Source organism: Trichomycterus rosablanca, chromosome 6 (genome assembly GCF_030014385.1).
Source record: "Trichomycterus rosablanca isolate fTriRos1 chromosome 6, fTriRos1.hap1, whole genome shotgun sequence".
NCBI classification, from domain to species: domain Eukaryota; kingdom Metazoa; phylum Chordata; class Actinopteri; order Siluriformes; family Trichomycteridae; genus Trichomycterus; species Trichomycterus rosablanca.
In genome coordinates, this window is record NC_085993.1 from 5,875,054 (window position 1) to 5,947,142 (window position 72,089).

General features: G+C 42.9%; 1 protein-coding gene across 1 annotated transcript; it reads left to right on the top strand.

The window, feature by feature from the left end:
* Positions 1–1,646: 1,646 nt before the first annotated feature.
* On the top strand, positions 1,647–41,600 carry znf644b (zinc finger protein 644b). The gene is made up of 7 exons (XM_062997318.1): positions 1,647–1,703; positions 11,498–11,544; positions 25,252–27,840; positions 29,726–30,274; positions 36,409–36,534; positions 37,306–37,411; positions 38,763–41,600. Exons 3-7 carry the CDS (start codon positions 25,266–25,268, stop codon positions 38,941–38,943), a joined length of 3,537 nt encoding a protein of 1,178 aa, XP_062853388.1. The 5' UTR covers positions 1,647–1,703; positions 11,498–11,544; positions 25,252–25,265; the 3' UTR covers positions 38,944–41,600.
* Positions 41,601–72,089: the final 30,489 nt, after the last annotated feature.

Sequence of the window (72,089 nt, forward strand, 5' to 3'; positions counted from 1 at the left end):
TAATTTGCAAAATGAGTTACAGCTTTAGTGGATTGAATTTATTTTGCATGATGAGCTACAGCTTTGGTAAAATGACAGATTTACTCAGATAGCAATTGCATTTATATCTTCATACATCTTTACAGGAAAAAAAAACAACTCTAGTAAGCAATATCTCAACTTTAGATACTTTTAAAACGATCAATACTTAAAGATAAATGAGCGAGTTGTACAATATTAAGATATTTGTTAAGAGAAGCACAAACAAGAGCAATCATAGTACTATGTGTCATAGTACTATGTATTTTTTACTAAGCACTTAAGCTGATTTGTACTTACTTACTAACACACTTTTCCATTAAAAAAAACAAAAAACAAAAAAACACTTTGGTTCTAACAGGTTGTAGCAGATTTGTGTTCTTGGATTGTGTCTACCTAAACTAGAGTAATGAAATGTTTACTATGGAAGCACTACTGTAAGTCGCTCTGTATAAGAACGTCTGCCAAATGTCGAAAATGTAAAATGAAATGTAAAATGTGTCCCAATACTTTTATAGTGTACATTCCCATTTTAATTTCTGTTTTTAACATTAGTAGGAATGGTCAGACTACAATTAAAAGGCTAAGATGATAAAAAAGTTACTTCTTGAAGGTAAAGGCGGTACCAGGTGTAATTTGCAAAATGAGTTACAGCTTTAGTGGATTGAATTTATTTTGCATGATGAGCTACAGCTTTGGTAAAATGACAGATTTACTCAGATAGCAATTGCATTTATATCTTCATACATCTTTACAGGAACAAAAAAAAAAACAACTCTAGCAAGCAATACCTCAACTTTGGATACTTTTAAAACAGTCAATACTTAAAGATAATTGAGTGAGTTGTACAATATTAAGATATTTGTTAAAAGAAGCACAAACAAGAGCAATCATAGTACTACGTGTCCCAATACTTTTATAGTGTACATTCCCATTTTAATTTATGTTTTTAACATTAGTAGGAATGGTCAGACTATAATTAAAAGGCTAAGATGATAAAAAAAGGTAAACGACTTCTTGAAGGTAAAGGCGGTACCAGGTGTAATTTGCAAAATGAGTTACAGCTTTAGTGGATTGAACTTATTTTGTATGATGAGCTCCAGCTTTGGTAAAATGACAGATTTACTCAGATAGCAATTGCATTTATATCTATAAACAACTCTAGTAAGCAATACCTCAACTTTAGATTCTTTAAAAACAGTCAATACTTAAAGATAAATGAGTGAGTTGTATAATATTAAGATATTTATTAAGAGAAGTTGTATTTTAGACAGTAGTTCTCTGTGTTTACATAATTACAATCAGTCCTGACAGAACCAAGTTGGCTCAAGAATGTATTAGCCGTTTTTTTGGAATAACACACTTTTACAGAAAGGGTTACGCGTACAAGTAAACGCCAGTTTTGACGAATTAAGGTGTTCCACAGACACAACCCATATCATAAATAAATATTAACAACATTATTAATATTGTTTTATGGTTTTTAGGTGATTAAATTGTTTTATTAGGGTAAAAACGGGCGCCTGGGCTTATCCGGAACCCCCTGCTGTAGTTAGTGGTTTAACCTGCGGAATTTTAAAGGCAACATGGCGACAGGCTGATGATGGATGTTGGGGGAATATCCAGCGCTTAATCGAGTGTCATGGCGAATGTGTTGGTGTTTATAAATGTCCGGCGTCAGAAAGGTAGGAATAATACTCGGTTATAAACCTGCAGTAGTAATAGTTCGGTATTTAGACGGGTTAAGGGCGGTCGGCGCGGTGTGTCCTTTGCTGCTGGAGTCCTTGGAGTGAAAGACACTGTAGAAAAGCTGAAAATGCTAAAGTCAGTGTGTGCAGATTCATAACATACACAGTGCATATTAGTCTTATAATGGCAGTTCTGTATTGCAGAGAACACAAACAACGTAACGCATAAAAGCCCTTAAAAGAGCGAGTAAACCTAATCAACTTTTTATAATGCAGTGCAATATACAGACTAGTGACATATGATCGGAAACCGAGCTGTAAAGTTAAGAACCGATCACCCAGGAGGCCAGAACATGTGATTTATCTCATTCTCATTCTCACCAAAGCAGTAAAGCTTCACCTCTCACTACCTAATTCTACTTAGTACTGCAAATAAGTTATAAATAATCTGTAAAGCAAACATAAATCCGATTTTCTCAACAGTGTGATCCAAACAAGTGGATAATCAGACAAAAGAAAGCAGCTCCTGAAGAACAAGCCTGGCTTGTTTTCAGGCCTCCAACTGGTCACATTGTGGACATTTTTACTCCATTAAGGCTTTTCACTTCACCACGATCTTACTTCATACTGCTTTCACATTTAAACATGGCGGAGTCCCTCGTCAAATGGCAAGCATCTTATTAACACATGGTTGCAGAGGTAAAACACAAACCAGTGCAGTTGTTCATCTGGTAACCATTAGAACCTGAATCCACCTTCTTTCCTATGTGAATAAGGACAGTACCATAATGGTAGAACCACACCTATCAGGTAGCCTAATATTCAGAGATATTGATCAAGTACTGATTTGTGCATTTAGACAGGTGCATCTATGCATGCACCATTAAACCAATGTTTACATACCTCAATAAATACTAATTTTTGTATGCTATGCATACACCATAAGTGTTTACATGTATATAGTACCATAATGTACATTTTTATTCTTATTGCTTGTTTTTATACTGTAAGTGAATGTTGTATGTATACAAGAAGTTGTTGTTGTCTGATGTGAGTTGCTGTAACAAAGAAATTTACTGCAAAGGATCAATAAAGTATCTATCTATCTATCTATCTATCTATCTATCTATCTATCTATCTATCTAATCTAATCTAATCTAATCTAATCTAATCTAATCTAATCTAAATTAAACAGTGTAATGTAATGAAAGTGGCAGTAAGGTAGACCAGTAACCTGAACATTAACAACGTAAACTTTGTAGATTTTAAGTCAAGTCAGTAGCAAGCAGTTCATTCCAAGTACTAATGAAACTGGCTAATCAGAACAAATAAAGGTACTGCATCTTTATTCGCTGTGTTAAAGCATTTTGATTGCACAATCAAAATGCTTTCCATAGCATAAGGGCTACTGGGCCCCCAGTGTAGGAATACAGCCGTGCTGACAATGTATATCAGCCAATATAAGGTGTTTACTGAATACTTCTGCTGTTTCATTTTTACCGCTGCATTGCTTGACATTTTAGAAACCACTTTTTGTTCTTCCAGGAATTGCTGCAGCTTTGAGTCGACCTGACTAGAACGTGCTAAAGATTTTTTTAATGAACATAAGAACTTATTCAGTAAAAACAACAGTTGGGTTGCCTTTCTTAGGTGTTTTAGATTTTAAGTGAGCCAAAAGCTAAAAATGGCTTGAAACATCACATAATGTTTTAGTTTTAGTCTTTTAGTGCTTATAGATGGGCGGCACAGTGTGTAAAACTGTCGCCTCACAGCAAGAAGGTCCAGGATTCGATCCCCAGATGGGCGGTCTGGGCCCTTTCTGTGTGGAGTTTGCATGTTCTCCCATGTGACTGCGTGGGTTTGAGCTCCTGTTACTTTACACAGTCCAAAGACATGCAAGTGAGGTGAATTGGAAATACAGAATTCTAACCCTAATAATAAATAGTGCTTTTAGATAACACAGGGCTCATATTAAAATTCATTGTAATGTTGTCGCTGCACAGTTGTGTTTGCTGGGGACTCCCTTTGCTTTCAGTACAGCAATCATTGTGGCCTGGTAACCACAACGTTTTGGGAATCTTACTTTGGGATTTTGGTCCATGTGGCCATGATTGCGTCATGTAATTGCTCCCATTTTACCTCATTCCAAAGGTGGACTATTGAATTGAGATTTGGTGGCACTGATCGGGCGGCACGGTGGCTCAGTGGGTAGCGCCGTCGCCTTATAGCAAGAAGGACCTGGATTCGATCCCCAGGTGGAGCGGTCTGGGTCCTTTCTGTGTGGAGTTTGCATGTTCTCCCCGTGTCTGCGTGGGTTTCCTCTGAGAGCTCCAGTTTCCTTCCACAGTCCAAAGATGTGAAAGTGAGGTGAATTGGAGATACAAAATTGTCCATGACTGTAACCAAAGTGTGTAAAACATGAAGTTAAAGCTAATCCTAATAATAAATAGTGTTTTTAGATAACACAGGGCTCATATTAAAATTAAATCAAATGTAATGTTGTCACAGTATACTTGTGACCTGGTAACCACAAAGTTTTGAAAATCTTTATTTGGGATTTTGGTCCATGTTGCCATGATTGCGTCATGTAATTGCTCCCATTTTACCTCATTCCAAAGGTGGACTATTGGAATGAGATTTGGTGACTGGGTGGCCTGTCACAGTACACTGATCTCATATGACCTGTGCTTTGTGACAAGGTTCTTATTATGTTAAAAGTAACTATTTTAAGGAAAGTGATAGTAAAAGGATAGTAAAACGAGGCTTGATTTGATTTAAACAGTTTTTATGTATGGTGCAGCACTGATCTGTCTGTAGACTGCAGTGTGAACTGAATGTATTACTCTGAGTACATTCTGTACAATGTATAATGCACACCAGAAGTTTGTCAGACATCCTATTTTAAAACCACGGGCATTAATGTAGAGTTCCGAAAGCATTGTACAGCACTTGCTCCTCTGGGAAGGCTATTCACAAGAATTTGGATTTGTGGAAATATGTGCCCACTTGGACAAAAGAGCATTTTTAAGGTCAGAGAAATGCTAGATGAGATGGCCTGTCTCACACATGGATGGCATTTCAGCTTATTTCAAATATGTTTAATGGCAGACCACTGGAGTGTATTCACACCCAACACGTCAAGCCATGTCTTTGTGGAACTATGGATTAAGAGAGGTCCATAGACATGCTGGAACAGGAAAGGGCTCAGTAGTTATGAGTAATGTCCACATATGGTTGGCCAATGAGTTTTTGGATTTATTACATTGTCTGAGCTGATTTTAAAGTTATGCTTGAGTGTAGGTGTGTGCTTCTTTGTTATCTTTTTGCCATAGTGGTTAGCAAACTGTAAAATTAGTGACGTGGCCTAGTAGAAGAAATGAGTTTGACACCCTTGCTCTATGGACTTTAGTGCAAGAAAATCCCAGGAGCTCAGCAGTTCTGACATGCCCAAACCAGCCTGTCTGGCACCAACAACCATGCCACGGTCAAAGTCACTCAGATCTCATTTTTCACAATTCTGATCTTTGATGTGAACATTAACTGAGGCTCTCGATCCATGTCTGGGACATTTGATTCAGTGCACCGCTGCCACAATCCTGGCTGATTAAATACTTGTGTGCATTAGTGGCAACCGTCTAAACCGGTAAGGAAAAGCTACTTGACTTCTTATAATGCAGCACAATGTTCAGATTAGTGCTAAATTAATGGAAAGCCAACACAAAGTGGAGCTCCTGTGACTGAGAAGAACAGATCATACGATATGCATAATCTTTATACTCTGTAAAGCAGTGGTCCCCAACCACCGGGCCGCGCGCCGGTACCGGTCTGTGGGTCATTTATTACCGGGCCGCACAGAAAGAATAAATATTTAGAGATCGCTACATCAGCAATGAAAACACTACTTTTGTACAGGTGTTGTTGTCCCCAATCACCACTAGTTGGGAGCAGCGTCTTGTTGCAGTGAAAAAAGCGAATTCGTGAGTACTTTATTCTATTTTAAATCCTCCCGTCCCCGCCGGCCCGTGAAATAATACCTTACATGAAACCGGTCCGTGGTGCAAAAAAGGTTGGGTGTACACCACTGGTGTAAAGTACTTAGTCTCCTCTTATGCATTGTGGATGAGTGCGTTGTCAACCTGGTAGAGACCAACAGGTTTTAATCATGTTGATCAGGTGATTGACACAATATCTCTGCTAAAAACACATCGGGGCGGCTCGGTGGCTCGATGTGTAGCACTGTCGGCTCACAGCAAGAAGGTCCTGGGTTTGATCCCCTGTTGGGGCGGTCCGGGTCCATTCAGTGTGGAGTTTGTATGTTCTCCCCGTGTCTGTGTGGGTTTCCTCCGGGAGCTCCGGTTTCCTTCCATAGTCCAAAGATGTGCAAGTGAGGTAACTTGGAGACACTAAATTGTCCCTGACTGTGTTTGATATAACCTTGTGAACTGATGAATCTTGTGTAATGAGTAACTACCGTTCCTGTCATGAATGTAACCAAAGTGTAAAACATGACGTTAAAATCCTAATAAAATGAACAAACAAACGCATCGACTCAGACTTTTTCCAGTGGGATTATTCCCAAATTTGTAAAGAGTAGGGGTGAAAAGTTTGCCAAATTTGTTACTTTTACAGTCGACCACCATTAGTCAACGCTTAAGCAACAAGTATTAGCATCCCATTTAGAATATGAAAAACACTTTTATATGAAGATTTTAAGCCCTGTTGGTTAAACAGTGTAATGTAGTGAAAGTGGCAGAAAGGTAGAACAGTAATGTAAACATTAACAACGTAAACGTAAAGTCATTAGGGTAGCACTGTTATCTCACAGCATGAAGGTCCTGGGTCCTTTCTGTGTGGGGTTTGCATGTTCTCCCCATGTCTGTGTGAGTTTCCTCCGGGCAACGAATAAAAATGCAGTCGCTGTATTAAAGCTTTTCCTGGCAACATTACTGTGGTTATTATAAGATGCTAATCAGAGTTGCTACATTTATACTGGATTGTTTGTTTATTAGGATTTCAAGGTCATGTTTTACACTTTGGTTACATTCATGACATGAACGATAGTTACTCATTACACAAGATTCATCAGTTCACACAAGGTTATATCGAACACAGTCTTGGACAATTTAGTGTCTCCAGTTAGCCTCACTTGCACGTCTTTGGACTGAGGGAGGAAACCGGAGCACCTAGAGTAAACCCACGCAGACACGGAGAACACATTTATACTGGAACATGATGCAAAATCTCCACATCATACCACACAGTTCCACTCTGTACACACAGAACAGCTTCCTCCTTCACCAGCTGTGGTTTTAATGTTTAATATGTTTGGTAGTTTTGTGCCTGATTAAAATCATAAAGCTTTTAAGTTTTCCTGCTTTAGTTAGATCTATAGTACGCTTGACGACTGTACCGAGAAGTGGACCATGCATGCTAAGGCTGGGTCAATTTCATGCTAAGGCTGGGTCAGTTAGGAAGAGAGTTTAGTAGTTTCTCCCTCACTTGATAAGCAGGTGGACTGGTAACAATGGGGGTATCATGATTGTTTTCAAAGACTAAACCTTTGGTGGATCTTGCTTTAATATCCAAAGATGGGTTGTGGTTCTACATGGGGCGGTCCGGGTCCATTCTGTGTGGAGTTTGCATGTTCTCCCCGTGTCGGTGTGAGTTTCCCCTGGGAGATCCGGTTTCCTCTCACTGTCCAAAGACGTGCAAGTGAGGTAACTTGGAGACACTAAATTGTCCATGACTGTGTTTGATATAATCTTGTGAACTGATGAATCTTGTGTATTATACAACAGTTAGTTCCGACCTTACAATCTGATTGGTTGAGAAGCGTTCTAACCGTGCTGATATTGGTGATAACAGCACGGCCTTTTCACACCACAACTGTATTACTCCGCTGACGCGTTGCCATTAACGACAAGCTTCATGCACACAAACACGCACGCAGGCAACAGGCTTTTTTCCCCGGTCGTGTTTTAAATCAGGTATCTGATATACAATCTAGCGCACTGTGTAGGGAACATAAATCAATTGTCTAATTCACTATCTAGTGCACTATGTAGGGAACATATATCCGTGATCTGATACACAATCTAGTGCACTATGTAGGGAACATAATGTGTTTGTAACGCGAACAGTTAGCTTAATAGCCCAGTTAACAGCTCCTAGAAGTTCTGTTATCACCCATATCCTTTGGCGTGTGCGAGAGGTTTTTTATTTCTTTTTTTCCCTTCGGAAGTTCTTGCTTTCTTCTTCTTACCTCCCTGAAATGAGTTTTTGCAACTTGGGATGTCTGCTTTGTAGTGTTAAACTTTATATTCGTTGTGGAACTACTTTTTGGCGGAAGGTATTGTCAATATTAAAGCATATTTATTATGAAATTCAGGGCTTCTTTGATAAATTTTCTTTATTTATTTTGTAAAAACTGTTGTATAAAAGAAATAGAACACTTGAGGTCGTGTGTTATCGCGAATAACATCACGGCTGTGATTCGGTCGCAGGCACGAGCTGAAGGTGAGTGCCGTAGATCATCACAGCCGTGATGTTATTCGTGATAACCCACTCCCTCTCGTGTTCTATTGCTTAAATGAGTAACTACCGTTCCTGTCATGAATGTAACCAAAGTGTAAAACGACGTTAAAATCCTAATAAACAAACAAACACAATTATAAAGCATTTAAGTTTTCTTGCTTTAGTTAGATCTATAGTACGCTTCACGACTGTACTGAGTAGACCATGCATGCTGAGGATGGCTCAATTTGTTTAGTAGTTTCTCCCTCACTTATAAGCAGGTGGACTGGTAACAGTAAGGGTATCGAGATTGGTTATTAAAGCAAGATCCACCAAAGGCTTAATCTTTGAAAGCAAAGATGTGTTGTGGTTCTACACCTTGTGCCAAACTTTGTGAAGTCACTTCGAAATTATTTGCATTCTTGCATTGAGAAAAATTTTTTTTGGTCTTACACCATCTACCACTCATCATACTGTGAAAAGATTCAGACAAGCTGGACGAATCTCAGTCTGTTTGGACAAATCTGGTCATCTGGACCCTGTTGATAAGCTTGGTCACACTGTGCCATCAGTCAGTCAATGTCTCCAGCGTGGTGAGTCACATGACATCAGTCGTTGGGTCAGTGCCCCGAACCTGGGCCCATCCACCATACTTCCTGTGCCTCAGTATGCAGTCACATGATCACAAAACCGCTCTTGCGCTGCTGTGCTAGCATTTCCTGTGGTATGAGGCGGTGCTGTTAGCGAGGCTGTTGCTCTACTTTAAGCGTCGTGCCCCGCAGTTCAACTGAACTGAACTTTGACCCAGTTTGTCGCCATTTAAGCTTTTAAGTTTTTTTGTATGACATAGACAGAAGTAAAGCTGAAATCTAGCATGGCATTGTGGGAAAAATCCAGCATGGAGATTAGTGAGGTGTGAAACGATGTGACCGGGATTGCAATTTAGATAGCAAATTTTCTCATACTGGAATTGCTTGTCGCGGCTTCGTAGCTCTTTATTTATTCATTTATTGTCTGTTTTACTGCGGCTTTATCCTGGTCAGGGTCGCAGTGGGTCTGATTCATTGGACGAAAGGCAGGAAACACCCCGGACTGGTTGCGAGTACACTACAAGACGAACACACAGTCCAGTTGTTAGTATCTCTAACTTCTTCAGACTTATGGGAGGAAACCGGAGCACCAGGAGGAAACCCACACGGACACAGGGAGAACATGTAAACTCCACACGAAGGATTTTTTATTGGCATTAACTACATTGGTAGTTTAGTGGTCAGGGTTGCTGTGGGTCCAGAATCGTGCAGTTTCATGAACTGACATGAACACACCCTAGACAGGGTGTCGATACATCTCGGTGCTTTAACAAACCACCCTCTGATGTAGCCAATCGTGTTTGTTTAGGTGCCCAGCTGGCAGATAGCACCACTGAGATTCAAATTCAGATCTTGGTGAGGGTGGGCAGTACAGTGGCTCAGTGGGAAGCACTGTTGCCTCGTATGCAAACTCCAAACAGAAAGGACCCTGGCTGGGAATTCAACCCTGGCCCTTAGTGCTGTCGCCTCACAGCAAGATCAACTGTATCAAGTGGGTAGCACTGTCGTCTTGCAGCAAGAAGGTCCTGGGTTTGATCCCCATCCTCCTTTCTGTGTGGAGTTTGCACGTTCTCCCCGTGTCGGTGTGGGTTTCCTCCGGTTTCATGAGGCAACTTTTTTTGTTGTAATGGTTTTTATTTTTTCACGTCTCTAAATGATTATGTTGCTAGGCAGATGTAGGCAGTTGTAGCCTAGTGGTTAAGGTACTAAACTAGTAATCGAAAGGTTGCTGGTTCAAGCCCCACCACTGCCAGGTTGCCACTGTTGGACCCTTGAGCAAGACCCTTAACCTTTAATTGCTTAGACAATATATGTACACAGATTAGCCATAACATTAAACCATAACATGTCCATTTTATCAGCTCCACTTACCATATAGAAGCACTTTGTAGTTCTACAATTACTGACTGTAGTCCATCTGTTTCTCTACATAATTTTTTAGCCAGTATCACCCTGTTCTTCAGGTCAGGACCCCCACAGGACCACTACAGAGCAGGTATTATTTAGGTGGTGGATGATTCTCAGCACTGCAGTGACACTGACATGGTGGTGGTGTGTTAGTGTGTGTTGTGCTGGTATGAGTGGATCAGACACAGCAGCTCTCACTGTCCACTCTATTAGACACTCCTACCTAGTTGGTCCATCTTGTAGATGTAAAGTCAGAGACGATCGCTCATCTATTGCTGCTGTTTGAGTTGGTCATCTTCTAGACCTTCATCAGTGGAGCCAGGACGCTGCCCACAGGGCGCTGTTGGCTGGATATTTTTGCTTGGTGGACTATTCTCAGTCCAGCAGTGACAGTGAGGTGTTTAAAACCTCCACTCATACCAGCACAACACACACTAACACACACTAACACACCACCACCATGTCAGTGTCACTGCAGTGCTGAGTGATCCACCACCCAAATAATACCTGCTCTGTAGTGGTCCTGGGAGAGTCCTGACCATTGAATAACAGCATGAAAGGGGGCTAATGAAGTATGTAGAGAAACAGATGGTAAGTGGAGCTGATAAAATGGACAGTGAGTGTAGAAACAAGGAGGTGGTCATAATGTTATGCCTAATTGGTTTATACTGTCCCTGTAAGTCGCTCTGGATAAAAGCGTCTACTAATTGCTGAAAATGTAACTGCTACAAAGGGATTCTGTACAAACTAAAATATTGAACTTTTGTGGACTGTTTTCAAGCTCGCCAGTCATTGGTTAAAAGCCGTTTTGCCTCGTATTATGTGGAAAACGTGATCGCTGCAGTAAGAGAACGTGTTGATGTGTCAGAGATCAACTTTTTATGGCTCCAGGTAACTAAAATAAAGTTTTCCGGTACTTTTGATCTGATTTTTTTTTTAAGCGCTGATGTAATTTACTTGCCTCAGAGCAGCTTCTGTTCCTGCAGCAACTCTTAGCACAAGCATCACGGTGTGAGGTATTTTCATGATGCAACAACCTGACGCCATTTCTGTTTAGATGTTTGAGGGCAGGTCTGGGCTGGTCTGGAGCGCAGTTGCTGCAAACACAAATCCCTTTGCACCCACCTGCCCACGTTCTACACATCCTTCACGTTTTAACAGGAGTCTGAAACTGAATGTGATGGATTTTGTTCGTGAAATGTTTGTTTTTTTTATCTTTTCAGCATGTGTCTTAGGAATCGTAGTTAATCTTTTCTTTTTTTTTTTTTTTTTTTTCTCTAGGCTGGCAGTCGCACATCTGGATGGTACCAGTTTCTTGAAAAATATTGGTAAGACTTGCATTACCAACCCAGTCAGAACAAAATAATATTTACCATAAATACACCGATCAGCCATGCATTAAAACCACCTCCTTGTTTCTACACTCACTGTCCATTTTATCAGCTCCACTTACCATATAGAAGCACTTTGTAGTTCTACAATTACTGACTGTAGTCCATCTGTTTCTCTGCATGCTTTGTTAGCCCCCTTTCATGCTGTTCTTCAATGGTCAGGACCACTACAGAGCAGGTATTATTTAGGTGGTGGATCATTCTCAGCACTGCAGTGACACTGACATGGTGGGGGTGTGTTAGTGTGTGTTGTGCTGGTATGAGTGGATCAGACACAGCAGCGCTGATGGAGTTTTTAAACACCTCACTGTCACTGCTGGACTGAGAATAGTCCACCAACCAAAAATATCCAGCCAACAGCGCCCCGTGGGCAGCGTCCTTTGACCACTGATGAAGGTCTAGAAGATGAGCAACTCAAACAGCAGCAATAGATGAGAGATCGTCTCTGACTTTACATCTACAAGGTGGACCAACTAGGTAGGAGTGTCTAATAAAGTGGACAGTGAGTGGACATGGTATTTAAAACCTTCAGCAGCGCTGCTGTGTCTGATCCACTCATACCAGCACAACACACACTAACACACCACCACCATGTCAGTGTCACTGCAGTGCTGAGAATGATCCACCACCCAAATAATACCTGCTCTGTGGCGGTCCTGACCATTGAAGAACAGGGTGAAAGCAGGCTAACAAAGCATGCAGAGAAACAGATGGACTACAGTCAGTAATTGTAGAACTACAAAGTGCTTCTGACAGTGAGTGTAGAAACAAGGAGGGGGTTTTAATGTTATGGCTTATCTGTTGCTGTTGGTCCAGAATGTTTTCATGAACTGACATGAACACACCCTGGACAGGGTGCCAATACACCTCAGTGCCTTAGTAAACCACCCCTTTGCAGCTATAACAGCTTCCGCTCCTCTAGGATGGCTTTCTACAAGAAGTAGAGTGTCTGTGGGAATTTCTGCCTGTGCATCCAGAGGAGCATATTTAAGGTTAGACACTGATGTTGGATGAGTGGGCCTGGCTTATTGTGTCCATTGTAGTTCATCCCAAATTTTTCCCATTGTGTTGGGACGAGCGGCGAAGGCTGTGGTGTCTGGTATGACTGTGTTACACCAAACAGATGCACCAGGATGACCTTGTGGTATTGTCCAGATACTAGATTCCCCAGCGCCCTTTCAGATTTCTTGTGGAGTCCATGTCTCGACACAGAACTATTTCAGAACTTACTTTCTTAACCGCTTATCCAGTTAGGGTCGTGTGTGTGTGTGCTGGAGCCTATCCCAGCTTTTCAGTGGGTGCAAGGCACACAGTAACACCCTGGACCCAGTAACACTCCGCACAGAAAGGACCCGGACCGCCCCGCCTGGGGATCGAACCCAGGACCTTCTTGCTGTGAGGCCACAGTGCGTCCCACTATGCCGCCCGAACCGTTATCCAGATGGCTCCAATGTTTTGGCTCATCTGTGTCTGTCCCATCAGTGCTATTACAAATAAGCGATGAATAGCAGTGTGTTTGTTCGAAGCACCACGTCTGCGTCTTACACGCACGGAGTTGAGGTGTTTGAAGTGCCGTGATGCCATAGTCGGCTGTGATCAGCAGTCAAATGAAATCAGAGCCGTCAGTCACACTCGCCTGGCAACCTCGTCATGGCAACCTTCATCTCCTCTTCGTACCACGTTCCACAAAAGGCCCAAAAAAGAGAGTCGATTCCTGGTACTGCATGTTCTGCATGAGCAAATCTGACAAAACAGCTTTCTGTAATTGGAAGATGATCCATGACCCGCTTCTCTCCGCAGAGTGATGGAGAAGATCCGGATGAGCTCTAGCTACCAAAGAGCTGTTTGTCTGAAGCTTGTATTCGGATATGCGTCGCGACTGCCTGACAGAAATGCGACGTTTGCCCCGAGCTGAGTGCACCGGGTGCGTCTTTCTGATGCCGCAGCTCTTTATTTTCCTCCCGTGGATCCCGCCGAGCTCTGACGTTACCTTCACGTCCCCGAGCCCCGTCACGTTAACGGGTAATGGGGTAACGAGTTTCCTCGACTGAGGAGGGAGGCGTGAATATGGTTCATTGAGATGTCCCTATAGCGATCGCTTCTCCACACCTGAACAGGCAAACGAGAGGATTTCCGTAATTAAACACTTCATTAGGGGAATTAGATGGAACACAAAAGCTCACACCTTTTCTCCAGCTCTCAATCAGCTCTAGAGATGCGGTGCTCCTGCTTCCCTACACCACTAGGGGGCAGAATTGGATCATTATTAATCTGCACGCCTTAGTGTCGTTCACTCACTGTCAAAAGTATGTGGACGCCCCTCCTTTTTTAGTTCTTTTGTTTTAGCCCCTTTTCTTGCCAACAGGTGCACAGATATGCCTTTAACTTTGTGCACAGTCTTTCTGGAACTGGAAAAAAACCTCATAAAGACATGGTTTAACCAATTTGTTGTGGAGGAACTTCTGCGGCCTGCACAAAGCCATGACTCCACAAGTCCAGTTGGAGCCTTTCTTCTCCCCAGAATTGACACCAACAGTTGCACCACCTGAAGTGGAACGCAGACTGTAATCATGGTTCACCAAACAATCTCTGTATAGTAAGGCTACTATTAGTGTCCCTTTTGATTGATTAACTGTACAGGAAAGTAACAGTGATGGATCGTATGGTGGGTGTTCAAAGTAGGTGTTCCAAATACAGGGCGGCACGGTGGCTAAATGGGTAGCACTGTCTCCTCACAGCGAGAAGGTCCTGGGTTCGATCCCCGGGTGGGGCGGTCCGGGTCTTTTCTGTGTGGAGTTTGCATGTTCTCCCCGTGTCTGCGTGGGTTTCCTCCAGGTGCTCCGGTTTCCTCCCACAGTCCAAAGACATGCCGCTAGGCTAATTGGAGACACTGAATTGTCCCATAGTTACCTAGCCGCTGGGATGCACAGACCAGAGCATTGTAGTGCCGGTCCCAAGCCCGGATAAATAGGGAGGGTTGTGTCAGGAAGGGCATCCGGCGTAAAACTTTGTCGAATCCCGCCGGCGACCCCTAACGGGAAGAAGCCTGAAATGCCGACCCCGTAACCGAAAAACGGGACAAAGGCTGAGGAACAAGAAGAAGAAGAGGTGTTCCAAATACAGTGCTCTGTGAGTGTGTTTATTCATTGTGCCAGCCTGATAAATGATGTAGCATCAGTACTTATTACTTGTGTAGATCTGAATCACTGTTTCTCCCTGACAAATTTCTTGTCCTTTCTGGGATGTGTGATGAAATAACTGGGTTCATTTATTTTGTTCTGTTGCTTAATTTTTGTTTTTATCAATTTCATTTTAAGCAATGACTATCCTGGTTTGGGTCGAGGTTCAGATTTGATGGGAAAACGCTGGCCGCAAGGCAGGAAAAACCCAGGTCAGGGGCTTTTGCGCCACCCCCTCAAACACAACCAACCATGTTTGAGTAAACACCAGGCTGGCCGGAAGCACAGCTAAGATTCCAACCTGGAGCTCAGCGTAATAGACTACTGTGCCACCCAAATTCCAGAATAACTGGGCACAAGTTACACACCCTGGACATGACACCAATCCACAGAGTCTCAGCCAATGCACGGTGGCTAAGTGTGTAGCACTGTCGCCTCACAGCAAGAAGGTCCTGGGTTCGATCCCCAGGTGGGGCGGTCCGGGTCCTCTCTGTGTGGAGTTTGCATGTTCTCCCCGTGTGTTTCCTCCGGGTGCTCAGGTTTCCTCCCACAGTCCAAAGGCACTAAATTGTCCATGACTGTGTTTGATATAAACTTGTGAACTTATGAATCTTGTGTAATGAGTAACTACCGTTCCTGTCATGAATGTTTATTAAGATTTTAACGTCATGTTTTACACTTTGGTTACAAACAAACCGCCGCACCTCTCGCTTACACAGCCCCCTAAATCATGTCCGTATGTAGATGCTCGATTAGCCTATAGCACCAATGGGGATTTAAGCCCTGAAACCCAGTGTTTGTGGGCGAGTGTGCCTATGTTATGTACATACATGACAACGAAGACACATCTCACAGTTTGTATATTTCAGTATATTTATAAAAATGGTAAACACCGCAACATGTTAGTATAGCAGTAACCAACAATAACCAACAGATATTTATTTATTATTTTCCTTTCATTATTTTTTTTAAAGAAATTAAGTCTCAGATTTATTATTGTATTTCATTTTTATGTTTTAACACCCCTTTATCCTGTCACCATTGGTCCGAAATTACTGGGTGGAATTTAGTAACACACCCGGACACCAATTTATCATATATACTGAACTGGAAGCCAAGCCATGTTTTTGGGTGGTGGAAGAACACTTAGATAAAATTAGATGAAAATAGAACTTGATTATAAATCAAACCAAGGATCCTAATGTCCATGCTGCCATGTGGCACCCACCCTATCAGCTGTACCACTTTACAGCCTACTCCTCATATATGTCTGTAATGCCACTAAATAAATAATCAAAACATCATCTGACCTGTCAAAAGGACCATTTTGATCCTCTGTGATTGGGTCAGTTGCATTTTGATCTTGGCGGTAATGCATCATTAACATGTTTTATTCCCTCCGTCGCCTTTTGCAGGATTAATGACCCTCACCCGGCACCCCCTCCACACCCTCGGCCCCCTGCTGTTAACATTGTATTAATTGGCGTGTCAGAAGCCTCTCCTCTCTGTCTCTATTGTATACATTTACCGTTTCACTCATTAGTTTCATGTCGCCTCCCAGCTAGCAGCATCTATCCAGCCTGGTGCCGGTCTCCTGGGAGGCTGTTTCCATCGCTCCATGAGTCCTCAGAGTAACACCCCCTCCCCTGCTCTAAATCCTGCCCTCTTCACACGCCCCTCTTTTGATATTTTGTGATGGTGGGCCTCTGTGCTATTAATGAGCGGTTCGCGTTCAGCTCCGCCTTCCTGTTCAGCATTGACAGATGCCATTGACAAACGGCGCCGTAATGAGAAAGTGATCGTTTTTAAATGTCCTCAGGGACGACGGACACGCCCGCTTTTATCACATCCCATAACACAGTGGTCCAGGGCTGGCAACTTCATACAATCTCAATATTGTGATAAATAACACCAGGACCTTATTATAAATAATAATTCATCTCTTAAATGATTATTAAATAATAATTAAGTTTAGTTTAAATTTGATGATTTCTGTTTTGCACGATTTTTTTTGGTCACTCCTGGGCAAAAAATGGGTCAAGATATTTATGAACATTTTAAACACTATCACTGGGTTCCAGGGCTTGAATCCCTGGTGGAGCTATTGGCTAGTCAGGCGTCCACATACAGATATGATTTATGCAGTCATGTCCAAGATACCTGCTCTGTAGTGGTCCTGGTAACGTCCTGACCATTGAAGAACAGCATGAAAGGGGGCTAACAAAGCATGCAGAGAAACAGATGGACTACAGTCAGTAATTGTAGAACTACAAAGTGCTTCTATATGGTAAGTGGAGCTGATAATATGGGCAGTGAGTGTAGAAACAAGGAGGTGGTTTTAATGTTATGGCTGATCCGGTGTATATCTGTCTATCTATCTGTCTGTCTATCTGTCTATCTATCTGTCTATCTAGATAGATAGATAGATAGATGGAGAGAGTTTTTTGTTTTTAATGTTGGATGTGCTTCCTGACACAACCATCCTATTTATCTGGGCTTGGGACTAAAACGAAAGGTGCACCATGCTGTGTCCCCCTCAGTGGCTAAGTCCATGAAACACCATGGGCCTTCTGTATGCCTGTAATGCCTTTTTGAGCTCAGTTTGGGTTTCTCTTACCAATACGCTACATAAACGTATTTGTGCTTTTCCATGTTGCTCGTGTCTCAGCTCTTCACGCCTCATGTTAACGAAAGCTAATAAGAACGAACCCGTCTTGATACACGCGACTCTTGACGTTCCTCTGAACGCAAGTGCTAGTGGCTCAGTGCCAGGCCTGATCCTGCCTTCAATCCAGAGCAGAGCGTTGACATTGACATCAGATCGCTTTCATCAGATCGCTTTCATCAGATCGCTAACGTGTCTACAGTGACAAAGTTACAGGCTAGGATGTTGTGTGTTTTTTTTTTTTTCTTCTTTATTTTGTTTCCTCACACACGTTGAGCAGAGACAGATGGGTGAGATCGTGCTCTGTCACTTCCACTGATGTACACCGATCAGGCATAACATTAAAACCACCTCCTTGTTTCTACACTCACTGTCCATTTTAAAAGCACTTTGTAGTTCTACAATTACTGACTGTAGTCTATCTGTTACATACTTTTTAGCCTGCTTTCACCCTGTTCTTCAATGGTCAGGACCCCCACAGGACCACCACAGAGCAGGTATTATTTAGGTGGTGGATCATTCTCAGCACTGCAGTGACACTGACATGGTGGTGGTGTGTTAGTGTGTGTTGTGCTGGTATGAGGGGATTAGACACAGCAGCGCTGCTGGAGTTTTTAAATACTGTGTCCACTCACTGTCCACTCTATTAGACACTCCTACCTAGTTGGTCCACCTTGTAGATGTAAAGTCAGAGACGATCGCTCATCTATTGCTGCTGTTTGAGTTGGTCATCTTCTAGACCTTCATCAGTGGTCACATGACGCTGCCCACGGGGCACTGTCGGCTGGGTGTTTTTGGTTGGTGGACTTTTCTCAGTTCAGCAGTGACAGTGAGGTGTTTAAAAACTCCATCAGCGCTGCTGTGTCTGATTCACTCATAGCAGCACAACACACACTAACACACCACCACCATGTCAGTGTCACTGCAGTGCTGAGAATGATCCACCACCCAAATAATACCTGCTCTGTGGTCCTGTGGGGGTCCTGACCATTGAAGAAAAGCATGAAAGGGGGCTTACAAAGCATGCAGAGAAACAGATGGGCTACAGTCAGTAATTGTAGAACTACAAAGTGCTTCTATATGGTAAGTGGAGCTGATAAAATGGACAGTGAGTGTAGAAACAAGGAGGTGGTTTTAATGTTATGGCTGATCGGTGTATGTGGAGTTCTCTTGTGAATGTGCTCTTACAGTCGGGGAGATTCATGGGTTGATGGTCGGTTCTCATAGTTCAGGTGTTTAATGCAGCAGATCAGCATGAAGACTTAAGCAACCTTAATAAAGGCCAAATTGATAAGGCCATGTGACTTGGCTTTACTGGTGATTACAGCCAGCCATGGTGTCTACACATCAAACTACCAAAACCTCACGATGGATGGATGGATTGGTGTCTAGTCCAGGGTGTTACTGCATTGTGCCTAGTGAGTGGTGGGAATAATAAAGTACAAAGTCACGACATGGGCAATCATGTCCAGAACTTATAAAATAATAATAATAAAAAAGTTGGTTGAGTGTGTGTTTCTCTTGACTGTAAGTAATAAGCCTGGCAGATGTGTGTGGTCGTCGAACCAAAAAAACTGTAGCAACGTAATTTTGGACTTTTCCCTTGCTGGTTTGGTTCTGTGCAGTCTTGATGTGCACATTAAAAACATTGGAAAGAAGTTTTGCACCAGTTCTGCTAGTTGCAGAATTGATCAAGGGAGGACGGCAGGATGCTCCTCACCGTCTCTTCCTGACTGTGAAAGCTGGAAGGAAAGTTCCTTTTTGATGCCGGACAGAATGAGCGCTCAGAAATAACTCCGCTTTGTTGCACTGCCTGTTCACGCCGTGCAAGTTGCTTGCGTAGAAAAAAAAAACCCTGCAAAAGAACCAGCGAGAAGCCCAGTCTGACGATTCAAACATCCTGGGCGGCACAAATAATGGGCGCGAGGCTGCACTGCATTTTCTTTGGGCGGATCTGCTAAAAGCCACGCTGATGCAAAGCTGCAGCAATGGGAGCTCATTCAGATTAAAAGTGGACTCGCCAAACGACAAAAAGTACACCGGTGCAGACTGGTGCTGCAGTAAAGCCAAATTAGAGGAGATGCGCACCTGTCCGGTTCGTCCCAGAGCTCAGCTCATCACCCCTTCCTAAAATAGAGCAGGCAAGTTGGCGAGGGTGGTGCTTGATGCTAGAGTTAGCAGGGAAGCGAGGGTCTGATAAAAGGAGACCGACGACGAGTGACAGTCAGGTTAAGGAAGACGACGTGTTCGATACCAGGTAGAAAACATCAAACGCCGAGTTCATAGGAACCCTGAGCAACCTCGACTTGAGGAGGGATTTTCTCTTGGGGCGAGTAGATTAGCGCTTGACGCGCCCTCATTTACCGTCCCGTACTAGCAGAGGGGGGATTAAACTATATCAACTTTGAAGCCTTAAACAATACCTTTCAAAATTAAAGGGATTAAGAGGAGGACGTCAGATGGGGATATCCAGAGGATTTGTTAGCTTTAAACCTCCATCTCTTACTTAAACAGGGAAGAAAAAAAGTCAGAAGGTCGGAGGTTTGACGGCCACGGTGCAAAATTTAATGAGGGCAAAAGTGAACTTGCACAAACTGACACGAGCAGAAACTCACCTGACTGTCGGGTTATTTATGAAATGTTACGTGAGGGGTGCTTGGGTGGTGCAGAGGTAACGTGATTCAAGGCCACTACCTCTAGCATCCAGGGTTCAAATCCTCAGCTGTGCTGTCTGCCGGTCAGGCATTGGGGTGGGGTTTTTATGGCTGAGGCCTCGCAATGGGTTGGCGTCCTGTCTGGTGTTTATTACTGCATGGTGTCTAGTGATTCCAGGGGAACCCTGACCACATTAAAGCACCGGTGAAACATAAAAATGACTTTCGTTTTGTTTCAATTTGAACCCTTTAATCCATTGTGTGGCATTGGCCATAAGTAAATGCCCCCTAGACCTAATACCTGGTTTGACCACCCTTGGCAATAACTTGAGTCTTTTTACATCACTTTGTTAAATAATTAGGGAGGCACGGTGGCTAAGTGGGGTAGCACTGTCGCCTCACAGCAAGAAGATCCCAGGTGGGGTGCTCTGGGTCCTTTCTGTATGGAGTTTGCATGTTCTCCCCGTGTCTGCGTGGGTTTCCTCCCACAGTCCAAAAACATGTAGTCAGGTTAACTGGAGACACTGAATTGCCCTACAGGTGAATGAGTGTGTGTATGTGTGGTGCCCCATCCAGGGCGTTACTGTGTGCCTTGCGCCCATTCAAAAGCTGGTACAGGCTCCAGCAGTGGAAAGCCTTCCCAACAAACTGGAGGCTGTTATAGCCACAAAGAAGGGTCTATCTATCGGGCTTGGGTGCACTACAATGCACTGGTTTATGCATCCTAGCGGCTGGGTACCTATAGGACAATTCAGTGTCTCCAATTAGCCTGGCTGCATGTTTTTGGACTGTGGGAGGAAACCCACGCAGACACGGGGAGAACATGCAAACTTGCACAGAAAGGACCCGGACCGCCCTACCTGGAGATTGAGCCCAGGACCTTTTTTACTGTGAGGCGACAGTGCTACCCACTGAGCCACCGTGCCACCCAACCATAAAGAAGGGTAATTCTGTATTAATGCCTCTGGTGTTTGAATTTCAGAATAAGTGTAGTTGATTTGATTTTTAATTCTTCAGAACAGCCATGTTAAAAAGTGTGTCCTGGGCCGCTCAGGTGGCGCGGCGGTAAAAACACACCGTTCACCAGAGTTGAGATCTCGAATACATCATATCGAACCTCAGCTCTGCCTTGCCGGCTGAGGCTGAGCGGCCACATGAACAACGATTGGCCTGTTGTTCAGATAAGGGGCGGGAGTAAGCCGGATGGGGGACTCTCTCTCTCAGACTAGTGGGATTACGACCTCTGCTGGCTGGTTGGTGGCGCCTGCATGGAGATGGGGATGGAGTGCGGTAGAGGGTGTGGCTCTCCGTACACAGCACTGTACTGCACTGCACTCGTCAAGTGTAGGTGATAAGATGTTCGATTGCTGGGCACGTGTCGAAGGGGGCGTGGAGCAGCAGAAGCAGGGACCAGCAGGATGATTGCTGGGCAGAAATTGGATGCGCTAAAGTGGGAGAAAAATGGTCGTCCACTCAAATAAACAGTTGCATTCATGTAGTTTATGCCAACCCTGATGTCAGTTATTGCTCCTTGCAGTTTTGTTTTCTCAAAAACAGCAAGGTGTATTTGGTTAGCAAGGTGGTTGTGGCTTGCGAGTAGAAAGAAAAGAAATGCAAAGTTCCTAAAAGAAAGCGGAGCCTATCCGGTAGTTCTTATTCCCGTCTGATTAATAAATACATCCAAGAAAAGTTGATCTTCGGGGATTGCAGAAGAATGTGTGTGTAATGATAATATGCAATTATCACCTCTTGAGTTTTTCGGCAGTAACCTCGAGCCGAGGTGTAACCGAAGTGTTAGAGCAAGTGCTGATGGAGCGAGCAGGGGCGCAGTAGAGAGAAGCACAGTGACATATGTGCGCCTCCCAAATGTGTTAAGCGCTCTTTTACTTGTGTGGTTAATATAGACGATTCACAATGGGACGTCGTCTGATTCCTCCACGTCGGTGTTGGTTATCGAACATTTTGAAGGCAATTCAGTGTCTCCAATTAGCCTTACTGCATGTTTTTGGACTGTGGGAGGAAACCAGAGCACCCGGAGGAAACCCACGCAGACACGGAGAACATGCAGATAGGTCTGTCACGGTGGAAGAATTTCCCCTTTGGGGATTTAGGCTTTTTTTTTTTTTTTTTATTTATCTGGATTTTAGAGCTATATAAACAAGCTTTATTGTTAGGCCATAATTCGGTATATTATTGCTTTTTGAATGACAAAGATGAGACAGCTTTAAGACAAATCAAATGTGTGTTTATTGTTAAATACAGAACAAAGAAGAGCAAGGATGCGCAATAAGAATGCACGGCTTTTCTCTATTAAAAAAAGGTTTAAATTTAGCGTCTAGCCTAGGCTAGATATACACTGTAAAACAAAATATTTAGCCTTAAACAGTTTGCTTTTTTTTTCCAAGTGCACATCTAATAAAAATATGGTAAAAAAAAAACGAAACCTTTAGTTTAGAATAAAGTCTATAAGACCTTAAACCTGCGTTATCATGTCCTTGTTGCGCGCTAGAAAAACCAACATGTTCACCTTATGTGGTTTCAGAGAGGATCTGAGTGGGGTAGCGATGTTCCCGGCTGCTCTAAAAACTCTCTCTGATGGTGCTCGTTGCACAAATACACATGTACTTGCATGCGACTTTAGAGAGCGGAGGAAATCTAGCCTGGTGTCGCGCCACCAGGCGAGTGGATCTGCGTTGGAGTCTATGGGCTCCTCTTGCAGGTAGCGCGTGATCTCAGTATCTGTTAATTTTCATTATGAATTTATTTAACATTTATTACACCCGAATGTAAGCATAAAACAAGATGAACCCTGCAGAAAAAATGTGAACATCGCGGTATTGCAAAATTGCAGTTACCGCGACAGCCCTACATGCAGACTCTGCACAGAAAGGACCCGGACGGCCCCGCCTGGGGATCGAACCCAGGACCTTTTTTGCTGTGAGGCGACAGTGCTACCCACTGAGTGGGCAGTAGAGAGAGGCACAGTGACCTGTGCGCCTCCCAAATGTGTTAAGCGCTCTTTTACTTGTGTGATTTAATATAGACGGTTCACAATGGGACGTCGTCTGATTCCTCCACGTCCGTGTTGGTTATCGAACATTTTTAAAGAAGGAAGCTGTGTACCCAGGCCGAGTTCTGGAAGGGAAAGCGAGCTAATCGATCCCCGCGTTTCAGCCGCGGCTTTTATTTAAGCCCGTAATCCTGGTAAATAGCTTGCAGCAAGGCAAAAAAAACCCTCAGCTTTTAACATTGATTAAACAGGGTAAATAGAAGCGAATGAATTTTTAAAAGACGCCTCGCGTTCCGAGCCCGTTTGTGCTGTGAGGAACAGATCGGCGGTGGAAGCTGGCAGCTAATGAGGCCTGTAAATGTAATGCCGAAATGATAGTTTCTGATGCTGTTACCACCCTGCTGTTCAGGGGCTCGCGCTGAAAGTTCGCTTTAAATGTTGAGCACCCCCCCCCCCCCCCCCCCCTTCTGAAAGCCCCCTCACACCAGAACAGATGGAGAGAATATGGAGTCGGGAAGGTTTACCTTGGAGGTGGTAACAGTGAAGCCACTCATTAACACTGAATTTACCACTTCGTTAGCGACGCCCCTTCCTGTTGAGAGCAGCCAGCGATGGTTGTCAAATCCTCTGAGCATACGTTTAGCCCAAGTAGTCTGGACCTTTTAAAGGGGTCGTTGTTAAGATTTAGATCTCATCATCGCTCCCGTCATGATTTGCACTTTTTTATTAAATGAGTACGCCTCATGTAACACATCAGTCTGCCAGTCTGCTGTTTCTTCATGTGAAATAATTTATTCATGTTTTACCATGGCTGTATCCTGGTCAGGGTCACGGTGGGTCTGGGGGGGGGGGTGTCTACATTGTATTTTGTAGGTTATTGATTCCTAAGATCAGGGATTAAACATTTAATATGTCTAAGAAATGACTAGTAACATTAAAACCACCTCCTTGTTTCTACACTCACTGTCCATTTTATCAGCTCCACTTACCATATAGGAGCACTTTGTAGTTCTTCAATTACTGACTGTAGTCCATCTGTTTCTCTACATACTTTTTTTAGCCTGCTTTCACCCTGTTCTTCAGTGGTCAGGACCACCACAGAGCAGGTATTATTTAGGTGGTGAATCATTCTCAGCACTGCAGTGACAATGGCATGGTGGTGGTGTTAGTGTGTGTTGTGCTGGTATGAGTGGATCAGTTTTTAAATACAATGTCCACTCACTGTCCACTCTATTAGACGTTCCTACCTAGTTGGTCCACCCTGATGTAAAGTCAAAGACGATCGCTCATCTATTGCTGTGGTTTGAGTTGGTCATCTTCTAGATCTTCGTCAGTGGTCACTGCCTACGGTGTGCTGTTGGCTGGATTTTTTTAGTTGGTGGTCTTTTCTCAATCCAGCAGTGACAGTGATGTGTTTAAAAAATCCAGCAGTGCTGCTGTGTCTCACACCAGCACAACACACACTAACACACCACCACCATGTCAGTGTCACTGCAGTGCTGAGAATGATCCACCACCTAAATAATACCTGCTCTGTGGTGGTCCTGGGAGAGTCCTGACCATTGAAGAACAGCATGAAAGGGGGCTAATGAAGTATGTAGAGAAACAGATGGACTACAGTCAGTAATTGTAGAACTTCAAAGTGCTTCTATATGGTAAGTGGAGCTGATAAAATGGACAGTGAGTGTAGAAACAAGGAGGTGGTTTTAATGTTATGGTTGTTTGGTGTATATTTTGCTCCTTTGACTGAATAAGCACAAATTCCCACATACTCACTTTAATCTTGTGGAAAGCCTACCCAACAGACTGAAGACTGTTATAGCTGCAAAGAAAGTTAATTCTGTATTAATGCTTATAGTTTTGGAATGTCAAAATTACCTCATGGTCAAGTGTCCACATATTTTTGGTTATAGTCTAGTTGATTTTTAACGATGTCTATGGACAAAACCAAAGTCTCTAAAACATCTTGTTGCCATTACCTCAAATAATCATTAAAGCACAGTTGTTTGTTCTGATTAAGATTGTTGCTGGTTTAGTTTGGGGAAGGGGGGGAGGGTAATACTCCATATTTATGTAACCAATTAGTATATGTTTTACATGATAAGTGATGGGTTTGCTGCTAATTGTGTTTTATAGACGGCGTGTCTGTCATGGCTGCAGTGAAAAACAGCGCAAAGAGGGAGGTGGAATCTGTTAAAGATTACACTCAGGAGCTGTCAGGCTCTCACACTTCCTCTCCAACCTCCACCACCTCCAGCGATGACAACAACAGTATGGGACCACAGCGGTGCCAATCTTTGGATGTTCACCAAAGCCTTTTAAATGGAGCCCAGCCGTACCCATTTGTCTGCGGCGGTGTCCTGGATGCCCCCTGCTCAGACGATTCATTGCCTTCAGGAGCACTTGTTAATGGATCTGCTTCACACTGTACCTCAGAGGAACCCCATGTCCCCAACAAAGATGCATCCCCTTTGCCTGGAACAGACACCAACCCCGAGGTGTTAGAGCCTCCCAGCGAGCTTCAATCAAACACTTGGCAAAAACCAGACGGGCACTTTACGAACGCGCCATCCACACAGACCTCATCAGAGTCGGACAACAGCGGCTGCGAGACTCCCTTGTTGGAAGGTGATGGAGATAACGCATCAATCGGGCAGCTGTGGACGAGCAACGGCGTGGAGCCGTCGTCCTTATGGGATGTTGATTGCAATTCGGAGTCATCAGAGAGTTCCTCCGATGACTATGAAGGCCTAAACAGGGGTCTGCGGGAGAAGTTCATGTACCTTCTGTTAAAAGGCGGGGCGCTTGATCGAGTGGTGAAAAGAAAGAGAGAAATAGACAGCCTGCAGCCTTCCAGGAAGCGGGAAATGCTCATGAAGCGGGTACCAAGCAATGGAAATGTTAACGGTTGTAACGCCAACTCTGATTGTGATTCTGGCTCCTTTCTTATGGAAGGATCTTCCATAATTGATGAAAGTTTGAAAGCCTGTGCAGGCTCACATCAAAAGGATTCCTGTGTCAAGAAAAGCATAATGTCGGATGGCGAAGTAGGTGGGCAAGATGAATCCGATACCCATGTGGATGCCAAACCTGCAGCATTAAAGAGGAGCCTGGAAACTGAGTCGGAGTCTGAGCTGTCGTTCTTCCAGTGTACAAAGTGTGATGCTAATTTCAAGGAGAAAAGGCAATTGCACAGGCATATGATGTATCATTTAGACTTGCATCATCAAGAATGGCAAGAGAGCCTGGCGCACCCCTTTATATGCAAAGAGTGTGGGCGTTTGTTCCGTGAACGCTCTTTCCTGCAGAAGCACATGCTGATCCATCAGGTACGACGGGAGAAGTTGATGGAAGAGATTAAAAGTCTGAACGAATCAGGACACGAGGGCTCTCGGGGTGATTACGGAGCCAGCGGTCACCAACCTTGCTCAGGTGGCGCTGAAACTCCTGACCGGGACGAGGACGAATCTTGTTACAGTCGTGAAGAACCCAATCACGAAACGTCCACCAAGTCAGATCTGGAAGCACACCAACGCACGTCTGACCTCAACCCAAGCCAAAGAAGGCTAGCAACATCCTTTGGCATGTATTTCTGTCCAATCTGCACATTCACGTCAAAGAGCCGGAGCATCTTCAGGGAGCACCTGCAACTCGTCCACGATCGGGCGTTTTCCGATTACGAACTTCAGTCGGCACAAGGCCACGGTGGGTTAACAAGCCAAAATAAAGCACACTTCTCACCAAAACCAAAGTTCCTCAAAGAGCTGCAGAACAAAAAAGGTTTAGCAGGGTCCTCCATGAGGTCCAACGGACTTTCAAACCTTTATATTCCAGACAATGGTGCTCCAGAAACCTGTAAAGGTTTGAACTCACCAGTACGCAAGTGGAGCTTCAGCAGCTTGGCAAACAACCCGTCAGCGTCTTCTCTGCAACGTGACATGCCAAGTAAGTTATCTTACTCTGCACAGAGAAAAGGCGTGCCAACGGATCTGTCGATTGGTGAAGAGGGCAGTCAAGAACGGGACGCAAACAGTCGTGCCAGTTTTGACATGGAGTCGTCGAGTTGTATTAAATTTACTAACAATCCCAAAGTGGTGGCAGCGCCAAGTCGAAAAGTCCCCTCAAAAAGAAAAATGTCCACCCCTTCTCGCAACACCCCTGTGAACACCTTTCTGATCTCATCAAAACCTAAACCAGCATCTTCAGGAAAAATGTTCTACCCTTTCCACAGCGCCAACTACGATTCTGACGATCCCGACCATTCTGATCTCAATGCTATTGAACATCACCAAACCCCCTACACCCCTGAACACGTCCTCCAACCGGGACGTTTGCTCCACAGAGTCGGCGACGACAACTTCACGTCAGAGCAATCGGATTTCGTCGACAACTCGGAATATGATGATGAGATCAGGACTCTAGTAGTAAAAGAGGAGAACATCGAAACTTCAATAGGTGAGGACAATTCAGAATACCAAGACATGAGCGATTCTTACACCAGCTACTCCATACCCCCCATGTTCGAAATGGAACAGAAGTGCTGTCCGTATTGTCCAGCAGTGTTCGATTCAGGGGTGGGATTATCCAATCACATCAGAGGACATCTGCACAGATTGGGGCTGAGATACGAGGCCCGTCACATGCTGTCGCCCGAACAGGTAGCGTCTCAGGACCAGCAGCCTCGCGTCCGCCGAAGAGTGGCAACCATCAAACGAATAAAGAAAGGTGACGTGAAACTTACTTTCACTATAAAATTTCTAGAATGAGCCACTGTACCCAACATTCAGCCTAGTGGGTGTAAAACACTACAAACGTGACTGTTTACACATGAGAATAAGAATGCTGTTAAATGGTGTTGATCAGTCGTGTATTTACAGAAACTTTTCATGTGGTATAATTAGGGATGTAACGATTCACCACATGACAGTTAATAACCGATTCAAAAATTCCACGATTCAAATCGATTTGACATGTATAATGAATCGATATTCATTTTAAACAGCAGAAGGCACTGGTGCTATACTGTACACCTTGCCTGGTTGGCGTCACTGGCGCTATGTGCCTGGTTGCCAAATTCAGGGTTTTTCAGCCAAATTGGGCTTAATTCAAAATTGTTTTGCATAGTTTGTACCTACCTCAGAAATAAAAGGGCATTCATTGTTTAGATAAATAAAATATAAGAACAAATACAGTATTTTATTTTATTTTTTTAAAAGAAACAATAAAAGGAAATTGTCATAATTTGTCTTCAATTGTGGTTTAAAAATCGGGAACCCAGTATCGTGAATCGCATCGTGGGGAAAGAGTGTATCGTTACATCCCTAGGTATAATGTTAAGCCACGTTTCTGGTAACATTAGTGCCCGAGTTCCATGGGTTCGAATCCCAGGCTCGGCTCACAAATACGAGGCACATGACATTACGTAAACTTAGTCGTTAGGGAGACATACACTATGTGGACAAAAGTATAGGGACACCCCTTCTAATTACTTAATTAATCTGCTTTAGCCACAACAGTCGTAAACAGGTGTAGTAAGTAATTTTATATAATGTGCTTCCAAGTTTATGACAATGCTTTAGGGAAGGCCCTTTCCTGTCTCAGCATGACTATGCCCCTGTGCACAAAGCAAGCTCTATAAAGGCATGAAGAAAATCTCGATTTAAAGAAGCTCTAGTGTCCTGCACAGAGCTTTGACCTCAGCCCCACTGAACAGGTTGGAATGAACTGGAACATCAACTGAAGCTTTCTTAACCTGACATACAAATGCTCTTTTGTCTTAAAGGGCACAAATTCCCACAAACATACTTTTAAGCTATAACAGCTTTTCACAAGACGATTAAAAAAATCACACAGATGCGTTTGCATTTGTTTTTAAAATGGGACGTCCAGCAAACTCATGGTCAAGTGTCCAAATACTTTTTTAGCCAGTGTAGTGCATCAGTGCACTCTCAGAGTGCTGGTCCCAAGCCCGGATGAATAAAAGGGTTGCATCAGGAAGGTGTGCCATGTCCAGTTTGCAAGCCAGATCTACTGTGGTGACCCCTAAATACGAGAGCAGCCAGAAACATAAATAAGTAAATAAGTGACTGATGATGGCACCTGCACAGGGCTGAGGAATAATGCTGATGGGGGTCTGGCCCTCCATACACAGTGCCCGTCAGTGTATGAACTCGACTCGTGCAGGTGAAAAATGCAGTCTGTACTGACTGTACGTGCCGGAGGGGGCGTATGTCAGTTGAGAGGCGTCCTCAGTCAGCGGTGAAGGGTCAAATCAGTATAGAGGACACATTCAGGGTAACTGGACATGACTAGATTAGGGGAGAAAATTGGGGTAAGTAAATAAGTAAGTAAAAGAATAAAAAAGTGGTAGGTTTAATGACGAGCTCTAAATAAGCCTGGTGGAACAGTTTCCTGGCACAAGTCATGGCTTTTCTCAAACTTTTGCCACAAACTATATAATTTATTGTATAAAATTAATGGGTGTGGCTGAAACACCTTTAGTCAATAATTAGGATGTGTCCACATACTTTTAGTCATATAGTATACATGGATTGATTTAGATTCCTTTCCTTCATCTGTAATCATTAATTGTTGTGTTTTATTCCTGCAGCAACAGAGAAGCCAGCAGCTCAAACCGAGCACACCTGCCCCCTGTGTCTGGGCTGGTTCGACACTAAAACCGGCCTGTCCAATCATGTGCGGGGTCACCTAAAGCGCCTCGGGAAGTCGATCACGGGTGTCAGCAAGTCTCCTCTGTCCATCCTCAAAGAGCTGCTGCAGGACCGGAATGAGCACAGCAACATGCTGCAGGTCCTGGAGCCGAACCTTTACCTCTCCAGACCTTTTATTTCGCAAAACGAGTTTGCCGAAAACGAGGGTCCGTCTCACGAACCCACTGACGACTCTGAGATGATTCAGCATTACAGCGACGACCTGATCGCTGAGGATGAGGAGATGAATGAGACCGCGGAGGAGAAGGTCAACGGGGTCACTGAAACCTCAAGTACTTTGGTAGAGCTGCTGAAGGAGCGGCAACCTGACCGGGACCCGGAGGACACGGTTCAGTCCCAGACTGCCAGAGCCCGGTTTATGGTTCCTTCACTCAAAACCGCTTCTTCCAAAAGTCTCCCCGAGCAGCCGGACCCATCACGCAGCCAAGGTGAGGAACAGCTAGTTACTGCTGCAAAGCCTTAATCGGTCAGTCACTGTGTACGGTTCACATTAATGCCCCATTGGACACAAATTTAACACACTTGTAACTTGTAAAGGTATGTGTACACCTGTCCATAAGCTTGTTCTGTATCCCGTTTCAAAACCATGTAAATGAATATAGAGTCCTTATAAGGCAGACCTGGGCATTGTACGGCCCGCGGGCCACAATCCCCAACCGGCCCGCATGAGGTCAGGGGCAATTAAAAATCAGACGTAAATAAATGTACATCACACATGCATTTAACAGGATTGTTTTTATATTGATGGGAGCGCTATTACTTTAAATTTCCGCGTTTTGATTTACGTGTGTTTGAGACGAGTGTATCCAGCTTCACTGTAATGTGTCGCCCAACAGAACTGAGCGTGACTGACAGAGACGATAGAGTTTTAACAAGACATGAACTTCAAAAGTCAGGTGTAACGCTGTTTAAGGATAACAACTTAAATCTAGGGTTTATATCGCCGTTACGGTACTAAACACAGAGAAATAAATAGATAGATAGAACTAGATTGATAGATAGATTAAGATAGATAGATCAGAACATTAAAAAATTAGACAATAAAATGAAGTTCACCCTGTTGGTCCGGCTCCCCAAAACAGTAACAGTTTCTTATGTGGCCCCTTGGAAAATGTAATTGCCCACCCCTGCTATAAGGTCTTGGAGTGTGTATGTGGGGAATTTTGTTAACTCAGGCTAAAAGCATCTGTAGTGTCAGGCACAAATGTTGGACAAGATGGCTGGCTTGCAATTAATGTTTTAGTTCATCTCTAAAGTTTTAGTAGCATTAAGGTTAGATCTCTCTGCAGGCCACTTGTGTTCCTCTATGCCAGATGCACAGACAGTGAAAAAAGTTGTATTTTATATTATTGATTTTTATTCACAATGGGGGTGGCTTGGTGGGTAGCAGTCGCCTCACAGCAAAAAGGTCCTGGGTCCATGTCCTTTCTGTGCGGAGTCTGTCCGGGAGCTATGGTTTCCTCCCACAGTCCAAAAACATACAGTCAGGTTAATTGGAGACACTGAATTGCCCTATGGCTGAGTGTGTGTGTCTGGCCTGCGATGGACTGGTGCTCCGTCTAGGGTGTTACTGTGTGCCTTGCTCCTATTGAAAAGCTCGGATAGGTTCCAGCAAAAAATAATAAGAAGAAATAAACTAATTTCAACAAGTATTAAAAAAAAAAACCCCGAAATAAACTTATACATGAATGCCCTTTTTGGAGGCTTAACGTTACATCTTGTAAACCACAGTGGGACCAGATTGCCACCATTTTTATTAATTAGGTATATTTTGTTTTTTGTTTTGATTCTTTTTTTTGTGTTGCCTGGGTCTCAGTAAAAATCATGAACAAAATGTGGGTTGCTTGAAAAAAAGTTTGAAAAACCCTGCTTTAGACTACTGTGGTACCTTGAAACCTTAACATCAGTTGGTTCTGGGAGTGGTGTTGAGTTTCAAGGTATTTTTTTTCCATAAGGATGTATGGGGAAACCTGTTAATGCATTCCATGGTCCTGTAGACTTGCATATTTTAGGCTAATGTAAAATAATGGGGTTTTTGACACTAATACACTGAAAATAACACATAATATAAAAACTGAAAAAAGCTGATTCTTATAAGTTCTCAGAACCTTAAGCTATAACACAAGTTTAAAAGTGAAACATTGAGAAAAATCCAGATAAACACAGATACATGTGGAGCTTTAAGAGTGAATTTGATGGTTATTTCACACAAATGCAGTTTCGTCTCGTATGCACACTTTGATGACGTTTTACTGCACCGCTCAAGCCGAGTGCGGAACAAAGCGACTGTTTAATGGCAATTTGAAGTTACATAAATATATTTTTTTTAAAACATACTGAACACGTTGAGTTTAAGGGTACAAATTTCTCGATGAAGCACATTAAGTTTCAAAGATTTTAAGTTTAGGGGACGTTGAGTTACAAGGTATTTTGGTTTTCATCTCTCCGTGTAGAGAGAGAGAGGTTTAACCTCAAGTTTTTCCTTAAGAGTTTGGTGTAGCTACAGATCGTGCACATCTGATCCAGGTGGCTGGTGTGATGTGACTAATATTTAGTTATATATAATATTTATATATGTGTAAGCCAGATCTCTCCACTTCATCATTATTAGGAGAAACAGTAAATCGGATGGTGTTTTGCTCTCCGGTCATGGTGAGTGGCTCCAATAATGGATTACACAAGGCGGCACTGATCTGCCAGATTTACAGCTGGAGCATTTTAATACAAACCCGTTTCTTTTTGTTTAGTTTTTTTTTTTTCCCCCTCTTTCACCTTTCATCTTCAGCCACTCTGCTATTAAATATGTACGACAGACAGCTCTCATTTCACCAGTAACTGATGCTGCGCTAGCATGCTTGAAGTCTGGAGATGGAACTTATTGAAGCAACATGGAGAAGAGAAAGCAAAAGCATTTGCCCAGACGAGTGGAACAAATTAAAAGAACAAGTTTCATCCGACACAGCTTTGAAATTCAAATGTCGGAGCAGTGAGCGTTTTTCTGATGTGATGTTTACACACCTTTGTTTTGTGTCTGTCCTAATGAAAGTTTTAGTCGAATTATGCCTGGTTCACACTACTTGATTTCGGCGATCGAAACTCGGCTCTCAATCGCTATGTGTTGAACTACTCAACAACTCCGAGTGCTCGGCGACCGAAGAGAGATTTCTAGCTCGTCAAATATCTGGATCTGAGTTGCCCGACTGGCAATGAGTGCGGCGTCGAACAGCCAATGAGAATGCAAGATACGGTGTGAGGGGGGGGAAACTGATGAGGAGATGTAAAAAGGTGGGACAGGGGCATAATATAATTTATATCAGAATACATCAACACACGCACATGTTCAGCAGTATTTCTGACCTTATTGTTCTCTACAAAACATAATACCCATGCTGCATAGCAAAAAATATTTAACCTCCAATTCACTATAGAACAATCCATGCTGTTCGCGTTGCCAAATCCACTCATTCATTTATTTTTCCTCCCTGATTTTACGCTGCACATCAGTGCACAAACTTTGATCGCTCGCTACTTGTTGCTGTGCATTTTTGGACGTGGTATCATTAAACCCCTCGTCACTTCTCGCGTTTGTTTTCGTGACAAAACGTAGTTTGGGAGACCAGAGAAGCTCGCCTGCGATTCCAGTTGGTGATAGATGGTGTAGTGTGAAACCCCCTATCACCGATCAGTCGTGTAGTGTGAAAACCACACCGACTTGAAAGACTCTCGGTTACAAGAGATCCAGTTGTGTAGTGTGAGAACTGTACAGCGACCTGATAACTTGGAAAGCTGTGTAGTGTGAACTTGGCATTTAGCAGGAAAAATGTTAGTAAGAATTTGAATCTAATTCAGATCTATTTGTACCCTTGTTGGCTCCTGCTGTATCTTGGTATCTTAGACTGTTGTGGTCCAGACTCACTGTTCTGGCTTAGGTCATATTTACAGCATTTAGACACTTTTATCTGAAGCTACTTACAGTTGTGAACATATTGAGAGCTGAGGGCCTTGCTTAGGGGCCCAACCTGGCAGTGATGTGGCTTGATCCAGGAACCTTTTAATAACTAGTTATGTACCTTAACTGCACGTTGGCTCGGTGGGTAGCACTGTCTCCTCACAGCAAGAAGGTCCTGGGTTCGATCCAGAATCATAGACAGTTTCATGAACTGACATGAACACACCTTGGACAGGGTGCCAATACATCTCAGTGCCTCAGCAAACCACCCCTGACATAGCCAATCGTGTCTGTATAGGCGTCCGGTCGGCAGATAGCACCACTGATATTCAGACTTTGATCTTGGTGAGGATGGGTAGGACTGTCACCTCACAGCAAGAAGGTCCTGGGTTTGATCTCTAGGTGGGACCGGGTCCTTTCTGTGTGGAGTTTGCATGTTCTCCCCATGTCTGTGTGGGTTTCCTCCGGGTGCTCCGGTTTCCTCCCACAGTCCAAAAAAACATGGTCAGGTTAATTGCCCTATACGTGACTGGGTGTGTGTATGTATGTACTCTGACCTCAACCCAACTTAAACTCTGGCTCACAATCTGCATTCATTCCAAAAAATGTTCTCATGTACCATCAGTGTCCAACCTCACAACTGCTCTGGACTGAATGGGTACAAATTCCTACAGACGTGCTCCAAATATTGTAGAAAGCCTTACCAACCCCAGGTTTTTTTTCAGAATGTGTGTTTACTTTGTGCCCACTGATTCGGGGTGGTTCTGAACCCACCATGACCCCAATCAGGATAATGAGATAAACGTTACAGCGATCATGAGGTGAAAATGTTCTGATGATTTGTCTCGTTTTCTGAGAGGTTTTTGCTCGTACCGTCACGTCTCAGCGGGGGTAAAATGGTTTGCTGAGCATGTTCATTCTCTCCCTGTCAGAAACAAACAGCACGGATTGTAATTTGATAAATATTATTCTCAACAATGCAGACGTGAGTGTAAAGATGGATTTGATAACAGATGGAGTGAGAGGGCGAAGACACGAGGGAATCACAGTTTATTACACTCAAGCTGCTGGAGTGCTCTGTACAGTGCCCTTATGCACACACGCGCACACACACACACACACACACACACACACACACACACACACACAGAGTATTTAAAGATCCTACATGTCTGTACTGATACGTAGATCGGATCTTTACATGCTGTACGCCAGTCTTTTACACTGAGTTAAAAAAGCGACCTCTGTACCGTTGCTCATAATGTTGATCAATTTCTACAATTCTTTCACTGTTGCAGCACCAGGTCATGATGCATCATTCAGACTAAACATTGGCTAACTCCAGTTTCCCTAGAAATTTGATGTTGAGCGATGGGTCTGAGGTTTGTCTTGAATTTGCGCTGTGCTGTCATAGCTACACACAGTTTTTGGGCAGCCACTTCCCTTTCATCTTTCGTAGCTACCAGTTTTATAGATCTTATGTTAAAGCAATAAGCCACGAGAGACCGTGCGTTACTGCGATTTTATCACAGGGAAGGTTGTTTTGCCTAAAACGTCTTTCCCCGTGATAAAATCATAGCAGTAACGCACGGTCTCGAGTGGCTTATTGCCTTTATAGAACGGCGGTCAACATAAAATATAATAAAATACAACAATGTTCAATTTATAAATGTTTTTATTTACAAAAACACTTACAAAAAGCATTCTTCCGCGACCCCAGGTAGTTCGTTAACAGTGTTGCTAGGCAACATGAGGGTAAACATAACATTCACTTTTTCTTTTCAGTGGCGTATTAATATGGAATGATGTGAGGTGGTCATAGGTGTGCGTCTATCGGGGATTTTACAACGGCTTCGAACACGGCTCAGCCAATCAGATTTTAGGACCGGAACTATCCGTTTTATAAAGCAATTTTTAAATCCTCTTTCTTAGTATTTCCTCTGAAAATTCAGCAAGTGATCTCTTCTTGTTTATAACCTTTAATAAGACGAGTTATTTATTTGAATTCTGTCCTCAGTGGCGAAAACCATTTATCTGTGTTTCTGCTCAACGTCAGCAGTAAAATGATGTGATTGTTATGGGAGAGGTCTCCAGAGCTCCCTTTTTTGACTGCGTGTCATCATTTACAGTGGGATAAATTTAAATAAATAGGCACAAAGTCCCACAGATACATTCCAAAATGTGGTCTTGTACATAAAGAAAGCACATGACCATGTAGAGAGTGTGCATTTATTGTGTGTTAAGAGTTCATCAAGTGTTCACACAGTGTCTTTTGTACTTATAATTGTTTCTCACTGTAAATCATACACTAAGTACATGTCAATTGGGAAGAGAGTTTGGGAGCTATTCCATGAAATGATCAACCATCTTCTTGTGGTCATTTTAAACCTTGGAACAACAGGAAGACCTACTGTTTGCCATCGTAAGGTACAGGATGATGCATACTGATGTAGAAGCTCAACCAGATAGTGAGGAGTCAGAAAGTGCAGAGTTTTATATGTAATAAGAACCCTGTACTGAATACATAACACAACAGGTATTATGTAATGTATGTACATGATTGTATGTTAATATTTTGCTAATAATTGCATCATTTGCCCTTTTTTCTTGCAGATACATTGGAACCAAATAAGAAAGTCTGTATCCACTGTAATGCAACTTTCCACAGCGGTGTCAGTCTGTCCAATCATCTCCGAGCTTACGCCCGAAGGAAGAAACTGGCCCTGGAGGAAGGAACAAGTACGTATTTTATTTACACTTTTCTATACCTCAATATTACCTCAATAAGGCCCTCGATATTTCCAGGTCAGAGCCCTTAGTACTTAGGACTGGTCCATTACCTCAATGTCTGGTCAGTGGGAGTCTTTTGAGGGTCCCTTCTGTTTGAATAATGAGGTACAGGGAGCTGGCAGAGTGTACAGAGTAACGAATTGGCTGCAGTCAGTCTTTCCCAACTCTACAAAGCGAGTGTCCACTGTCACGATTGGCCGTGTTTGAGGGAGGAAAGGTTGGACTGGGCCTCTTCACACTGATGTGGCAGTATGCGATGTCCAGGACTGGTTGAGGTGCCTGCACAAGTAGTGGTGTGGGAGGGGGTGGTTGTTCAAATAGAGCTTAGCGTGCCTCTTCATACTTGATATGACTCTGGGAACCTAAAGCTGGCATGTGATGAGAAGCGTCTACACATTGGACACGTATCTGAGGGGACGTGTGGTGATCCAGCTCTGGTGATCAGATTGGGGATTGTGCAGGCAGCAGCAGTGGGGAATTGGAAATGACTACATTAGGAGATGAAGAGGGAAGAATATCATAAGAGGGTCTCTTTTCTCCTGTTTTTTTGTCACTGTTGCACCCGACTCTCAGGTAATCTGTTTCTACTGTAAAAAGTTCTTAAAAATACAATCAACTTTAACGTGATGGTCAGCAGTGTGGTCCAGTTATGTTTCAGTAGTTTGATTTTAATGTTGGATCTGTGTTTTTGCCGGTTGTAATGGCTGTGTGTGTTTTCAGCATATGACTGCAGTGTGAAGCGAGCTCGCTCAAGATCAGGGCCAAAGAGAAAAACGTTCCAAACTCAACCCACCACCTCTGAAGTGATCTACACCCTCCCCTGCAGGTACTGTAGAGGCTCCATCATTTTTATGAGTCTTTGTACACTTGTTGTACCTTGCCATACTTTAGCAGGTTCGTGTCATCCACAGGGTGGCAGCGTCACACAAACCAAACCACAAACACAGACGTGCAGAAGCTCCAGTTGACACAACACATGCTACCATCTAAAGGTTAAAGGTGCATGGGGTAACATTTAGTGGTTACAAGTTGAACAGCAGCGGCAGATCTGTCCAACAAGCTCATGGTTGGGTGTCCAAATACTTTTGGCAATATAGTGTTTATCTGTGTGTGTTTCCTAATTTCTGGACCCATCTTCCAACCCACCCAACAGTCTACCTATCCTACATCAGTCCCTTTGGATAGGTAGGCAGTTGTAGCCTAGTGGTTAAGGTACTGGACTAGCAATCAAAAGCCCCACCACTGCTAGGTTGGTGAAGGATACCCCTCTGCTGTTGGGCCCTTCAGGAAGGCACTTAACCATCAGTTGCTTAGACAATATACTGTCACAGTATTGTAAGTCGCTTTGGATGAAAGGGTCTGCTAAATGCCGAAAATGTAAATTGGTCCGTCCTAGGTGGCACAGTGGCTCGGTGGGTAGCACTCTTACCCCACAGTAAGATCTTAGTTCTTTCAGTGGCTATTGCCAGATTACCAAAGTCCGGTAAGTTCTAATCAGACTTTGGCTACCAAACGCACGGTCTGTAAACCCACAATGCCACCCCTCTGCAGTGTTGCCAACTGCAGCCATACTTCTATTAGCATTTTCCTACTGATTGCCAATGCCACCGAATGCCACCAGGCAATGGTGCTGCCAACATTATCATTGCCTGTGTCAGCATGATCCTGCTGGTCCAGTCAATTTGATGGTTATTATTAACATGGTCCAATAGGTTTGGTTCACATTTTATTCAAACGGTTCTGTTCATCACGGTTCCTGGGCAGCACGGTGGCTCAGTGGGTAGCACTGTTGCCTCACATTAAGAAGGTTCTGGGTTTGATTCCCAGGTGGAGCGGTCCGGGTCCTTTCTGTGTGCAGTTTGCATGTTCTACCTGTGTCTGTGTGGGTTTCCTCCGGGGGCTCCGGTTTCCTCCCACAATACAAAGACGTGCGGTGAACTGGAGATACAAAATGATCTGTGACCGTGTTTAACATTAAACTTAAACTGGTGAATCTTGTGTAATGAGTAACTACCGTTCCTGTCATGAATGTGACCAAAGTGTAAAACATGATGGTAAAATCCTAATAACTAAATAGGTCCCCCCTTCACCCACTTTCCTCTTTTTCTCTTCACAATGTCACTTTACTCTTCCTGTCTCTCTGCTCTCTTTGCATCTACCTGTCTCTATCTCTGTAGGTTTTGCGATTTGGTGTTCGAGGGGCCGCAGCATGTACAGGAGGACTGGGTGAAGCACTTGCAGAGACACCTCATGCACAGCGGCACGGGCGCACCCATGGTGGAGATACCAGCTCTACCCGCCGTTCCCCCTGTGCGTGAGGAGCAGAGCGCTCCGGACCGCATCACTCAGGGCCAATGACCACGTTTACACACCCTTTTTATTCACTTGACACCTCTTCTGCACATGAACTGTGTATAAAGACGTTTATTTACAACTGTACAAATGTAAAAGTAAAAAATTAAACAAAAATTATGTTACATATTCACTCATCGGCCACTTTATTAGGAACACCATACCCCTAATGGGTACCACTTGCTCACCCACTTTCGCTCGTGTAGCCGCTTCAGTTGTTTGGTGTGGATTTCTCAAGGTGTTGGAAACGTTCTCACTTTTCTACATCCCAAAGGTGCTCTCATTGGTTCAGATCTGGTGACTGGGGAAGCCATTGAAGTACACTGAGCTTATCGTCACGTTAATGGAACCAGTTTGTCATAAACTTTGCTTATAAGAGGGTAAAATGTGGCCATAAAGGGAAGCACGGCCAGCACCTCCACTCATTTAGCCTGTAGCATTAAAACCAAGCTTGATTTTCCATGTTGGGAAACGTCTTCCACACCAACCAGTACACCACCGATACAGCTCCGTATTTTGACATTTTCCTCCCAATCTGGTCGTATCCAATTACCAGATTGCATTACACTTCCTCTCTGTTGATGTTGATCTCCACTCTGAATAAGAAGAGTCGTGACTAACGCGCGCCCCCTCCGACACGTGTGCAGAAGCCGACTGCATCTTTTCACCTGAACGAAGAGAGTTCATATGTGGATCAGCTTTGTGTACAGACAGACAGCAGAGGTCATAACTGCATCAGTTATAAGGAATCCCCTCCAGAACCAGTCCCTTGAACAACAAGCCAATTGTTGTTCGTGTAGGCGCCTAGCCTGCCGGTAGCAGAGCTGAGATTCGACCCGATGAGTCCGAAATGTCAGCTACCACTGCGCTACCTGAGCGCCCTATTTATGCCAAATATTGATGTAAATATTTAAGCATTTTTCATTGTCTAGTTGGAGTGATCCAGTACCTGTGCCCACAGTACCAAGAGTTCCAAGTGTTCTTGGTTGTAAGGAAGGAAACCCAGTGGGGTTCAGAGGTGTGGCTGAGATGCTTTTCTCCTCTTTACGGTTATAAAAAGTGCTTTGAGTTACTTTAGCCTTCCTGTCATTTTAAACCAGCCTGGCCGTTCTTCCATAATAGCCGTTAGTACCATAAAAATCCCAGATGATCAGATCATCAAACTCGAACCATCACCAACAGCCACGCCAGGGTCACAATCACACACGTTATATTCTGATGTTGGTAAATATTTACTGAAGCTTTTGACCCCCATTTCTGTGTGATGTTCGGCATTGTGCTGCTGTACCTGTGCCCACAGTACCAAGTTCCAAGTGTTCTTGGTTGTGTGGAAGGAAACCCGGTTGGGTTCAGAGGGGTGTGCTGAGATTTTTTCCTCTCTTCACTGTTTTAAAGAGTGCTTTATTAGTTACTGTAGCCTTCCAGTTGTTTTAAACCAGCCTGGCCGTTCTTCCATAATAGCAGTTAGTACCATAAAAATCCTAGATGATCAGATCATCAAGCTTGAACCATCACCAACAGCTACGCCAGGGTCACAATCACACACATTATATTCTGATGTTGGTAAATATTTACTGAAGCTTTTGACCCACATTTCTGTGTGATGTTTAGCATTGTGCTGCTCTCATATGACTGACTGAGGCAGGTGTACAGACATTTCTAATAAAGTGGCCAGTGAGTGTATATATAACAGATAAATGTCTACCAATATATAGATAAATATATATATAGAAAGACAGGTTTTCTAATATTATTACATTATTCTTTTACTTTTTCTCTTGGCTGATAAGGCATGACATTTATGTCACATGTAAAAGTAAGCACATTCTCCTCTAAGGTTCTGTTTGTTCAGAGTAGAAGCAGGGAGATCTATTTTTAAATCTCATCTACACCTGTAGTGCTGCACTTGCTGACTCTATTCCTTCGATATGAAATGATTATATGATTCTTTTTTTATGCAACCAGGAAAACACTGAAAAAAATAGTAAGAATGACCATTAATGAAATCTTACTCTCTTAATTTAAGGTAAAATACATCACTGTATTCAATTTTATGCTTTAAATCAATCAGTAGGAAGTAGAAGTAGAAAAAGTAGTTTTAAAAGAATATTATCATTATTGTTTTTTGTTATTATTTTACTTTGTTTCCAACAGTTCCAGTCATTTGACCAGTGTTGCCAGATCATGTGAGAACCCTTACAATCAGATGTTTTTCCTTCTTGTAATCAAACCAAAAAAAGGCTTTAGAATGCTAACTATCCTGTCCTTTTAACTGTCCTGTTATTGCTTCATTGTAATAGTGGTTAATACCCACTATTAAAAGTGGAAACCAGATGCTTAGGTGGCACCGCACTGCTTAGGTCTGATGCACTAGCCCACCATCGCTAGATCTCAATCTTGAGCGCTCAAGTTGTACTATGTGCTATCGACCCCCTGGGCATCCAACAGGCACAGTTGGCTGTGTCTGGATGGAGCACATTTTAATCTGGCCCTGTCTGATTTCCTGATTGTGAGAAAGAAGGCAGAAATGCAACAATTAATACATAATTATAAATAAATAATTAAAGAAGTGAAAACTTATCTGGCAACTCTGAACCTGTTACCTGCAGGTAACTGTACAATTTACAGTGCTGTGAAAAAAATAAATTTCTTTTATAATTGTCTGTAATTGCTTATTTGTTATTGCATACAACAGTCCATATTAAACAAAAACATTGTAAAATGTTTGTTTTACACAATTATTGCAACTAATCACATTCTTCAATTTAATATTAGCCTTTCACATTTTTTTGTAGTACTTTTTACTAGATTTTTGGGCTTGAACTGCTGGTTTTGGTCTCACCACAGACTTTCTGAGTTTAAATCACTTTAAATTTTTTAATCTTACAAATTTAGCAGGTTTTTTTCAGATCCAAAGCGACATAAAATTGTGATCTGGCTGCTCAGGTGGCGCAGCGGTAAAACACGCTGGCACACCAGAGCTGACATTTCAAACTCATCGTTCGAAACTCTGCTCTTGCCATCCGGCTGGACTGGGGCGGCTATATGAACAATGATTGGCTTGTTGTTTGTACAGGGTAAGAAGCCGGATAGGGACCTCATAACTGATGCAATTACGACCTCTGCTGGCTGGTTGATGACTGCACACGTGTTGGAGGGGGCGTGTGTGAGTCTCGCTCTCCTCAATCAGCAGCGGGGATCAGCATCAGTAGAGAGGAAGCGTGATGCAATCAGGTAATTGGATACGCTTAGATTGGGAGGAAAATTGGGTAAAAAGCTCTTATACAATCCAAGCAATTGAGAGTTAAGGGCCTTGCTCAAGGACCCAGCATTGGCAACCTGGCAGATGTGGGGCTTGAACCAGCATCCTTTACATGTTCAACTGTCAGTCCTTGTTTTGCTGTATAACCCAGTTACACATTGGCTTTAGCTCATGAACAGATGATCTTCCAGGTTCTTCTCAAGAATGTTTGGTAAGAGAGTGGAATCCACTGTTCCTCCCCATCATCTCACTGCCACATCTGTATTTAGTCACTATAATGTTCTTACAGTAAATGCTGTATTTTAAACAAGGTTGATTTTTCTGTCCATATAACATTTTTAAACAGTTTGGGGATCACCCAGATGTTTTAGCAAGTGTCGACATGTACTGATACTTTCATTGGTTAGGGGTATTTTTTTCCTTTTGTAGAGGCTTTGACATAAATCTTATTAGTTTTTCCAATTTTAAGATTGATCTACACTTTATGGCCAAAAGTATTTGGACACCAAGTAACAGAGGCAATTGGAGTTGGGGAAATTAGCCCTGCACACCATTGTACATCATGTCTGATTTGTACCATGTACAGTGTATCACAAAAGTGAGTACACCCCTCACATTTCTGCAGATATTTAAGTATATCTTTTCATGGGACAACACTGACAAAATGACACTTTGACACAATGAAAAGTAGTCTGTGTGCAGCTTATATAACAGTGTAAATTTATTCTTCCCTCAAAATAACTCAATATACAGCCATTAATGTCTAAACCACCGGCAACAAAAGTGAGTACACCTCTAAGAGACTACACCCCTAAATGTCCAAATTGAGCACTGCTTGTCATTTTCCCTCCAAAATGTCATGTGACTCGTTAGTGTTACTAGGTCTCAGGTGTGCATAGGGAGCAGGTGTGTTCAATTTAGTAGTACAGCTCTCACACTCTCTCATACTGGTCACTGAAAGTTCCAACATGGCACCTCATGGCAAAGAACTCTCTGAGGATCTTAAAAGACGAATTGTTGCGCTACATGAAGATGGCCAAGGCTACAAGAAGATGCCAACACCCTGAAACTGAGCTGCAGCACAGTGGCCAAGATCATCCAGCGTTTTAAAAGAGCAGGGTCCACTCAGAACAGACCTTGCGTTGGTCGTCCAAAGAAGCTGAGTGCACGTGCTCAGCGTCACATCCAACTGCTGTCTTTGAAAGATAGGTGCAGGAGTGCTGTCAGCATTGCTGCAGAGATTGAAAAGGTGGGGGGTCAGCCTGTCAGTGCTCAGACCATACGCCGCACACTACATCAAATTGGTCTGCATGGCTGTCACCCCAGAAGGAAGCCTCTTCTGAAGTCTCTACACAAGAAAGCCCACAAACAGTTTGCTGAAGACATGTCAACAAAGGACATGGATTACTGGAACCATGTCCTATGGTCTGATGAGACCAAGATTAATTTGTTTGGTTCAGATGGTCTCAAGCATGTGTGGCGGCAATCAGGTGAGGAGTACAAAGATAAGTGTGTCATGCCTACAGTCAAGCATGGTGGTGGGAATGCCATGGTCTGGGGCTGCATGAGTGCAGCAGGTGTTGGGGAGTTACATTTAATTGAGGGACACATGAACTCCAATATGTACCGTGAAATACTGATGCAGAGCATGATCCCCTCCCTCCGGAAACTGGGTCGCAGGGCAGTGTTCCAGCATGATAATGACCCCAAACACACCTCTAAGACGACCACTGCTTTATTGAAGAGGCTGAGGGTAAAGGTGATGGACTGGCCAAGCATGTCTCCAGACCTAAACCCAATAGAACATCTTTGGGGCATCCTCAAGCGGAAGGTGGAGGAGCGCAAAGTCTCGAATATCCGCCAGCTCCGTGATGTCGTCATGGAGGAGTGGAAAAGCATTCCAGTGGCAACCTGTGAAGCTCTGGTAAACTCCATGCCCAGGAGAGTTAAGGCAGTTCTGGGAAATAATGGTGGCCACACAAAATATTGACACTTCAGGAACTTTCACTAAGGGGTGTACTCACTTTTGTTGCCGGTGGTTTAGACATTAATGGCTGTATATTGAGTTATTTTGAGGGAAGAATAAATTTACACTGTTATATAAGCTGCACACAGACTACTTTTCATTGTGTCAAAGTGTCATTTTGTCAGTGTTGTCCCATGAAAAGATATACTTAAATATCTGCAGAAATGTGAGGGGTGTACTCACTTTTGTGATACACTGTATGTGCGTCATTATAAGGCTGGAATAAAGGGTTTGTCATACAGTTGTGAATTTAATGCATTTGAATTGAATTTGTCAAAAGATTTAATAAACGGTGACATTTAAATATAAAAGGTTAGATCTTTAAAAGTTTTATTTTATATTCTTCTTGTAGCACAGATGTCGTTTTTACTTTTATTAGCAAACATCAGCACATCCTGGTCAGGGTCGCAGTGGGTGTTGGCAATTTTTTTTAGGAACTTGTGGAAGCAAGTTGCTTCTTGTCTCACACATCACTGTCACTGCTGGACTGAGAATAGTCCACCAACCAAAAATATCCAGCCAACAGCACCCCGTGGGCAGCGTCCTTTGAACACTGATGAAGGTCTAGAAGATGACCAACTCAAACAGCAGCAATAGATGAGCGATTGTCTCTGACTTTACATCTACAAGTTGAACCAACTAGGTAGGAGTGTCTAACAGAGTGGACAGTGAAAAAAAAAACTCCAGCAGCGCTGCTGTGTCTGATCCACTCATACCAGCAAAACACACACTAACACACCACCACCATGTCAGTGTCACTGCAGTGCTGAGAATGATCCCCCACCCAAATAATACCTGCTCTGTAGTGGTCCTGTGGGGGTCCTGACCATTAAAGAACAGCATGAAAGCAGGTTAAAAAGTATGTAGAGAAAGATGGACTACAGTCAGTAATTGTAGAACTACAAAGTGCTTCTATACGGTAAGTGGAGCTGATAAAATGGACAGTGAGTGTAGAAACAAGGAGGTGGTTTTAATGTTATCGCTGATCAGTGTATAGCATCATGCAAGTTATGGTGATGGGGCTTGAACAGTGACCCTGTGATCATCACAGTCCCATTCCAAAAAATTAGAATATCATGGAAAAGTTGATTTATTTCCATAATTCCATTCCAAGAGTTAAACTTTCATAGATTATAGATTCAGGCCCACAATTTAAACGATTTCAAGTATTTATTTGTTTATTTTTACATAATTTGGGCTTCCAGCTCATAAAACCCCACGAAAACAGGATTTCAAAAAATTAGAATACTGTGGAGAAATCAGCCCAAATTTTGCAGGGCATGAATGTTTTAAACTGAGTGTGACACACTAATCACCTACTAAGCTCAAAGCACCTGCACAGGTTTCCCCAGGTGTCATTAAATTGCTTCAGTTCGGTTCAATTGTCTCAGTTCGGTTCAATATGAGGAAGACTGCAGACCTAACAACTGGCCAGCAGACCATCATTGATACCCTCCATAGGATGGGTAAGCCACAAAAGTTCATAGCTAAGGAGGCTGGCTGTTCACAGAGTGCTGTGTCCAAGCATATCAATGGAAAGTCTAGTGAAAGGACAAAATGTGGTAGGAGAAGATGCACCAGCAAAAGAGATGACCGTGGGCTTCAGCGGATTATCAAAAAGAGAAGATTCAAGAATCTGGCAGAGATCCAGAAAGAGTGGAATGAGGCAGGAGTCACAGCTTCAAAAACCACCACATTCAGACGCATCCGGGAGATGGGCTACAACTGTCGGGTTCCTCGGGTCAAGCCACTTCTGAACCTGAGCCAACGTAGGAAGCGTCTCAACTGGGCCAAGGAGAAGAAGGGCTGGACCATTGGCCAGTGGTCCAAGGTCCTCTTTTCCGATGAAAGATAAGTGTGCGTTTCATTCGGGAATCAAGGTCCAAGGGTTTGGAGGAAGACGGGTGAGGAACAGAGCCCAAACTGCTTGAGGTCCAGTGTGAAATATCCACAGTCAGTCATGATTTGGGGTGCAATGTCTGGTGCAGGTGTTGGTAAACTCTGCTTTCTTAAATCCAAGGTCACCGCAACAGTCTTCCTGAATGTTTTAGAGGACTTCATGATTCCTTCTGCTGAGGATCTGTATGGAGATGCAGATTTCATCTTCCAGCAGGACCTGGCCCCTGCCCATGCCGCCAGAAGCACCAAAGCCTGGTTTGATGCCCATGCCATCACAGTGCTTGACTGGCCAGCCAACTCGCCGGACCTAAACCCCATTGAGAATCTATGGGGTATTCTCAAGAGGAAAATGAGGGCCACCAGACCCAACAACAAAGAGCTGACAGCAAGCATCAAGGAAATCTGGGCTTTCATAACTCCCAGACAATGCCACAGGCTGATTGCCTCAATGCCACGTCGCATCGAGGCAGTGATTAAAGCAAAGGAATTCCCAACCAAGTATTGAAGATTGACATATCGTTTTGAAAGTACCATATTTTGATTGATTTGATGTGATCCTAATTTCTTTTTTTTCTGCAAAAACTGAGAAGTAGTTTGGGCTGATTTCTCCACAGTATTCTAATTTTTTGAAATCCTGTTTTCGTGGGTTTTATGAGATGGAAGCCCAAATTATGTAAAAATAAACAAATAAATACTTGAAATCGTTTAAATTGTGGGCCCTGAATCTATAATCTATGAAAGTTTAACTCTTGGAATGGAATTATGGAAATTAATCAACTTTTCCATGATATTCAAATTTTTTGGAATGGGTCTGTAGTTCAATACCTTAACCACTAAGCTACTGTAATTATTGACTATTTTTATAAAATTCACATGCAGCAGTTTGTAATTGTGATCATAAGTGAAAAGATTCATCCTTTTTATGTGGTTTCTTTTATTTTGTCCAACCCTACAATAAAACAACAAACTATTCACAATTGAAGCTTACTTTTATTAAACAATGCTAACAAGATAAATGGTTACCGTCCCTAGTGCAACAGAGAAAACTTATATATCTGGCAACCCTAGTGCATGTCATTAGACCTTTTAAATGAATTAATAAATAGCCTCATAGCCTTGTGTGTTCTATTGTAGTATCTTCGTGTTGACATGTTTTCTTGTTCCTTTGCTGAAAAAGCCACATCAGCGTTATGTAATCAGTAATCATCTCCATCTTGCGGCGCGGCTCTCCGCGTGACCCCTCGGTTCGTCTCGGCCAGAGATCAGACAGCCGATCAAAGCTGTACAAACCAATAGTCGTCACGTTCCTCCAGAGGGAATTCAGAGTACATTAATGCCCCTGCTTCGGAAAGTAATTGTATCTCTCTGTGACTTCATTAGGTGCTCGTGGCCGAATCAAAAGGGGCCTCTCGAGCGAGGCGGGACGTCCCCAAGGGGTCGAATGAATAAAAAACGAGGGATTATAATGAGATTGAGCTACCCGTGACCAGGATGGTATTTTTTCCCTCCTTTATTCTATTGGCAGCATTATGAATGGGTCTGGATGGAGGGGGAGGCCGAGAACATAAAGAATCATGTATCTAGTGTAAGATCCACACCAGCCATCTGGCACCAGCACCCGATTATCATTAAGCAGTGAATCAAAGAGGCTGGATCTCTGGAGATTCCTCTATTAAAAGTTTATGGACGTGTTGGATCTGGTCCGTGTTCGGGGCCGAGCATGGCCGACAGAGCGTGTTTAATGTGAACACAGAGGGTAATGATTTGGCATCGCGAAATGATCGAGCAGCAGCTATGTGCTCGCCTTTAATCGCGGTGTTTTATTTGTTAATCAAAACCTCCAGATTGGCAAAGATGTTTGGTATTAATAACATATCCTGAGGCGGTAATTAGAAATGCCCTGCAGTGCATAAACACGTTCTTAATATTTAATCAGAGGTGGTGCCAGACGTGGACTGTCTGGATACAGAAGCACTGATATTGGTGATGGTGAGCATGACACGTGGCAAAATCGGGCTGATTATCACACAGTTTAAATAAGACTGATGTAATTTAGTAAATGATCAAGTGTTAAAAACAAATACAGCTTAATACAATATGTGGTCAAAAGTATTTTCTAATTACTGAATTGATGTGTTTCAGCCACAACAGTTGCTAACAGGTGTAATAAATCAATTATATAAAGGAAATTTTGTTTCCAACTTTGCAGCAACAATTTAGGGAAGGCCCTTTTCTGTTCCAGCATGACTGCGCCCCTGCGCACAAAGCAAAGCTCTATAAAGACATGAAGAAAATCACAGAAAAGCACAGAGTCCTGACCTCAGCTTTGGAATTAACCGGAACATCAACTGAGGTTTTCTTGACCAACGTCAGTTCCCAGCCATACAAATACAAACACTCTTTTGACTAAATGGGCACAAATTCCCACAGCTATACTTTAAAGTGAGAAGCCTCCTTAGAAGAGTGGGTTTCCTCCGGGAGCTCCGGTTTCCTCCTACAGTCCAAAGACGTGCAAGTGAGGTGAACTGGAGATACAAAATTGTCCATGACTGTGATTGACTTTAAACTTGTGTAGCTACCGTTTCTGTCATAAACGTAACCAAAGTTTAAAACATGACATTAAAATAAAAGTAAATAAATAATAATTAAGCAAATTCAAATGCAGTTTATTATTCAGTGTAGTTTTTGTTAACTATCATGCTCTTGTTGTATCATCCAGTCCTCAGGTGGACATCAACACTAAAAGACCAGTGATTGACGGTCATTCTGTCTCTCATTCCCCCCTGTCCTCTTTTTCAGAGTTGGGTCTTGTCTCTGTTTTTCTGCACCTGTAATGTGGCAGGACTGACCTCAAGATCAGGACTGTTGAATGCACCTTTACTTTCACCGGTCATCCTGGGACAGGAAAAGAGAGATTGAGACTGTGAAAAAAAAAAAAAAAATCAATAGGTTTCCATTATGTGGTTGGGCAGTGTCAGCGGCGTGTCAGTGATCCGGCGACACTCCCGGTGCGCTCGATCACCACTGACAACAGGAACGCATGCTGACAGTGCCTGCCAACAAGTCCGAACACGGATTTGCACTTCAAGAGCATTTGGGGGCCACCGTACACCAAAGGGGCTGTGCTCAGGGGGCACAAGGGGGCGTATGGGAGCATAGGGTTGGGAGGCAGTGGGCATCAGATCAGGGATTTCTTTAGGGAGGGTGCGGGGGTTATGTGGTCTGGCTTTCTCCCCCTTCTCGTCTGTCTGACTGTCTTACTCCTCTGCGCTAACGCTTTTATCTCCGCATCAATTATTTACCTCTGGATTCACCAAAGAAAACCCAGGTGCACTGATTGTGGCACAGAGAAATTCATCACCTTCGCAGTCGGCCACTCGCTGTTTTTTTTCTCCTTTCTCTTTTTTTCTTTTTACTGCCCATCTCCTGCCCCCGTACACCCTCCACACACCTCACCCACCCCCACTAAAGAAAGCATGATGATTCAACATGCATGTAAGAGCTCTGTAGATGTGTGTATTTCTGTTTTATAGTTTTATGATTAATATAAGGAGATTCTGGCATAAAATATTTGGACAGTTTATAGTCTAGCAAAAGCAAATAGTTCTTGTTTGTTTGTTTGTTTGTTTTATTAGGATTTTAACGTCATGTTTTACACTTTGGTTACATTCATGACAGGAACGGTAGTTACTCATTACACAAGGTTCATCAGTTCACAAGTTTATATCATTAATATAAGGAGATTCTGGTTTACTGTAGCCTAGTGGTTAAGGTACTGGACTAGTAATTAGAAGGTCGCTGGTTTAAGCCTCACAGCTACCAGGTTACTGCTGTTGGGCCCTTGAGCAAGGCCCTCAAATGCTCAGATTGTATACTGTAACAGTACTGTATGTCACTTTGTTTAAAAGCGTCTGCTAAATGCCAAAAATGGAAATGTAAATGTAAATATCAAACACAGTCATGGACAATTTAGTCTCTCCAGTTCACCTCTCTTGTCCATGGACCGTGGGAGGAAACCGGAGCACCCGGAGGAAACCCACGCAGAACATGCAAACTCCACACAGAAAGGACCTGGATCGCCCCACCTGGGGATCAAACCCAGGACCTTCTTGCTGTGAGGAGACAGTGCTACCCACTTAGCCACTGTGCTGCCCGAATAGTTCTTGTAGTCCCTTAACTAACCCAGTAAACATTCATCCATTATGTCATTCATTCATTTATTAACCACTTGGCTACTTTAAATTCCCCCCAGGTGTAAGTAAGTGAATGGATGAGTGTGTTATGAATTGCATCTTGTATCCCTGCCAGCGTCCCAATTTTACTAGACCACCATGAACCTGATAAAGATCAAGCGTTTCATTTCCACTTTAGCCTGGTCAGGATCAGAGTGGGTCCTGTTTCTCCGGAATCACTGGGGCCAAAGCACTAACACGCTTAGGACAGGATGCCAAGCAACACTTTCACAAGCATAGCCATAACAAGCACATCATGTCTGTATCTAGATGCCTGGGGTGGCACGGTGGCTCGGTGGGTAGCACTGTCGCCTCACAGCAAGAAGGTCCTGGGTTTGAGTCCCAGGTGGAGCGATCTGGGTCATTTCTGTGTAGAGTTTGCATGTTCTCCAATAGTGTGGGTTTCCTCTGCAAGCTCCAGTTTCCTCCCACACTACAGAGGTACAAATTTGTCCATGATTGTTTGACTTGAACTGATGAATCTTGTGTAACCAGTAACTACCTGTCCTGTCATGAATGTAACCAAAGTTTACCAAAGGTTCATCAGATGGCTGTAGCTTCCTCTGGCCCATGATTAGAAGCTGAGCCAGATCCACTGGGTTGAGCACTGGTCTGTCGCCGGAAGTTTCCTTGTTGCTTCCATAGCAAGGTATTTTAACAAGGCTGGGTTGCTAACCCTGCGCTCAACCCTTTACCTTTCACATTCTGGCTTGGACCTGAAACAAAAAAAACACAATAGTACATTTTAAGTGACAAAAATACACTATATTGCCAAAAGTATTTGCTAGTCTGCCTTCACACGCATATGAACTTGAGTGAAGTCCCATTCTTAATCCATAGGGTTTAATATTATGTTGGCCCACCCTTTGCAGCTATAACAGCTTCAACTCTCCTGGGAAGGCTTTCCACAAGGTTTAGGAGTGTGTTTATGGGAATTTTTGACCATTCTTCCAGAAGCGCATTTGTGAGGTCAGACACTTATGTTGGACGAGAAGTCCTGGCTCTCAGTCTCCGCTCTAATTCATCCCAAAGGTGTTCTATCGGGTTGAAGTCAGGACTCTGTGCAGGCCAGTCAAGTTCTTCCACACCAAACTCGCTCATCCACGTCTTTATGGACCTTGCTCTGTGCACTGGTGTGCAGTCATGTTGGAACAGGAAGGGGCCATCCCCAAACTGTTCCCCACAAAGTTGGGAGCATAAAATTGTCCAAAATCTCTTGGTATGCTGAAGCATTAAGAGTTCCTTTCACTAGTAATCCCCCCTCCACCAAACTTTACACTTGGGACAACACAGTCAGACAAGTACCGTTCTCCTGGCAACCGCCAAACCCAGACTCGTCCATCGGATTGCCAGACTGAGAAGCATGATTCGTCACTCCAGAGAACACGTCTCCACTGCTCTAGAGTCCAGTGGCGGCGTGCTTTACACCACTGCATCCGATGCTTTGCATTGTGTTTGGTGATGTAAGGCTTGGATGCAGCTGCTCGACCATGGAAACCCATTCCATGAAGCTCCAGGTGCTTGGTTTTATACACCTGTGGTCATGGAAGTGATTGAAACCCCTGAATTCAATGATTTGGATGGGTGAGTGCATACTTTTGGCAATATAGTGTAATTGTAGTCAAAGCACTGAAAACAACAATTTAATTGTTCTTGATTTAATTAAGATTGATTTCTTGTCTATGTGTCTGTTAACCTGTCCGTCATCCACCGTCTATACTGAACTGCCTCAGTCCTGCACCTGCTGCACTGGACGTGTGTTCATGTAGTGATGATGCATTTAATCATGCCTGTAGTGTATCGTTAAAGGCGTGTCAGTAAGGGCAGATGCTTTACACCCATCCTCCTCCTCCTCCTCCTCCTGATCACCGTCTAACACAGACATCAGCTGTTCCATATCATCACAGAAATCAATACATTCTGACAAGGATGAAACCCTGAAACCTGTTTCATCTTGCACCGTTTTGGTCCTCCAAAATATGCTTCATCCGACGTCAGATCCGATTAGACGTGTTGCTAGAGTGATGATCCGCAGGCTGTGCCGTCATGCTCATTCTTAACGGTACGGGAATGAGGAACTGTGGGTAACATTCTTATTATAATATACTTCGTAACTGTAATGAGAAAAAAATGTAATCAAGCCTTAAAAAGAAATGCCAACGTGTTTGTGTGTAACTTCAGGCTTAAAGGTCAACGACAAATAAGCATGTTCATGTTTTATTTTCACAAAGAGAAAAAAATCCAGAGCTTCAGGCGCTGTCTGATATATACTAAGGGCTTTTAATTAATGCATGTAAAATGCCAATTGTTTTTCAATTAGCATGCTTCCCTCTCCCCCCCTTTGGCTTTTCTAGCTGGGCAGTAATTGGGCTGTAAATGACTGTGGGGAATTGGAGTGAATATGTTGACAAGCTTTAACAATAGCAGGTCGTGTCGGCTGTACGCTCGGCTGAACCGGGTCACTCCGGCTGCTGACGGCTTCTAATCACATGCTGCCCTGAAGCCACGTGGACCGCAAAGCACCGGAATTACTGAACCACACGCCACCCTGAAGCCACACAGACCACAAACCAGTCAGATTACTGACTCATACCATGCCCTGCTGACTTTCAGTGGCATTATAATTAGTGCTGGATATTCTCTACTGACGTGTGGATTTAACATGTACTGTATACACCAGACAGGCACAACATTAAAACCACCTCCTTGTTTCTACTCTCACTGTCCATGTTATCAGCTCCACTCACCATATAGAAGCACTTTGTAGTTCTACAATTACTGACTGTAGTCCATCTATCTCTACATACCTTTTTAGCCTGCTTTCACCCTGTTCTTCAATGGTCAGGACCCCCACAGGACCACTATAGAGCAGGTATTATTTGGGTGGTGGATGATTCTCAGCACTGCAGTGACACTGACATGGTGGTGGTGTGTTAGTGTGTGTTGTGCTGGTATGAAACAAGGAGGTGGTTTTAATGTTATAGCTGATCAGAGTATGTTATGCTGTTTAAGAAGCCCGGTGGAATGTTTGTGTTATTGTGGGTTTAGTTGATTAAAAACTGTTATTTAAGGCACTTCTGTTAGTTTATGAGGCTGAAACACTTAAACTCATATAGGGTGTCCAAATACTTTTGGCCACCTAGTGTATATACTAGTAAGGCAGTTGTAGCCTAGTGGTTAAGAAACTAGACTAGTAATCAAAAGGTGCTGGTTTAAGCTCCACCACTGCCACTGTTGGGCCCTTAAGCAAGGCCCTAAACCTTCAATTGCTTAGACAATACCGATCAGGCATAACATTATGACAACCTTCTTGTTTCTACACTCACTGTCCATTTTATCAGCTCCACTTACCATATAGAAGCACTTTGTAGTTCTACAATTACTGACTGTATTATGTTAATACTATGTTAATATTATTACTGTATAATTAATGCCAAAAATGTTAATGTACGAGGGATCTTCAAAAAGTTTCCGCACGTTTATATTTTGGTTATAAACGGTGAGGGCAGTGAAGGAGGAGTAGTAATTGGTCGTGTCTGAGAGACGCTTATAGTCCGGATTTAGCACTATCTGATTTCCATCTTTTTGGATGCTCAAAGAAGCTTTAAGGGGAAGAAGATTTTCATTCAATGATGATGTGAAAGCAGCGCTGCATCAGTGGCTACGAGCTCAACCAAAAACAGTTTTTGCTGATGGCATAAAAAAGTTGGTACGACGCTGGAAAAATGCATTGGAAGTTGATGATGTAGAAAAGTGATGGAATTATGTAATTTGTTTTTAAAATTCTTAATAAATAAAGTTTAAAAAAAGTGTGAAAACTTTTTGAAGAACCTTCATAAATGTATACATGGATATAATCTTATACTTTGAGTTTGCTACTTTCACCGCATTGCCCACTACTGTCCTAAAAATGTGATCATATTGCAAAATGTTGGTAAAACCCTACAGAATTTCCACGTCAGATCTCAGTTCATACGTGTCAACCACAATAAGTGAAATAAAGAAGCGGTCAGCTCATCGGTCATGCTTCAGGGCAATGTTGCACTATTATTTGGCCGTGTGAAGCAAGACGAGCTGAATGTAGGTGAGATCCTGGAGCAGCTGGCCCTCATCCCTTCCAGCACATCCTGACCTCCTTTTCTTCCCTTCACCAGAGCCGAGCCTTGACAGGCCCCCAAAATGATTCCGATTCGGGATGAAATGCAGAATATGAGCCAAAAGTGACGAGTTGTTTAACGTGCCGGCCTTGATATGTCGGCTAAATATTGGGCATCTGTGTGAAAAAAAAAGGGAAGGCGGCGTTGTGTTGATGTCTTTGGTAAACGTAACGTGTCTCTTTAGATGCTGCGTGTTTTGATGAATAATCTGATCACTGTCCAGTTTCAGCAGTTAGTGTTTAAATACATCCCCAAATCAGAAAAAGTTGGGACAGTATGGAAAATGCAAATAAAATAAAAACACAGTGTTTCTTACATTTACTTTGACTTTTATTTGATTGCAGACAGCATGAACACAAGATACACTATATTGCCAAAAGTATTCGCTCATCTGCCTTCACACGCATATGAACTTGAGTGACATCCCATTCTTAATCCATAGGGTTTAATATGATGTCGGCCCACCCTTTGCAGCTATAACAGCTTCAACTCTCCTGTGTTTATGGGAATTTTTGACCATTCTTCCAGGAGCGCATTTGTGAGGTCAGACACTGATGAAGGCCTGGCTCACAGTCGCCGCTCTAATTCATCCCAAAGGTGTTCTATCAGTTTGAAGTCAGGACTCAAGTTCTTCCACACCAAACTGGCTCATCCATGTCTTTATGGACCTTGCTTTGTGCAATGGTGCGCAGTCATGTTGGAACAGGAAGGGGCCATCCCCAAACTGTTCCCACAAAGTTGGGAGCATGAAATTGTCCAAAATCTCTTGGTATGCTAAAGCATTAAGAGTTCCTTTCACTGGAACTAAGGGGCTGAGCCCAACTCCTGAAAAACTACCCCACACCATAATCCCCCCTCCACCAAACTTTACACTTGGGACAATGCAGTCAGACAGGTACCGTTCTCCTGGCAACCGCCAAACCCAGACTCGTCCATCAGATTGCCAGACTGAGAAGCGCGAATCATCACTCCAGTGAACACGTCTCCACTGCTTTAGAGTCCAGTGGCGGCGTGCTTTACACCCTTGCATCCGATGCTTTGCATTGTGTTTGGTGATGTAAGGCTTGGATGCAGCTGCTCGGCCGTGGAAACCCATTCCATGAAGCTCCAGGTGCTTGGTTTTATACACCTGTGGCCATGGAAGTGATTAAAACACCTGAATTCAATGATGTGGATGAGTGAGTGAATACTTTTAGCAATATAGTGTAATTCATGTTTTGTCTGCTCTACTTCATTTCATTTGTTAATAAACATCCATTCTTGCATTTCAGGCCTGCAACACATTCCAAAACAAGCTGGGATCTTAGAGCTTTTTGGGAACTTTTCCAGGTACGTTCTGATCAGGGTTAAGAATGGACAGGGTGCCAATCTATCACAGGGCATCACTCACTTACTCACTCATTCTCTCTTTCCCCTTTATTTAGAGCCATGCAGATAGTGGAAGAACATACCAAACTCCTCACAGACAAAAAAGTGAAGGTAAGGATTACCCCTATATCTCTAGGGCCCATGCTGCTATATAGCACCCATTTGGAAGCTGTGTACCCACACTGTCAGAGGGAGAACATGCAAAACTCCAAATAAACAGTGCTCAGAGGTAAGGTTTTGTGGAACCCACACCACCCGCTGAGCCACCAGGCCACCTGAGTGGCTGCATCTATTTAATTCATAATGCATTGTTACTAACCCAATCCTGGTCAGGGTCCTGGTGGGTCTACTCAGTCTTAAAAACATTGAAAGCAAGACGCAAATACACCCTGGATAGAGTGAATTCACACACTCACACATGTACCTAGTCACATATAGGGGTCATTTATACCAGGCAATACTCCTGCTGGCATGTACATGTGTGATGAACTTCTCACATGTATGACAGACTGTGATTAAAGGCAAGGATTGGACCCATGATGCTATGATGCATTGTTACTAACCTAATCCTGGTCAGGGTCCTGGTGGGCCTACTGACTCTTAAAAACACTGAAAGCAAAGCCTGGACAGAGTGAATTCACACACTCACACATTCACTTAGTCACACTTAGGGGTCATTAATACCAGGTAATACTCCTGCTGGCATGCACATGTGTGATGAACTTCTGACATGTATGATAGACCGTGATTAAAAGCAAGGATTGGACCCATGATGTCATACGACACCTACGCTATCTGTTACACCACTGAGCCACCTTAATAACAACATCATAAATATAAATATATTATATGTCTGCTTTGAGGGTAAAATGACACTATATGGCCAAAAATATATGGACCCTTTTTTTAAGCAAAGTTCGAGCTATTTCAATAAAAATAGGATAATTGTGACCGAAGGTTATTTTAGAAAGATATTACAATGAGGAAAATGAGTCATTTAGCAAACGCTTTTATCCAAAGCGACTTACAGGGTCTTGCTCAAGGGCCCAACAGTGGCAACCTGGCAGAGGTGGGGCATGAACCAGCGACCTTTCGATTACTAGGCTGTATATACATGCAAAAGCAACTTGTGAAATGTATGATAGACTGTGATCAAAAGCAAGGATTGGACCCATGATGCCATACGACACCTACGCTATGTTATATGCTACATGCTATGTCTGCTTTGAGGGTAAAATGACACTATATGGCCAAAAATATGTGGACCCTCTTTTTAATAACTGAGATGAGGTATTTTAGCCATATGCACTGCTAAAAGGTGCATAAAATCAATTTTAAGTTTGGAATATTCCTTTCTGGTGGTTCAGCTTCATCCTCAAGACATGCTCGGCCAGTAAAGCAGTAAGCTCTTTCAGTACACAAGTGTGCAGTAATCACGCAACTTCAGACGTACTACATCCGCCATCTTACCAACGTCACGTGATACATGACGTCACATCGCCGCAGTTATAACAATTTTAAAATCTGATAAAATTAATTCTGTCGTTCTCCACAAAGCTACTGATAACCTTATTCAGTGTTGTACAAAATCATAACATGTTTAATGTCTGTCTCACTCCTCTTTTCTTCATAGCCATGAACGACTTTGCAGCTCCAGTTGAATTATGGGATAGATTATCGGACCATAAATGTGCATCGTTTGCATACTCAAAAATGGCTGCCCGGTTCGGTAGGTCATCCGGGTACTTTTTGCGTACTTACTACTTATTCGGACACACTAACCGCTCTTGCGTACTGCTTTCACGTACTGTTCAGTATGGAAGTATGTGATTTTGGACACAGCCATGCTTTTATGAGTTTGATTTGGAGGAACGCCAGTGGCCTGCACAGAGCCCTGACCTTTACCCTCTAAAACATTTTTGGAATTCATTGGGATAGTGATTGAAAGCCAGGCCTATTGGTCCCTGTACCTCTTCCTCTGCCTTTGTCCCGTTCGGTTGCGGGGTCGGCTCTCGGAGGATCATGATCCGCATTGATTTGGCGCAAATTTTACGCCGGATGCCTTTCCTGACACAACCCTCCCTATTTTATCCGGGCTTGGGACCGGCACTACAATCCACTGGTTTGTGCATCTAGCGGCTAGGTATCTATAGGACAATTCAGTGTTTCCAATTAACCTGGTGGCATGCTTTTGGACAGTGGGTAGGGTGGCCACATTCATAGTCACAAAAAGGAGGAGGTTACACCCCAAAAGGAGGACGTCATACCAGGAACAGGGGGGCATGATACTGCAACACACAGAATGAGTTTTTGACCAATTTAAGCAAGAATTCTATAACAAATTACTGTTTTACTCACCAAATGTTGGCATTTTCACAGCGTTCCTGAGCATGAGAGCTAACTAATTGACTCAGGTAGAGGTGTATTCAGAACAGAGAGAGCAGAAGGTCCGCCCACGATAGGTAGCACTATAAGCAGTCAAATGAGGCTGTTAAACCAATGAAATACAAAGCATTTGTTTTGACATGTACCTGAGCCAATGACAGATAATATTGATCAAAAATGTAACAAGTTCACTCCAAAAGGAGGATTTTTAAGTGTCCGTCCTAGCTTTGCATGGGCGGAGGACTGGCAGCTGAAAAACCGGACTGTCCGACCTAAAGCCGGACAGCTGGCCACCGGAGCACCCGGAGGAAACCCATGCGGACGGGGAGAACATGCAAACTCCACACAGAAAGGACCCGGACCACCCCACCTGGGGATCGAACCCAGGACCTTCTTGCTGTGAGGCGACAGTGCTACCCACTGAGCCACCGTGCCGCCCTATTTGTCATTGTACCAACCTTACAAATGCTTTTGTAGACCGAATGAGCAAAAATGACCACAGACACACACTTAAAAATCTTGTGGACCCACTCCCAAAAGAGCCAGATCAGGACGATAAAACACTATCAATGCCTATAATTCTGCAATGATTCAAGAAACTCATGGTCAGGTGTCCACACACTTCTGACCATGCAGTGTAGGTCATTCTGTTTCGTATCCATCCATTATGTTCTTCAGAAAATCTAGCCGGTCTGACTGTGCTGCTATCTGAAGACGATGAATGTTGGTGTTAATGTTCATTCCTCGTCAGCAGTTTTGTCATGTCAGTTTAAATGTGAACACGTGAATCCGATTTTAATGTGCCAGTGTTTTACTAATGTCTCCTCTCATGAGTAAAACGTGTTAATGTCTCTCCTTACTGATTCTACTCCAGAAATAAATAACAGCAGCTTCGGGCGCGCCATCACATCGTTTCCTCTCAGCTTTAATAAAATGCGGCGTCAACATGCTTTCCCGCGCTTTTTCAGAGTGATAATGAGCCGTTTCAAACGTGACATAAAAACATGTAGAGAGAAAGCAGGCCAATCAAATTAGATCCTGATAAAACGCTGCGGTTGGAGTTTTGCGCCAGTTACATACAGTACTTCAGTCTGGCAGTAAAGGAAAGAAAAGCTGCTGCGATGTTGAGAGGAATTTAATAGTGGTGCAGTTCTCGTGGTGTCCGCTGGGAGGCGCCGCAGGTCACTCTGTTAGGAATACTGCTCTGTTACACATGCTATTTTTATCACGCTTAGTTCAGCAACACTGCAGTTAAACTCACTAAAAGCTGACATTTCGAGTTATTCAGACATCCCAAGTTGCAAAAACTCATGTCAGGGAGGTACCCCCGGACCCGGACCTCGACCCTGACTCCCCAAGACCCCCCCCCCAAAAAAAAGCTAAAAAACCTCTCGCACACACCAAAGGATTATGGGTGATAACAGAACTTTTAGGAGCCGATAACTGAGCTACTAAGCTAACTGTTCGCGTCACAAACACATTAATGTGTACTACATAGTGCACTAGATAGTGTGAAAGATAATAGATTTATGTTCCCTACATAGTGCATTAGATTGTATATTAGAAAATAATTTATGTTCCTTACTTAGTGCACTAGATAGTGTACTAGATAATAGACTTATGTTTCTTACATAATGCTTTAGGTAGCTTATTAGTTAACTGATTTAGGTTCCCTACATAGTGCACTAAATTGTATGTCAGATAACAGATTTAGATTCCCTACACAGTGCATTAAATTGTATATCAGATAACGGATTTATGTTCCCTACATAGTGCACTTGGTAGTATTTTAGATATGAATTTATGTTCCCTACATAGTGCACTAGATAGTATTTTAGATATGAATTTATGTTCCCTACATAGTACACTAGATAGTATTTTAGATATGAATTTATGTTCCTTACTTAGTGCACTAGATAGTGGACTAGATAAAAGTGATAGTGTACTAGATAAAAGTGAAAAAAGTGTTTCTTACATAATGCTTTAGGTAGCGTATTAGTTAACGGATTTAAGTTCCCTATATAGTGCACTATATTGTATATCAGATAACGGATTTATGTTCCCTACATAGTGCACTAGATAGTATTTTAGATATGAATTTATGTTCCCTACATAGTGCACTAGATAGTGAATTAGATAACGCATTCATGTTCCCTACGTAGTGTATTAGATAACGCATTCATGTTCACTACATAGTGCACTAGAAAGTATAACTAGATGATGATTTGTGTTTCTTACATAGTGCACTAGATCGTGTATTACATAATTAATTATGTTCCCTACATAATGCACTAAATTGTATATCAGATAACGGATTTATGTTCCCTACATAGTGCACTAGACAGTATATTAGACAATTGATTTATGTTCCCTACACAGTGCGCTATATCAGATAACAGATTTAATACGCAATCGGGGAAAAAAGTCTGTGTCGCCTGCGTGCGTTTGTGTGCGCTCTTGGCCGCTCGTTCTAGATTCCGGGAGATTTTATCTGACTTGCGGGCATCAGGGAGCTGCTATGTACAGTGTATCACAAAAGTAAGTACACCCCTCACATTTCTGCAAATATTTTATTATATCTTTTCATTAGACAACACTATAGAAATAAAACTTGGATATAACTTCGAGTAGTCAGTGTACAACTTGTATAGCAGTGTAGATTTACTGTCTTCTGAAAATAACTCAACACACAGCCATTAATGTCTAAATAGCTGGCAACATAAGTGAGTACACCCCACAGTGAACATGTCCAAATTGTGCCCAAAGTGTCAATATTTTGTGTGACCACCATTATTATCCAGCACTGCCTTAACCCTCCTGGGCATGGAATTCACCAGAGCTGCACAGGTTGCTACTGGAATCCTCTTCCACTCCTCCATGATGACATCACGGAGCTGGTGGATGTTAGACACCTTGAACTCCTCCACCTTCCACTTGAGGATGCGCCACAGGTGCTCAATTGGGTTTAGTCCATCACCTTCACCTTCAGCTTCCTCAGCAAGGCAGTTGTCATCTTGGAGGTTGTGTTTGGGGTCGTTATCCTGTTGGAAAACTGCCATGAGGCCCAGTTTTTGAAGGGAGGGGATCATGCTCTGTTTCAGAATGTCACAGTACATGTTGGAATTCATGTTTCCCTCAATGAACTGCAGCTCCCCAGTGCCAGCAACACTCATGCAGCCCAAGACCATGATGCTACCACCACCATGCTTGACTGTAGGCAAGATACAGTTGTCTTGGTACTTCTCACCAGGGCGCCGCCACACATGCTGGACACCATCTGAGCCAAACAAGTTTATCTTGGTCTCGTCAGACCACAGGGCATTCCAGTAATCCATGTTCTTGGACTGCTTGTCTTCAGCAAACTGTTTGCGGGCTTTCTTGTGCGTCAACTTCCTTCTGGGATGACGACCATGCAGACCGAGTTGATGCAGTGAGCGGCGTATGGTCTGAGCACTGACAGGCTGACCTCCCACGTCTTCAACCTCTGCAGCAATGCTGGCAGCACTCATGTGTCTATTTTTTGAAGCCAACCTCTGGATATGACGCCGAACACGTGGACTCAACTTCTTTGGTCGACCCTGGCGAAGCCTGTTCCGAGTGGAACCTGTCCTGGAAAACCGCTGTATGACCTTGGCCACCATGCTGTAGCTCAGTTTCAGGGTGTTAGCAATCTTCTTATAGCCCAGGCCATCTTTGTGGAGAGCAACAATTCTATTTCTCACATCCTCAGAGAGTTCTTTGCCATGAGGTGCCATGTTGAATATCCAGTGGCCAGTATGAGAGAATTGTACCCAAAACACCAAATTTAACAGCCCTGCTCCCCATTTACACCTGGGACCTTGACACATGACACCAGGGAGGGACAACGACACATTTGGGCACAATTTGGACATGTTCACTGTGGGGTGTACTCACTTATGTTGCCAGCTATTTAGACATTAATGGCTGTGTGTTGAGTTATTTTCAGAAGACAGTAAATCTACACTGCTATACAAGCTGTACACTGACTATTTTAAGTTATATCCAAGTTTCATGTCTATAGTGTTGTCCCATGAAAAGATATAATGAAATATTTGCAGAAATGTGAGGGGTGTACTCACTTTTGTGATACACTGTATATGCGGGAGACTCCCGAAACTTCCGGGACACTTGGGATGTTTGTTTATTAGGTCTTTTTTTGAGCAAAGTTCGAGCTATTTCAGTAAAAATATGATAATTGTGACTGAAGGTTATTTTAGAAAGATATTACAATAAGGAAAATGAGTCATTTACATTATACATTTACATTTATAGCATTTAGCAGACGCTTTTATCCAACGTATTGTGACAGTATATTTTGTCTAAGCAATTGAAGATTAAAGGCCTTGCTCAAGGGCCCAACAGTGGCAACCTGACAGAGGTGGGGCGTGAACCAGCGACCTTTTGATTAGAATCCATGTTGCTATATAGCACCTACTTGGAAACTGTGGACCTGCACTGACATACTGTATATACAGTGCCCAGAGGTAAGGTTTGAATCCACACCACCTGCTGCACCACCAGGCCACCTGAGCGGCTGTATCTATTTCAATCATAATGCATTGTTACTAACCCAATCCTGGTCAGGGTCCCGGTGGGTCTGAAAACACTAAATGCAAGACACAAATACAGCCTGGACAGACTGTGTTCACACATTTACCTAGTCACACATACCTTTCGATTACTAGTCCAGCTCCTTAACCACTAGGCTAAAACTGCCCTACTAGTAGTGTATACACACTAGTTGGCCAAAAGTATTTGGACACTGTATATGGTTATGGAGTTTAAGTGTTTCAGCCTCATAAACGTACAGAAGTGCCTTAAATAACAGTTTTTAATCAACTAAACCCACAATAACACAAACGTTCCACCAGGCTTCTTATACAGAGCAACACACGTACATGTATAATCCTCACGTCAGTAGAGAATTTCTAATTGAGGGTTAAGGGCCTTGCTTAAGGGTCCAACAGTGGCAACCTGGCAAAACTGGCGACCTTTCGATTACTAGTCCAGTACCTTAACTGCTAGCCTACAACTAAGTAATGAGTATATATATACACTGTATATATACACCGATAAGGCATAACATTATGACCACCTTCCTAATACTGTGTTGGTCCCCCTTTTGCTGCCAAAACAGCCCTGCAACTGTGATGCACTGTGTATTCTGACACCTTCCTATCAGAACCAGCATTAACTTCTTCAGCAGTTTGAGTTACAGTAGCTCGTCTGTTGGATCGGACCACATGGGCCAGCCTTCGCTCCCCACGTGCATCATTTTGCCCATGACCCTGTTGCCAGTTTACCACTGTTCCTTTCTTAGACCACTTTTGATAGATACTGACCACTGCAGATCGGGAACACCCCACAAGAGCTGCAGTTTTAAAGATGCTCTGACCATCTAGCCATCACAATTTGGTCCTCGTCAAACTCGCTCAAATCTTCACGCTCATCCATTTTTCCTGCTTCTAACATCAACTTTGAGGATAAAATGTTCACTTGCTGCCTAATATATATATATTTTTTTCTTATTGACAATAAATCTAAACGCAAAAGTGTGTTGCAGGCATCAAATCTTAAATGTGTTTATAATTATATAATCAGTATAAACATTGGAAATATTTTCTTTTACATTAGTTAATTAAATTTTAATTGAAATTAATTAACTAATCACACATTTAGTTTTTATTACACTTTACATAATGTCCCAACTTTTAGATTACATATAAAGTAAAAACACCCGCAAATATTCATCATATCAATTATTTGTAATTATTGTCATTTTTTAATAACAGTATTTGTCTAAAACTGTCTAAAACTCTGCTGGACTAGTAGTTTGAAGGTCGTTGGTTTAAATCTTACTACCGCCAAGCTGCCACTGCAGTCTTTAAACGGGGCCCTCAGACCTCAGCTGCTCAAATTGTATTCAGTCACAATTGTATTGAGTCGATTTAGATAAAAGCATCTGCTAAATGCTGTAAATCCAGATGTGAAAATTAGAACAGACTGAAGTATTTGTCAGTATTTGTTCTCCTAATAATAAGAGTAAAATCTGATGCTACTCTGTATGATGCAGCTATTTATCATAACCAAATCTAAATCAGGTTAGAATTTACACTCTCTATGAAATGATGTGTGGATAAAAAACTGTACTGACAAAAAGATGTGACATCACATCCCTTCCTGTTGAGAAGTGAGGTGTTACATCTCTCTGCCTGCTGCACTTTGTCTATCCTTTACACCGACGGAGACAAAAGCTGAGAAATATGTAGAGACGCGCCGCAGTTCTTCTGCTCTTTGTGCTACGTCTGACTGAAGACTTGTAATTGTACAGGTGTCATATTGTCCAACCTCGGGATAATTCATGTATAATTTCATGCGGCAATTGTCTCAGACTGTAAACAAACAAAAATAATCCTGCATTTACTAGGCTGCACATTTATAAATAATAAACCAACAGGTCTGCTCACAGACGCGTCCCGTCGTGTTTATTTCCTCTACAATTTACCTTCGGCGTGCTGTTTTTTTTCCTATTGCTTTGTTGATATATATAATTGCGACCCCAAACTGTATACAGGAGTTGAAAGACGTGTCAAGCGAATATATAGAGCAAATGACAAAAACACAGAGCGAGGGGGGAATAAGTGACAGTTAAAACAACATCCGACGAGCTGCTAAGGGGCAAAGGCAGCGGTGCAAAGTGGCACGTTGCCTTTGAGCTTGCATCTCCTGTCGGCTTGAGAGGAAGAAAGAACAAGCTAACATGGCCTGTTTAAGAAACAAAACATGCAGATTAGATGGGGATTTTTGACAGTGCACCTTGCTCCGAGGATTACGGTCCCATCACACCTTATATCAGATATATAAACAGCACTATAAAACCTGTCTGCTTATCCAGCTCGACATTGCTTCTTATTATTCCAATAGTACAATTTTAATAATAACCATGAAACATTTACACATTTACACTTTTTTAACCAGGTAATTTGCACAGTTTCTAGCAGCAATAAGTGTGACTTAACACTTTGTATAATTTAATCTTTGTCTTTCACATCAGTATGATTGAATTTTAGCTCCACTCTTTCTTACAGAAGTAACCCAATGAACTGCGTAACTTAGATCACACCACAACATCTGTATTGGGACACTGAGTAAGCCGCTCCAAAACTTCTCATGAAGAGATAAACCCATTGTTTCCTTGATGAAAGCAAGTGTCCCAGGTCATGATGCAACAAAGCATCTCCATCTTATCAGACTACCACCACCGCACTTCACTGTTGCTATGTTCATTCTTATAGTAAAACTTTTTGGACAGGGTTTTAACTATATGTGGCAAAAAGTGAAATACAGAATTCTAGTTGTTGATTGGCTTGTCTGGGTGGCACACTGGATTAAGTGGGTAGTGCGGTCACCTCAGCAAGAAAGGCATGGGTTCAATTCCCTGGCTGGGCAGCCAGGGTCCTTTCTTTACGGATTTTGCATGTTGTCCCTGTTTTCGTGTGGGTTCCCACAAACATTTTACAGCTGTACAGAGGTTATTTGTATCCCCTGTACTTGTCTCCTTACATTTATATGCATTTTACACTCTGCTGCTGCTTCCGCGAGTGTCATCAGCAGTCAGTACCAGATGTGTTAAACTGCTCTAATTTGCCAGGAGAAAAGAAGGTGGCACATCTGATTTCACTGGCACAGGTGCCAAGTGTCTTTATACCACATTAGAGTTGCAAAAATTCTGCACTGGAAAAGTATCAATTAATTTATACCATACATTTTACCACATTTTATACATCATACATTTCACCACATTATATCATTTAATGATGTGGAAACTAATTTCATTAAACTTTGTCATGGTGCCCTATACCTTTGTTAGTTATTTATCTGACTACAGTGGGTGTCTATATAAATATAAGCAGGACTGCTTGCACCCAATGGAACCCAATGGAACCCATGTAACCCAAGAACTACTAAAACGGGTCTGTCATGAATTAGAAATGCTGGAACACAAGTGACACTGTGTACAGTCAGGCAAGCTTCACATCACCAAGACCTACAGGAGGCTGACATGCAAGAAAGAAGCAGAAACAGAACAGTTGCAGAAATACAATATACAATGATAAGCCAAAACATTATGACCACTCACCAAATACATCTCCACAAGACATCAGAAGGATTCCTCTGGTATTTTGTACTAGGTCACTACCAGCAGGAACTTTATTCCTTACATGGGTAAATAATGTCTACATGATCCTAAATAAAACAGAATTCATTGGACCAATCAATCTTCTGGTTCTCCGTTTCCATTGTAGGTGCTTATGATGGTGGACAGGTTAGCATGGGCACTTGGACTGGCCTGCCATTCCACAGCCCAGTACAGAGAAATGGTTGATGCACTGTTACCTCATCACCAGGATTCAGATGATTTGCAGTTTGAGCAACAGTAGAACTTTTGTTGGTCGGTACCAGACACCACAGTCTTCATCTCCACTGGGTCTTTGAGTCTTTGCGGCCCAACAACCTGCTCGTAAGAACTTGTTCTTGGCTTGTCCCTTCTTGGACCACTGTTATTAAGTACTCACCATGACTGCCTGTGAGCACCACTTACTATTCTGTTCTGTTTTGTTCTAAACAAGACTAAACTAAATCTCAGGTGCTGTGGTTTTGTCTTAGCAGCATTTTACTTATAATTTATTGTAAAACAAGATCCAATATCAGTCTATCAGTATATGACTGACACGCTAACTATAATACACATTTGCTAAATTTACCTAACTTACCTTATTTGCAGAAAAATGCAGATGATTCTTAGTGTCTGAGATCAGGATTTTTTTCAATTTTTTGTTTTTTTGAAAGAACCTAAAATTATTATCATAGTTACGAGGGTACACGGGTGGCACAGAGGTAAATTAAGCTAGCTCACTACTGCTAGGTTCAAGGTTTCCAATTCCTAGTGGTTCTACATACACACACAACGATCAGCCATAACCTTACAACCACCTCCTTGTTTCTACACTCACTGTCCATTTTATCAGCTCCACTTACCATATAGAAGCACTTTGTAGTTCTACAATTACTGACTGTAGTCCATCTGTTACTCTACATACCTTTTTAACCTGCTTTCACCCTGTTCTTCAATGGTCATGACCCCCACAGGACCACCACAGAGCAGGTATTATGGTGGATGGTGGTGGTGTGTTAGTGTGTGTTGTGCTGGTATGAGTGGATCAGACACAGCAGCACTGCTGTAGTTTTTAAATACTGTGTCCACTCACTGTCCACTCAATTGGACACTCCTACCTTGTTGGTCCACCTTGTAGATGTAAAGTCGGAGACGATCGCTCATCTATTGCTGCCGTTTGAGTTGGTCATCTTCTAGACCTTCATCAGTGGTCACAGGACGCTGCCCACGGGGTGCTGCCCACCACCATTTTTGTTTGGTGGACTATTCTCAGTCCAGCAGGCACAGTGAGGTGTTTAAAAACTGATCCACTCATAGCAGCACAACACACACTAACACACCACCACCATGTCAGTGTCACTGCAGTGCTGAGAATGATCCACCACCCAAATAATACCTGCTCTGTAGTGGTCCTTTGGGAGTCCTGACCATTAAAGAACAGGGTGAAAGCAGTTTAAAAAGGTGTGTAGAGTAACAGATGGACTGGACTACAGTCAGTAATTGTAGAACTACAAAGTGCTTCTATATGGTAAGTGGAGCTGATAAAATAGACAGTGAGTGTAGAAACAAGGAGGTGGTTTTAATGATATGGCTGATTTGTCTATGATTGGCTAATCTTTGGCCGAGGTTACTGCATTGTCTCCAGTGATTCTGGACTCACAGCGATCCTGTCCAGAACAAAGTGATGGTAAAATGAAAATGATTGTTGCGATTGTTAGGAAAATAAAGTAATGTAGCATGGATCAGCACTACTCCATAACTGAATTATAAAATTAAATGATGGCTAAGAATCATCTTGTTTTAGAATTTAGTGCTTTCTGTGAAATCTGGTCGAACTAACAGCTTCAGCGACGATTCCAAACAAGAAAACTGTTCATGTCTCCTCAGTTTTCTACAACATTCTGCGGCGTACACTTGACTGAAACAGTTAATGACCAGATTTCCTTCTCATCTGATTTGTTCCCGGCAGGATGATATTGAGACTGACTGACTTTTAATTTGGATCTTGCTGCTCATTCGTTCTAATCACTAGATCAACAGCTTCAATCTGCGGGTGCAGGAGATGAACAATGATTAGCATGCTGTGAAAAGTGCAATCTGTTTTCTTATTTAGCATTTAGATAACCGTCTGCGCCGAGGAGAGGCCTTCAAAGTGGAGCAGGTTTGGGCCGGAGGGGGATTAATTCTGCTCTCCGGCATGCTTGATCGAATCTCTCATTACCAAACTTTGTCTGTAGCTATTGATGTTAGATTTCATTGAAGATTAGAGCATTTAGCAAATCTAGCTTTTTCGTGGTGTATCGGGGGGTTTTCAAAGCACCCGTCGCTGATGCCCGCTGGTCAATGCCTCACTTTTTATCCTGTGTCTGCTTCATTTAAACTTAATCAACTCCGCCAATGAAGTGGAAGGAAGAGACGTTGCTGCTATGCTAGAATGCTTCTCTATTGTTGAATGGGTTTCTCGTTCTCACTCCGTGTGTGGGTGGCGGGGAGACTTTCTGCTGGCTGTTTTCTTTGTTATGGTTGCTGGTGCATCTTTGTTTGTAATTAGATTGTAATGAGCTGGAATGAAGCTGCCAGGATGAAACCGCACGTGTATTTCCTGCCTTTACGCATGTGTGTGTGAGGAGGATGGTTAGAGAGGCAAAATGTGTCCAAGGTGAGTAGCATTTTAGGGTCAGCAATACAACCAATCGACTGTTAGATGATGTGCATTGTAAAAGGTGATTTAATACAATATATGAACAAAAGTTTTTGACACCGCTTCTAATTATAAAATTTATGTGCAAGTATAATAAATTAATCTTACAAATCAATTACATACTTTCAACTTTTGCAGCAGCAGTTTAGGGAAGACCCTTCCCTTTTCCACCATGACTGTGCCTCTGTGCACAAAGCAAGCTCTATATACACATGAAGACAGCTTAGCACTGTGTACGGAGAGACACACCCTGAGAGCACTCTTTTCTCATCTGTGTGCAGGCACCAATAATCAGCCAGCAGAGGTCATAATTGCATTAGTTATGATAGAGACCCTATCTGGCTTAATCCCACCCCTATCTGAACAACAGGCCAATCGTGGACGCTCAGCCTATCCGGCAGGCAGAGCGTGTGTTTTTACCGTTGCGCCACCTGAGTGGCCCGAGGTCGTTGTATTTTAATACCATTTGCTTTTGCTTGGTTTAAAGAAACTCCAGTGTCCCTGACCTTAGCCCCACTGAACAGCTTTGAAATGAACTGGAGCATCAATTGAGGCTTTTTTGGCCTGCCATACAAATAGTATTTTGACTAAACAGGCACAAATTCCCACAGACATACTTTAAAGTCTTGTAAGAAGCTTTCTCAGAAGAAGGCTTTATTTATAGCTTTTAGGATCAGATTGAGGTCACTGAACAGCTTTGGAATGAACTAGATCATCAACTAGGACTTTCTTGATCAGCATCAGTGCCCAGCCATAAAAATGCTGTCATCTTTTGACTGACTAGGCACAAATTCCCACAGACATACTTGTGAGAGACACACAAGTCTTGTGAGAAGCTTTCTCAGAAGAGTGGCTGTTGTTATAGCTTTAAAGAGGTCACTCTATTTTAATAGCATTTGTTTTTGAAATATAATGTCCAGCAAGCTTATGGTCAGGTGTCCAAATACTTTTGGCCATATAGTGAAGCTTTAAAGGAATTACAATCACATCTGCAGTGATGGATCTTACAACACTGAGCTCTACATACATAACAGCATTTTTGCTCAGTGCTTTGTGCAGGACGGCCGAGTTTCTTCACTCTGTTGTGCTTGTATAGCACTTCTGGTGTCTTTTAGGAGTTTTGCATGTTTTCCTCGTGTCCGCGTGGGTTTCTTTTGCGTATTCCTGTTTCCTCACAATACACACCAACATGGACCGACTACTCAGACCTCTCTCTGGTGTGTGAGTGAATGTCGTCCTGAGACGGCCTGGTTCGTGGCTGTGTGTGTGTTGCGGTGTGTGTATTAGGTATGTACGAGTGCATGTATGAGTACGGATCAGTCGGAGGGGTGCCGTGATGGTGCAGTAAATTTTGGTTTGTTATGGCTGCTGTGTTGCTTTTCCCTCTCCTCCTCCGTCTTTGTGTATCTATAACGGTGCACTGCATCATTTTTATACTGCTACCCGAGGAGCCATTCCACCAGTGTTTGCGGGGGAAAAATGTCTGTCCCATCTGTTGGCAGGCTAATAAATGTGCCACGCTGTGAGCCGATCCGCCGGTGATCATATCTTTAATCATCCGCGGGCAGGTGATCTACATCTTCCCATAAAAGTCTTCCTGGCAGGGTCAGGCATCCTCCTGAAGTTTGTGTAGAGCTGTAAATGAGGGAAATACTAGTGAGGTTATAGGGACGCTCAGTAACTGCGGCCGTGACCGTGAAAGAGAAAGTAATTTTACATAAAGTTTTTAATAATAATAAAATAGGTTCTTTTTTGACAATGGAGATGATCAGCCATAACATTAAAACCACCTCCTTGTTTCTACACTCACTGTCCATTTTATCAGCTCCACTTACCATATAAAAGCACTTTGTAGTATACAATTACTGACTGTTGTCCATCCATTTCTGTACATGCTTTGTTAGCCCCCTTTCGTTCTTCAATGGTCAGGACTCTCCCAGGACCACCACAGAGCAGGTATTATTTAGGTGGTGGGTCATTCTCATCACTGCAGTGACACTGACATGGTGGTGGTGTGTTAGTGTGTGTTGTGCTGGTATGAGTGGATCAGTCCACTCACTGTCCACTCTATTAAACACTCCTAACTAGTTGGTCCACCTTGTAGATGTAAAGTAAGAGACGATCGCTCATCTATTGTTGCTGTTTGAGTTGGTCATTTTCTAGGCCTTCATCAGGGGTCACAGGACGCTGCCCACGGGGCGATGTTGGCTGGATATATTTTTGGTTGGTGGACTATTCTCAGTCCTGCAGTGACAGTGAGGTATTTAAAAACTCCATCAGCGCTGCTGTGTCTGATCCACTCATACCAGCACAACACACACTAACACACCACCACCATGTCAGTGTCACTGCAGTGCTGAGAATGGTCCACCACCTAAATAATACCTGCTCTGTGGTGGTTCTGTGCAGGTCCTGACCATTGAAGAACAGCATGAAAGGGGGCTAACAAAGCATGCAGAGAAACAGATGGACTACAGTCAGTGATTGTAGAACTACAAAGTGCTTCTATATGGTAAGTGGAGCTGATAAAATGGACAGTGAGTGTAGAAACAAGGAGGTGGTTTTAATGTTATGGTTGACCGGTGTATACTCTTAAATGGCAAATCAAGCATTACAAATACACTCTATGGTCAAAAGTATGTGGACACCCCTTCTAATTATTTAATTCATCCACGTTTCAGCCACACCATATAAATCAATTATATAAAGGAAATTACATGCTTCCAACTCCCAACTGCAGCAGCAGTTTAGGGAAGTCCCTTTCCTGTTCCAGCATTGCTGTGCTTCTGTGTACAAAGCAAGATCTATAAAGACATGAAGAAAAGCTCAGTTTAAAGAAACTCCAGTGACCTGACGTCAGCCCCAATGAACAGCTTTGGAATGAACCGGAACATCAACTGAGGCTTTTCTGGCCAGCCATGCAAA

Bases quoted from the DNA above. Each gene is read 5' to 3' on its own strand.
- znf644b (XM_062997318.1), top strand. From the start codon at position 25,266: ATGGCTGCAGTGAAAAACAGCGCAAAGAGGGAGGTGGAATCTGTTAAA. The intron at 27,841-29,725 runs GTGACGTGAAAC...TTATTCCTGCAG, and splicing joins CATCAAACGAATAAAGAAAG to CAACAGAGAAGCCAGCAGCT. The intron at 37,412-38,762 runs GTACTGTAGAGG...CTATCTCTGTAG, and splicing joins ATCTACACCCTCCCCTGCAG to GTTTTGCGATTTGGTGTTCG.